Source organism: Citrus clementina, unplaced genomic scaffold (assembly GCF_000493195.1).
Source record: "Citrus clementina cultivar Clemenules unplaced genomic scaffold, Citrus_clementina_v1.0 scaffold_7, whole genome shotgun sequence".
NCBI lineage: Eukaryota > Viridiplantae > Streptophyta > Magnoliopsida > Sapindales > Rutaceae > Citrus > Citrus x clementina.
The window spans coordinates 913,706-984,304 of record NW_006262075.1 but is presented as its reverse complement, the minus strand read 5'-3'; the positions used below and the strand labels follow the sequence as shown (position 1 = coordinate 984,304).

The following is a 70,599-nucleotide window of genomic DNA, read 5'->3' as shown; positions in this document are numbered from 1 at the left end:
ACAACTCTCTTCATTTCCTAGATTTCGATAGGTCTGAAAGTTGCTTTGAGAAATGGGTGATGAAAGAGGGGTCTTGGACAAAGCAATTATCCGTTGGACCTATTTTGGGAGTCTTGAGGGCCCTTGAATTTTGGAAGAACGGTTCATTTTTTATAGAATCCAACACTAACCAACTTCTTTTATATGATCCAAATACACGAGCCCTGAGAGATGTTGGACTAGGAACTGATGGTTTATTCCTTCACAGGTACAAGGAAAGCCTAATTTCTACCGAGTGGGAAGATTGGGTAGTCGATTTTTTTGACATTCCGATTCCGTGGCATATATTGGGTGTGTATCAAACAGATTTTGACTCAAGTTGAAACCTCCAAAAAGATCATGCAATTATTTTAGTAGATAAATCTTCTGTTACATGACGATGGTTAATTTGAATAAGAAAAAAAATAACATTTTGAATAAGAAATTTGTTGTTGGAATGATTTTTTGACGTTGAAATTTTGACATCAATAACTATGGCGATATAATGAAAACTGCAAAAAGAGTAACCTAAGTGATAAAAGTTGAAAATTAGGGGGTAAAATAACAATTTTTATTTACTTTTTGCTTATATGTATATATAAAATTAGAACATCACGAAAAAGTTTTTTAAATGAGAAACAATGAAGAGTCGTGTAAATAAAAAGAGCTTAAAAGGCTTTTCAAATAAGATTATTCATCTTTCTCATTTGAATAATATTATTTGAAGAGTGTTTTGGAGCATTAAGTTTAGTATTATATTATTTTTTATCTTATCACTCGTGAAGAAAGAAAAGTGCAATACTTGCTTTTATTTTGATGAAGGAAAAAATTTGATTAAAGTAATATAAACTTATTTCTATTTGAAGAGTCTATTGGGAGAGAGTTTATTTTTTTTCATAAATATTTGAAGAAAAAAAATTAAAATAGTCTTTTGGTGATATTCTAAGATATAGGACAACGAGTAGGCTGGTGTGGTTTTAATAAAGCGTATCTTAGGCTATTGCTAACGGATTTAAAAATTTATAGGTTGGTGCTAAACATAGTATATTTTTACATAAATATGATTAATAACATAATAACATATTGCAAAGTATTATGGAAAAAAAATATTTTTGATATTACTAATATAGAAAGATTTTAGAACTATTAAAGTTTGTTAACCAAAGATCAAATTTAAAGATTTAAAACAAATATACTAAATAAAATAATATAAATTTAATAACTTATTTTAAGTATTATATAATAATTCATTAAAATAATTAAATTATACTTTTTTATCAATTGATATATGGTTTATAATTTATAAACACATTTATGTAATTTTTTGTTCAACATTTATTATTTAAAACATTTCAGTTTTCATTTATAATTGAGTATTAAATGGAGTGCAAAGCAAATTTGTCAATTGTCAAAATTCATTTGAGAGTTTATAGCATTTAAAAGGAGAGTACGTGATTGATTGTGGCTCCTTCGAGACACTTAGACATCACTTGCAAAAGGAGACGGATTTCAGATTTCTGGATTTTGATGTTACACTTAATTAATACATCACTTGTATATTTGTTTTGAAAAATTACCATGTAATTAATAGTTATATTTAATATGTTATACATATTATATGCATTAATTAAGAATAATATCTAATCTAGAATTTCACCCAAAAAGAGTAGTATCTAATTGATTATCTTCGATTATATGCCATGGAATGTCGAAAGGATCGGATAACCTATCATCTTCCACCCTCTTGAGTCTGACTAAACTTTCCTTGTAGCAATAAGTTAGGATTGCGGTTCCAAGTGTTCCTCTAGTAAAGCGTCCAAGATCCCTCACTTCTTCTACAATCAGATCATATAAGAGTAGTGTGCCATTATCAGACTCCATTAGGACTGCATTGTTCTTCCAAATTCCACGCGGCGACATGACTCCTAAAAAAGGTCCAATTGCAAATTGTTGGATCCAATTCAAATCGCTCATCAGCCATATGTCAATGCAGTGACTGCTTTTGTCGAAGTGTAGCAAACTGACAGAGTTATTAAATAGCCCTAGACTCTCGTGTGAAGAGTAAGGAATACGCGGCCTCTCTATCTCTCGGAACTCCTCATCGCTGATGTGAAATGAAAGCATTATATTTGAGTGGTCACCGTCATCTTTTGATACTAACCAATAAAAAACTCCATTTAAGTTGGTGCTTTTGAAATGACTCTTGAAGTCATATGGAATCCACTCAACATTGCCTTTTGAAACTCTCCAAGAATCAGTAGTTGAAGTGTATATTGCAACATGCGAATGCTCATAAGGGGCTTCAATTTGCTCATTCCACAATTCGCATATAAAGACTACCTTGTAGTCACCACTTGTATGATCTAATCCAAATATAGCATTTTCGTATAGAAACGTTGCACAAGTTGGAAGAAAATTACTATAATTCGGAAGAGTTCTGCATTCTTTTGTTGCAGGGTTCCATAAAAATATTAGAGAATCATCGCACAAACAAAATATACCATCATAAGGACCCAAAAGCGTTCTAAGTATGGGCCTCTGGATATTGTCATAGGATATATCTGCCAATGTTTTATCTTTAAACAAACAGGTTAGATTATCGTGTCCAGCATCATCGTAAACCTGATAGCTAATTATGAGATAAGCGTTGTCATCATTAAAATTTTCAAGGTGTTTGGAAATAAACTTAGGATTCTCTATTAAAGCATACCAAGATTTACAAACACATCTTAGTCGCATTAGAGATTTCACGGGCAATCTTGATAGAATTTCTAACCTCACATCTTCAGGCATAAGCATGGAGCTGTCGACATCGGTCAAGGCAGAGGACTGCCAATAAAAAATAACAAAATTAAGAATAATTTTTAAATATATGGATTAACACAATTTTTAAATATATGAATTAACACAGTAATTTAATGAATTGTCATAATACTTATAGCTCACCAAAGTATTACACCAAAAAAAAGAGAGAGAGAATTATTTCGTACCATATCTTTCTTGTGAAATGAGAACGGGGAAAAAAAAATTGATCTAACTCTGGATACGATGGCATCCAATAAGTCGCAAAAAATGAGAAGGGAAAATGGAAATCATTGACGGGACAATTCTGTAACTAAGTGAAAAATCTTGTACTTTGCCCCCCCAAAAAAAAAAGAAAAGTCTTGTGTTACACACTTCGGTGGTATATAAGAAATTTTGAAAAAAAAAATTGAAGATCAATATCTAACCATAAACTGACCACATTTCTTGCAGTCAACATGGCAGCGAAGTCATTGCCCATCCGTGAATTTTCTTTCTGTTTCAAAGCTGGAATTTACTTTGAGCACTTCTAGAGTGGGCTTTTTGTCAGCAGTCAGGAGGCTTGGTTAAGTTAAAGGGTAATTATTTGATTCTTCAGTTAGGGGTTAAAAAAAAAAAGGCACCTGATCAACTACATGATGACAATAACCTTAGGCTATAGTCAGCGAACTTTATTAAAAAAAATGCGACTATAACATTCAAATAAATATTATAAAAAATGGCTATGACTATTTTAGTAGAGCATGAATCATAACCACACACGTAAAATGATAAATAGTCGGATCCATAAAACAATAACATACTTTTTCTGTTTTAGCATTGCCTTGGTTAACATCCTGTTTCATGGTTCACCATTTACATTACACATTATTGATATATTTTTTGAACTTATTTTTCTACTATATACGATATACTATACCACTTACAATTGCGATTGTGGAAGAAGAATACAACAAATCAAAACAATCAGAAATTAGATTATACTTGCCATATATTTTACAATTTAATTCGTTCTGGCTAAATGAAAATGTCCATACATGGCTCATCGCTAATAAATTGCAATTTGAGGGACATAAAACTGAATTCTTAGGATGGACATAAATTGCAATTTGAGTACGGATGGGATTATTTTCACTCTCAAAATTATTTTAACATTCATCTTTTAACAAAAATTTATATTACTAAAATGTTCCTAATTGAATTTACTATTACGATAACCTTATATCACCCATTTACTACATCCATATAATAAACGTTAATTTTGATTTCTCAATCTCATCAATTTAAGTAATCTTACTTTTTCAACAATTAATTTTCTTACATTGTGACAGATTCATCAAACCCTAATAAAAGTGACGTTGTAAACACATTTTTCTCAAATTTTCTACCCCATCTTGTTGATTTCATCAAATTTTAATCTTTATTTTCCTTGTTAGTTAGGGAATTTAAATCCTGAAAGAATAATTTGTTTTGACATTTTTTTTGTCGAATTTTACATAATGGTCAATGCGTTCATTTGGTGGATTATTGAGATAAATAATTATTTTTTTCAATCAAACAACCGTTAATATTCATGGAATGAGATGAAAAAAAAAAATTAGCTATTCTTGAAAGAATTTCTACATTTATCATATAACAAGTCAGCAATCACCTGAAGTAAGTTGTTGGGCATAAAAACTATTTTTATGAATATAGAAAGAAAAAATTCATAACAACAGATATTCAGTTGAGGATAATTTTGGTATTTAATTTTAGAGTATGCTAAGTAAAAGTCAATTTGTTAAAAATTTATTAGTGTTTTGAATAAAGTGTATTTAGATTAAATACTAAAGCGCAAAGAACTCCACCGCTTGAGTAAGTTAAGAAGTGTGGTATCGTTTTGGTCTCTTGTTGTGTTTTATGTGGTGCATATTGTTGTGAAGAGGATGCTTTTCATGTCTTCTTTGAATGCTTACACTTTAAAGATGGCTTTTTCTCAGTTGGGTTCAACTACGGAGTGTTTCAAATATTTTTTCACGGAGTTTACCTTCTCAATTTTGTAATTTGCAGGTGGCTATGTTTATGTTTATCCTTGGTCAGATTTGGTTCAACAGGAATCAAGCTCGCTTTGATGGTAATTATGCTCCAACTATATCAGTTATTACCGCTTGCAAGGCTTATTTAATTAGGGTTGCCAAATTTGGTTGAGATTACGCTCGCTTCGGGAGTGAAAGAGATCTTCTTCTGGATTTGGGTGTTGGTATTATGCATTATCGAGCTCCTCATGTTCAAATTGTGAGTTCAATTCCCCCATCTCGAGATTGGATAAAATTTAATAGTGATGGCATGCTGAAAGGTTCTTCTCATGTTTCTGCTTGTGGGGCTGTGTCCAGAACGTGTGAGGGGGAAATTTTTGCATGGTATTTCTTTCCGTTACATGCTGAGACGGCTTTTGTTGCTGAGCTGATTGCTGTTATCTTGGCTATTGAGCATGCATTTGTTCGGGGTTGGACTATGTTGTGGATCGAATGTGCTTCTTCCTTAGCTTGTGCTTCATCGTTGTAATAAGTGGCTTCCGCCCCCTCGGTTTCTTATTCATCGATGGAATAATTGTATTGCTCTAATGGATCCCATGACGGTTCACTTTTCAGATGTCTTCAGGAAGGGTAAAGGTGTAGCTGATAATTTAGCCAATATGGGTGAGATTACCCTTTTCCTGTGTTTTTCTGCTACATTTTTATTTTATTTCAATCAAATGTCCTCACTCTGAGAAGGATTCATCCACAAGAAAAAGCCTTAGTACGAGTAGAAGCTCGACTTAAAACTAACTAAACAACATGTAATGAATTCGACTCTACCAATAGCGAAGATAAACCAATTTCAATATCGAATTGTAAGTTAGAGTGGAAGACCTCAGCATCACCAAAATCAACACTATCCACATAAGTATAGTAAATAATTATGATATTGGAAGAATTTATAACTTTTTAAAGTTGTAGCTTCATCTAGACAACAACAGCGAAACAAGCAGTATCCAATTGAAATTTAATACTCTCCCATTATATGCCACGGAATGTCGAAAGAATCGGATAAACTATCTTCTTCCTCTCCCTTGAGTCTGATTAAACTTTCCTTGTAGCAATAAATTAGGATTGCGGCTCCAAGTTCTCCACTACTAAAGCGTCCAAGATCCCTCACTTCTTGGACAACGAGATCATACAAGAGCAGCTTCCCATTGTTACACTCCATTAAAACTGCATTGTTCTTCCAAAATACACATGGCGACTTGACTCCTAAAAAAGGTCCAATTGCAAATAGTTGAATCCAATTCATTTCGTTCATCACCCAAATTTCAATATATTGATTGCTTTCATCTAAGTGTAGCAAAGCGATAGATCCATTAAGTGGTGCAAGACTCTCGAAAGGAGTATAAGGAATGCAAGGCCTCTGTATCTCTTGGAACTCCTCATCGCTGATGCGAAATAAAAGGATTAATTTCGAGTGGAAATCACCAGCTCTAGATACAAACCAATAAAAAACTCCATTCAAGTTGGCATTATTGTAATAACTCTCAAACACATAAGGAATCCACTTAATATTGCCTTTTGAAACTCTCCAAGAATCAGTACTTGAAGTGTAGACAGCAACATGCGCATGCTCATAAGCGTCTTGAATTTTCTCATTCCATAATTTGCATATAAAGACTACTTTGTAGTCACCACTCCCATCACATAATCCAAATATAGCATCCCTCTTTAAAAAAGTTGCAAAAGCTGGTAGGTTTTTTTTATAATTCGGAAGAGTTCTGCATTCTTTTGTTGCAGGGTTCCATAAAGTAATTAGACCACCATCGCATAAGCAAAATATACCATCATAAGGACCCAAAAGCTCTCTAGATATAGGTCTATGGATATTTTCATACGATAAATCTACTAATGTTTTATCTTTAAACAAACTGGTTACACTGTTTGGTCCATTATCATCATAAACTTGATAGCTAATCATGAGATGAGCGTTCTCATCATTAAAGTTTTCAAGGTGTTTGGAAATAAACTTAGGATTCTCGATTAAAGCATACCAAGATTTACAAACACATCTCAGTCGCATTAGAGATTTCACGGGCAATCTTGATAGAATTTCTAACCTCACATCTTCAGGCATAAGCATGGAGCTGGCGATATCGGTCAAGGCAGAGGACTGCCAATTAAAAAATAACAAAAAATTACGAAAATAGAATTTGACGATAATAAATATATGAACTAATATGAACTGTTACTATAATAATTATCGATCACCAAAGTATTGCAAGAGAGAAAAGAGAAAGTAATTTCGCACCATATCTTGATTGTGAACAAATTGACAGATGCAAGGTTGCAGTAAAACATCAAGTTCCAGCTATAAACGGATTTGATCTCAACACTGAATATGACGGCATCCAACAAGTGCAGAAAATGAGAACGGGAAATCATTGAGGGGACAATTTTGTAAATAAGTGAATAGTCTCGTGTCACATACTTAATGGTATCTCAATAATTTTTCTTTTTTCAAGAGAATTCAAGGTCAAAATCTAACCATAAACTGACCACGTTTGTTGCAGGCAATGTGGCAGCGAAGTCATTGCCCATCCGTGCATTTTTTCTTTCTGTTTGAGATCAATAACTTACCTGAAATTAACTTTTATCGTTTCCAGTGTAGGCGTTTCGTCAGTAATGTGGGGTGAGAAAAAAAATCAATTTACGCCTAAGGTTTCCATATTGGCCATCGTCATTGCTTAAGAGTTAATTTTGATAAATTTGGATGCAAATTGGAATTAAGAATATTATTGCAAAGATGATAGTGAAAAGCAATGACGATATTTCTGAAGATGTTATTGTTGAAATTCTGTCGCGGCTACCGGTGAAATCTTTACTGCGATATTGTTAGGAAAATTTTCAAAATAAATGTGCCTTATAGAAAATGTACCTTTCACTAAAGACATGTCTAATTAAATGATGTCTTGTTGTAAGGACATGTCTATTTAATTGTGTCTTGTAGAAAATGTATCTTTTTACTAATGATATAACTTTTCATGGCAATATTTCACTTAGAGATGCATCATTTCATGGTGACATTTCATTTGAAATGGTGATAGTTCAATTTGGACCATTGATTAAAATCAAATCTAGATCCAATGGCCATGAATGAAGGGGTATCATGAAAGATGACAACCCAAATGAGAGGGCACAAATATATCTATAAATAAGGGTCATGTTTAAGCCATTGAGATATGAAATTAATGATCCTACACCACTCTTTTCTTAGCATTCTTTTCTAGCACGAATTTCAACACAAAACACCCATTTCTTTTGTGCATTCTCATTCCAATATATTGTTTTCTGCAGAAACAATATATTGTTTCTTGGCAAGCTTGCAACATTCAAGAGTATTCTGGTTTGCTTTCGTCGATGCACAACGCAAGCAAATAAACAAGTGCTTCATTGTATCCTGGAGGCGTATTTGCTTAACCCATGTGCATCACTCAATTGGTGGGGGCAAATAACGTCTTAAGGAAAGCGACATTTGTAACGTGCCTTGAAGCACACAAAATTTTTGCAGTTTCCTTATTACTATTATTTTTCTTCCTACATACAGAGTTAGTTGTAAACATATTACTTTACGTAATAAAGTTCTACCATTATTGTTGTATTTCTCTACATTTGCCATTCCCCACAAATTTACCACCAACAATACAGGTGCGCCTGTGAATTCTGGTATGCTTTAATTAAAAGCCCTCGTTTAATTTCCAGACATCTCAAGAACTACAATGATGACAATACTCGCCCCGCGGTTAACTATGTTAATGCTTCTGGCAATAAGGAACCGACATGTCTTGTTCCCTGATGAAACACTAACAAATTTATCATCACATTAAATACTTGAACCCCTATCAAACAACTGTCAAGAACTTTTGGGTCCATATTATGGTTTATTTTGTTTTCATGATAAAAATCTAAATCGCATGTTCTTGTGGAACGTGGCAACAAGAGAATTCAGAGCCCAAAATGTAAAAAAGTTCTCCCACATCCACAGAAATTCTTTACCTACCATTTTAGCATTGGATTTGAATTGAATTCATTAACTAACGACTAAAAGATAGTTTTTCTACGCAGCTTGAAGCATCAATTCACATATGAATTTTCTGTCTGTACAATGGTTACATTGTACACCTTAAGTAGTGATTGTTGGAGATGTTTAAAAGCTTCAGAGCTTAATGATAATCTAAGGTTTGGAAGTACGTATGGGAACACATATTTGAACAAAGTATGTTATTGGATGGTATGGCGCCAAGATGGCAACCAAGTGATCCTATCAATTCATATGCGTGGTGAGGTGTTTCAAGAGATGAAAATGCCTCACACTTCTTATTTAACGGATCCAATTCTTGGAGTATATGATGAATCTCTTTATTTGCTTGTTTTAGATATGCCCACAAGTTGTTTTGACATATGGGTGATGAACAAGGATAATATTTGGACAAAAGAATTAACCATTGGACCTATTTTAGAAGTGCGACGCCACTTGGATTTGGAAGAATGGTGCATTCTTTATAAAATCGAGTAGTAAGCAACTGCTCGTATATGATCCAAACACACAAGTTTTAATAAATCTTGGACTAAAGGCTAGTCTGATGGGAGTTCATAGCCATAAGGAAAGTCTGGTTTCTGTCAAGTGGGATGATTGGGTAGTCGATTCTTTTGAAATTCCATGGAATATATTGGGTGTGTATCGATCGTATCCTGACTCGAGTTAAGAAGCCATATCTCTGCGACAAGTCAAACTCCAATTTTCTTTTGAATTCAGCACAACAATGAGTCAACAAACTCAATGGTGCCACGCAGATTGGATCCGACCGGACCACTTAATATATCCAAATGAGCCGAGTTGAGCCTTGACTAGTTGAGGCTTGATACGACCGGCAATTCTTAACATAATTGGATCTGGACCAGCACCTGCAGCCTGCTAATTCTCAGCTGAGAAACCTAGCCCGTGGGTTGCGATATTGTTTTTCCTTTTACATTTGTCATTTCAATTTTCTGGAAACTTAATGTAACCGTAATAACATTATGATAATATTTAAGGTTTGAAATACAATTATTTATCACAAATATACAATAAACATGGGTGAGAGGCTAATACAATTATTAATCACAAATTCACAATAAATATGGGTGAGAGGATTTTTAATACACACAAAAACTTGCATATCCGCCTACTCAGTGAAATAAAATATCTATTGGTTCTAGAAATTAAATTTCTTGATTCCCACAGCAAAGCTTTGTGCAAAAGCTACTGCAAACCCACAACTACCGCAACAATTCCAACAAAATCATGCCTGAAACCGAAATAATTTGTCAAAAAATTATTAAATTGTTTCATCTGTCCTGTCCTGTATATCTCCAAACTGTGATGCAAAAAGTCCATACAAAGTCCAAGATACCAGAGATGCCCAATAGTCCATCTGCACCTTATTGGAATTCTCCGTTGTCAACAAACTGAAAAATGGGAGGACAAAAGTTAGTTGTTTTAGTTAGTATGCTTAAAGGAAACTTGGCATTTTAGTTTAATGGATAATGGGTAGCTGATGCTTACCGGTCTTGGGACGACGAACCCAGGAAAGAGGTTCCATATCGTATAAAATGAAGATGAAACAATAATTGCAATTTGGGGTTTTGCTGACAAAGCCACGGCCATCATGCCATAGAAAGTGAAGTACAAGAATATAAAGAGCATGAAGAGTAGATACCAAAAGAACTTGGCAGCAGTCCATTCGAATCCAATCACAGCATGGACTAAAAACACCATATACAAGACCACAAGAGCTTGAGCATATGCATACATGATCTCAATCGTAACCTGGAATATAAGAGATGAAACTTTTTAATAAGGAATCTTAGAGAATTTTATTGCACTTCAATTATGAAACATGCGAAAAACTAGTTACTTGCGCAAGGCATATGGCATGGCTGAATACGTTCCCAAAGCACTTTCTCTATAGAAGATTGTCCATTCAACAGCTGCTACCAGTTGCAGAGATCCAGCATTTTGGACAACAAGGAAGAGAACAGCAGTGTACATAGGAACCATTACATTAAACAGATGTTGTTGCTTTGTCCTATAATTCGAAATATCAAAATTAAGATTCAAAGGCAGATAAAACTATAAAGCTATGGATGAATTTTAAATCTAATGTTTCAATTTACCTGTTGTATGTCACCTTTAGTGCCTATGAGCACTGTCCCAAACATCACAGCCATTGTGGATGTAAACAGAGGCCTAACAGCAGGGTGTATTACGCCAGTATGACCAACGTTGTTGAGCCTGTTTCCATGACCAAGCAAACAATTTCGTGCAAATCGATTGAGAGTACTGAGTAGCAAAACGGAGGGACCTTGAAACTGGAGCAGGCTTGCTTAATTCTGTTATTACCGCTTTGGCTCTCCGGAAATTTATGACATACAACAGCAACAGATTTAAGATAACAACCAAAGTGGTATATTGATTTTGATCTATCATGTATCCTAGTTATTCACCATAAACCTACTTGTACAGTTCTGAGTTTCTGTAAATATCTGGAAAATCTACCCCGAAAGCTCTTTCTTGGGATAAAGCTGTAACTTCCAATAACCAAGTTGCTAGATTGTATCCGTCTTTAATTTTGCTGACTCCAAAAATTTTCTTCATTAAAGAAATATACATCATTAGCTAGTTTCAATGTCTCATGATGCAGATGATTTGTGTGCCATGTTTGTGAATGTTTATGACATCGTACCTCGAAATAACTTATAAGATGGATGGAACTAGGACCCAGTGGCCCAACAGATATCTCTTGACCCCCTTGCTTCAATAGAAAGAGCTGCAATGCTAGGTTAAATGCTTAATACTCATAAATTACCGGGAATTTAAAAGAAACATAGTTCCTTCAAAGTGGCATTAACATTTCTCACCTCATCAAAAGAATAAAAAATGTCAATGCTTGGCTGATGGATAGTGCAAACCACTGTTCTCCCCATGTCCACTGTGTTCCTAACCATTCTAATAACAGTAGTAGCAGCTCTTGCATCTAGCCCTGAAATGGGCTCATCCCTAGATATAATGGAAGGGTTTGCAACAAACTCTACCGCAACGGTAAGCCTTTTGCGCTGCTCTGTTGACAAACCATTTACCCCAGGTTAAACCAAACAGTGCTTGTCTAAATGGATTCAGTTCTACAAGCTCCATGCCTTCCTCAACAAACATGTACAAACAATGGGTGAAACTACAAATTAGTATATTCCATGCCAGATTCTACGATTCAAGCCACTTCTAGTATACTCAATTGGACGGACTTGTTGCAGCTCTCACAGAGACCTATGGGAAAAAAAAAATTGACTATTAAGTCCAAACACCATGAATTACAGTAATCAACTTTCTGGTTTCAGAATTGACTTCAGAGGTTAATCGAAGGCAGGCTCAGTAGAGCAAGGACTCATATAAAGTATCATGTGGGGGAGTGGATGTCATTTTGCTCACAGTACCCTAAAATGCGAGCAAATGTTTCTTGTTTCTCAGGGTACCCAGAGACTGTGATGTTCCTAGTGATATATTCTCCAGGTTTCCTACCAGCCAACACATCCATCAAAGTGGTTTTACCAGCACCACTAACACCATCAGAGCGGTAAGAACTAAGAACCCTGGCCTAAAAGCACCACTCAAACTGTTCAAATCACCAATCTGTCTTCAAGATTACCATGAAGTTTCATTTCCTGCAAAAATTCAATTATATAAATTATTCATTATATCTGAACTAAATTGCATTAAATTATATATTACAATATTTTGAACTTAATCGTACCTGAGGCATATCAACAGAGTAGACAATTTCATTTAAACTGATGCAATGTGGCTCAAATAGAAGAACCATTCCTCTTTTATTGTGATTATTAGCTTCAATTGCCGCTTCTGTCATGGGTAAGATCTTGAAAGAGTCACTCATCCTAATTCCATCTCCTCCTTCTGGATGTCAATCCAGATAAGATTGGCATGTCAATTAGTATTTATCACTGGTAAGGCATAGTGCAAAATGTTACACATATGCATAAATAAATTTTATAAATGTGTTATGTCGTTGTGCTCTTTTCTGTCTTTTTTTCTAGTTTCAAAGTTGTATAAGTTCAAACAATCTTAAGATTTAGCATTAATTAATTGTTCAGTTTTAATAAAGCTGGTACTTGTAATTTGGTTGCCGACATTTCATTTTCAGAGCTAGCTATAGCTAGCCTTGGTAAATAGCTACTGTATTTCCTGTAAAGGCAGCACAAGTTGACAAAACACAACATTATTTTAAGGACTTTCCTAAATTACATTTATTGTGACTTACAACTCAACTAAAACATGCAAAAATAGAGTAATACTAAAGTTTATTTGACTGCATACGCATGGATCGTACCAGGTCGGGGCCTTGAAAAGGGAAGTGGTTTGAGAATGTGTGTATGTATATGCTTAATTGCTTACCGACCTAATCATTTCATATAAAAACCGTACGCGTGTGGAGGGGGTCTTTAAGCTTTGATCTACCACTATATCTCGTACATATATTCCCATAGCTAGGGAAGGTGACAATATTAAAGCTGATCAAATGGTGCCCCATCTCCTTTTGATCCTTAGTTCTTTGAACTTGCTCAAATTTCATCAGAGGATATGTTAATAATGTTCATCGTGAGTTTGTATCATGATATCAACATGGAAATTCAATGAGCCTGACGATTTTTATCGTGCGTTTGAGGAGTTCATGTTGGGAAAATATGCTCTTTAAAAGCATATGTGTTTATTTAATTGTAATAAACAATTTTCTGATTAATAAAATAAATGAGGTATTTTATTCAAATATCTTAATTGCATTAATATTTGTATTAAAGTCCATTTAATCATATTATATGTATTTATGTGATCACCATGTGGATTCACAGAAGACATAAATACAAGTTATCTTATGATTAAATAAATTTAGTTCGCAGTTGATAAATAAAGTTGGGCACTTTATTTAGGTATAGACTGTAATAAATTCATTGAATGATTTGTCTTAATCATGTATGAATTTATTGATGTAGTGCGACTACATTGAACAGGATCACATATGAGATTTAATTAACTTTGTAATAACTGTCAGACTTATTAAATCTCATAGGCGTTGATTTTACTGTAATCTTAATCTTGAGTTAATTATGATTTCATGATTGTAATTGTTATTCCATTTGAGTTACCAACGGGCACGACACATCCTTGTGGTCAAGATTACCCGGTATCTTGGTGGGAGCAATTATGAGTATTGGAGTTATGGATTAACAATATAGAACTTGTACAACACATCTCTTGATGGGTTTTCGGTACTTGATCATAGAATTCTCTGGCCAGAGTGTGTCAACATATTTAGTATGTTGAAAATGATCATTAGAGAAAACCAGTAAGGATCAAGGAATAAGATGTTATTAAATTGATTGGACAGTTGAGATATCAATTTAATTAACGATGTGGTACAAAGGATTGTGCAGTAAAGAAATCAATGTGGCTTGGGACGAATTATTATTCGAGCATACAATTATGGAAGTCAGTTCCAATCTTTTAGTGGAGTAGATTTGGAATTAAATAATTGGGCTAGTTTAATTACATGCCTAATTATTGTAGCCACTATTGTATGTTCCCAAATGATCCCCGGGTTAGCTCATTTAATTGATTGCACCACTACTGGACTAATAAGTAAGATAACTAGCAATTTGGGTCAAAAGCCTAAATATATCATTTAGTGGGAGGCTCCATTTAATTAGCTTTTGTATAAGGGGCCTTATGTTATTTTACAAGGTAGGTCCCCTATTAAAAAAGCAAATAACGTGGTTTTTGTTTTTTGATTATTTGGAGCCTAGGGTTTTCACTAAAGGGTGATATAAAAGGTTTATTTTTCTCTAAAGAAAAGAGGAAGCCACTTTATACAGATCAGAGAAAAAGATTTTTCTCTCCATTATTGAGAGAAAAATTTTCTCGTGCTAGTTGCTTTGGTAGTGATAAAGGCGCCCACACGTCAAGTGCAGATCGAACCTGAGTCATAACCTGGAAGATCATTGGAGACAGTTCGTGATCTAACAAGCGTGGTGGTGACGGATCGTGATCTAACAGGAGTCGTGGTGGCGGATCGTGATCTAGGAGCCTAAATCACTTCAGCGGAAAAAGCCAACTCAGATTTTCAAGGTACGATTTCTGGATTACGTATTCCTATATATTATATGAGAGCGGTCCTTAAAAGGTTTTATAAAATTTTAAAAACCGAATTTTTCTCCAACAGTTCACCTCATGTTTCAACATAGCATTACACTAGCGCAGATTTTTTTTTTTTCTTTTTTGACCTAAAGATAATTTAATTCACTTTCCTTTATGTGAAGGAGATTCCAATCCAGACTTCTTGTTTTAAACTCGCTCAGCATTTAATGTTTCAGATTTATAGTACAAAACTAATTCTATAAACAGTATTCCCGTTTTATATTTGTTAAGATTTTAAGCCTAAACCACAGCAAGACTCACGAATCTTGGTGAGTAGAAACACCAAGAACACAATCGAATCAAGAAAAGTCAAAACAAAGAAGCTAAACCAGAAACAAAACAAAGACACAGACCAGCAAACTTAGAAGGAAAATTTACTCATTATTATTGATCAAGAACTAACCCAATCACAAGTGATTTACAGAAGATTATGCACAGATCACAATGAAACAGATTCTATGCAAAATGATGAACAAATGAAGACGATATTCGCACTGTTTCAGACACCATTCGTCAGCCTCTGTTTTATATCAGTGTGCTGGGCTTCGTTATAACAGATTATAACGAATTCATGCCACGTCAGCGGAAGATATCAAATAGACCCCATCAACTGAAGTCAATCTGCACAACAGCTCTCTACTTTTCCAGTTTCTTCATTTAAGTCCATTTACACATATCTTCACAATCTCCACCTTGCAGTTGATTCAGTTGATCCCTTCAATAATATAGCACCTAAAAACCTTCATTCAACTACAATTCATCTTCTTGAATTTAGTTAGATTTGGGCATGATGCCCATTAGATTCACACAGAACTTAAATTTTGCAGTGGGAAGTGATTTTGTTAGAGCATCAGCTGGATTCACACTGGTATGGATCTTAGACACAACCACTGTACCCTTTCCAACTTCATCTCTGATAAACTGGAGCTTCACATCAATGTGCTTGGTTCTTTCATGATACATTTGATTCTTTACCAAGTGTATGGCACTTTGGTTATCACAAAAAACCTGAACAGTTTTCTGATTTAACCACAGCTCATTAAGCAAGCCCCTTAGCCACATGGCCTCTTTTACTGCCTCTGTAGTTGCAATGAACTCAGCTTCAGTTGAGGATAAAGCAACAACAGACTGAAGAGATGACTTCCAGCTGATCAGACAACTATTTAACACAAACATATATCCTGATGTAGACTTTCTTCTGTCAAGATCTCCAGCAAAGTCAGAGTCTACAAACCCCATGACTTCAATTTTGTCACTCTTAGTCTTCCCATACAGCAAACCACAAGTAGAAGAACCCTTTAGATACCTCATTATCCATTTGACAGCATTCCAGTGAACCTTGCCTGGACAACTGAGATATCTGCTGACAACACTTACTGCATAAGCTATGTCTGACCTGGTGCATACCATTGCATACATCAAGCTCCCCACAGCCTGTGCATATGGGAATTCATTCATCTGAGACTCATCTTCTGATGTTGGAGCTGCTGACAACTTGAATTGTGGACTAAGTGGAGTCTGAACAGGTTTACAGTCTTGCATCTCAAACCTCTCCATAACTTTCTTGATATATTTCTCTTGACTCAAGAATAAAGTGCCAGCAGATCTATCTCTGATAATGTCCATCCCAAGGATTCTTTTGGCATTGCCAAGATCCTTCATTTCAAACTCAGCCTTTAACAGATTCTTTAACCTCTCTATCTCTGACTTGTATTTGCTTGCAATTAACATATCGTCAACATACAGAAGCAAATAAGCAACTCCACCTTGATCTGATCCACCAAAGTAAACACAGCTGTCATATCTGCTTCTGTGATAGCCATTTGAGACCATAAAATCATCAAACCTTCTATACTACTGTCGAGGGGATTGCTTGAGTCCATACAAGGACTTATGCAGCAAACAAACATAATCCTCCTTACCTTTACACTTAAATCCTTCAGGCTGTGCCATCAATATTTGTTCTTCAAGATTACCATGAAGGATGGCTGTTTTTACGTCCATCTGCTCCAGCTCCAAGTCAAGTAAAGCTACCATGGCTAATAAGATTCTTATTGAACTGGGCTTCACTACAGGAGAAAAAATTTCATTGAAATCTACACCTTCCCTCTGTGTAAACCCCTTAGCCACTAGCCTTGCTTTATATTTGGGAGGTTCAACATCTGGAATTCCTTCCTTCCTCTTGAAAATCCACTTACAGCTGATCAACCTCTTGTTTCCTGGATTTGGTATAAGTGTCCAGGTCTGATTTCTTTGAAGTGGCTCCATTTCATCTTGCATTGCCTCAAGCCACTTGTCACAGTGCACACTTTCCATGGCTTCAGAGAAGTTAGCAGGCTCTTCAATTGTCACTTCATCAGTACACAATAGTGCATAGGCAATTAAGTCAGCATAGCCATACCTCACTGGTGCTCTGACTTCCCTTCAAACTTTATCTCTAGCTAACTGATAGCTCTGTAAGTCAGCTTGTGGCAATTCTGATACCTCATGTTCCTCACTTTCAGCTGTGGCCCTCTCATCATCAGAAGCTGCTTCTTTTTCACTGCCTTTATCAGTCAATAGCTCCACCTTAACCTTGGAAGTTTCAGATCCAGATTGTTTGTTAGCTGCTGGATTGTCTTGCAGTCCAGCATCATGTTCTGCACTTTCTTTCAGCAATACAGATTCATGAAACACAACATCCCTGCTGACTATGCACTTCCCTTGATCCTTACACCAGATTTTGTACCCCTTAACCCCATCAGGATATCCAACAAAGACTCCTTTCAAGGCCCTTGCTTCCAGCTTGCTTTGATTGATGTGGAGGTAAGCAGGGCACCCAAAAACTCTGAGATTTTGGTAGTTTGCTGGTTTTCCATTCCACAATTCTTCTGGTGTTTTGAAGCCAATTGCAGAAGATGGGCTTCTGTTAACTAAATAACTTGCTGTATTGACAGCTTTTGCCCAAAAGCTCCTTGGAAGCTTTGAATTTATCAGCATACATCTGGTTTTATCCACCAAGGTCCTGTTCATCCTCTCAGCCAAGCCATTCTGCTGGGGGGTGAACCTCACTATTTTGTGCCTCTTTATGCCATGTTTTTGGCAATATTCCTCAAATTCTTTGCTACAAAATTCCAAGCCATTATCAGTCCTCAAGCATTTCAGCTTGAAGCCAGACTGATTTTCTACCAATGATTTTCAGACCTTGAATTTTTCCAAAGCTTGATCTTTGGTCTTGAGTATGTAGATCCATACCTTCCTTGAGTAATCATCAATGAGTGACATGAAATATCTGCCACCACTCAAGGAAGGGACCTGAGCAGGCCCCCAAAGGTCAGTATGTGCATAGTCCAAAACTTATTTAGACATATGCTCCCCTTTGTTAAACTTGGACCTGTGTGATTTGCCAAAAATACAGTTTTCACAAAACTCCAGCTGCAGGATTCTATCCCCACCAAGTAGCCCTTGTTTACTAAGCTCTTGCAGCCCCTTGATACTCATATGACCAAGCCTAAGGTGCCATAGCTTGGTTCTATCTTCCTCAGAAATAGCAGAAACTCCCTCTTGAACAGGCACTGATGAGCCTTGCAATACATATAGGCCATTCTCTTTAACCCCCTTCATTACTATCTCAGTCCCCTTTCTTATCTCTAAACCACTAGTTCTTGATTTAAAGAAATACCCTAAGCTGTCTAGCATGCCTAAAGAGATTAAATTTCTCTTTAGCCTAGGAGCATGCCTCACCTCATGTAGAGATCTTATAGTTCCATCAAACATCTTGATCTTTACAGAACCAATACCAACAATATTACACACATTATTGTTTCCCATTAAGACTCTACCACCATCAACAGCTTCATATTTGTAAAATAGGTTTTTTTCAGGACATAAATGAAAAGAGCACCCAGAGTCTATGACCCACTGACCTTTTGTATTGCTGTTTGAGGCCACAAGTAAATCAGCACTTTGATATCCATCAGAGGCTACTGCTGCATCCCTTGCCTTTCTTGACTTTCTTTCTTCTTCTTTTCAAAGCAATCCCTTATGTAATGCCCCTCCTTTCTACAGTAGAAGCACTTTCTTTTCTTTTTCTTCTTGTCTGCAGTTTCTTGGTTCTTTCCATGCCCTTTTCCTTGATTTTTGTTCTTCTGATCTTTTTTCTTTTCTGTTCTTGCAATCAGCCCCTCACCATTACTTGTTTCAAGCTCACAGTTCTTCTAAATCTCCTTTGAGCTGAGGGATGCTTTAACATCTTCAAGAGTCAAAGTGGTCATCCCATAGAGCATTGTATCTACAAAGCCTTCATAAGACTTTGGTAGAGAGCTCAGCAGGAAGAATGCCTTGTCTTCATCACAGATTTTTACATTTTCCACCCCTTCAAGATCAAGAATGATCTTGTTAAAAGTGTCAATGTGATCTTGTATTGTAACCCCTTCTCTCATTGAGAATGTGTACAACCTTTTCTTCAAGAACAATCTGTGAGCCAGGGATTTCTTCATACACATGGTTTCAACCTTGTTCCAAATTCCTAAGGCTGTCTTCTCTTCAGAGATCTCTCTGAAGATTGAGTCACCAAGACTCAAAATCAGAGTGCTATGAGCTCGATTCTGTATTTGTCTCCTTTTGTCATCAATCCCAGAACCTGTAGAGGCCTCTGGATCTTCTTCTTCCAGGGCAGATTCAAGCCCTTGATGCACAAGGAGAGCTTTCATTTTCAGCTTCCAAAGCGAGAAATCACCACCAATGGTGAATTTTTCAATTTCATGCCTTGGAAGAGACATGGCTGAAATTCACCAGGCTCTGATACCACTTGTTAAGATTTTAAGCCTAAACCACAGCAAGACTCACGAATCTTGGTGAGTAGAAACACCAAGAACACAATCGAATCAAGAAAAGTCAGAACAAAGAAGCTAAACCAAAAACAAAACAAAGACACAGACTAGCAAACTTAGAAGGAAAATTTACTCATTATTATTGATCAAGAACTAACCCAATCACAAGTGATTTACAGAAGATTATGCACAGATCACAATGAAACAGATTCTATGCAAAATGATGAACAAATGAAGACGATATTCGCACTGTTTCAGGCACCATTCGTCAGCCTCTGTTTTATATCAGTGTGCTGGGCTTCGTTATAACAGATTATAATGAATTCATGCCACGTCAGCGGAAGATATCAAATAGACCCCATCAACTGAAGTTAATCTGCACAACAGCTCTCTACTTTTCCAGTTTCTTCATTTAAGTCCATATACACATATCTTCACAATATTTAATTTTGAAATATTAATGAAAAAAATATTATGGAAAGGTAAGTTGTAATTTTTTAACATACATAAAGTTGGCCGCATAATAAGTTGAAAGAATAAATTTTTTTTTTAAAAAAAATAGTAACAAAAAATAAAAATAAAAATAAAAATAGAAGTCTTCAGAGGCAGTAAAATGGCCAAAATGCATCTTTAAGTCTTGGATAACTACAGAAGCCAGCAAACCGCCAAAGCCCACATCAGCTACCGTAATATCTTCGAAGTAAAATGACGCTATTGCCTGTAGTCAAGTTTTCAAATTACCAAAATTCTACTTTTTCCTTTATAATCTTGTACGAAGTCAGTGTATGGATAATAACAATGATTATTCATGTCTACCATATAACTGAATGAATTTCTTGGAAGTTTCCTGCGTCTCCAGTTCTATGAGGAGAAGTATTTGTCTATTCGGAATAATCGTTTCAAACATCTACATTTTCTCTTAAATCCTTTCTTTCATCGACGTGTTAACATTTTATAGAACAATCGTTCAGGTGGGTATTATTGTAGCCAACCCACTCTCTAGAAATAGTTATGATATTACTTAAATTTGTATAGCATCGTACAATTGTATATTCCATATAGAGGATGTATATGTGTCGCGTTTTACGGCTTCAATTACCATACCTGCCGTAACACATTTGCACTATTTTCTCTGTAAATTAACAAACATGGATGAAACTGAAATTCTTGGAAGTTTCATGGTGACTCCGATTCTACGAAGAAAACAACCGGGTGTCACTTACGATTATCCAATAAAAAGATGCCATCCACGAGTAAAGATTTTATTGCAAGCTATATTGCAATCTTGGCAACAGTTATAATATACCGAAGTATGTATAGCATCGCTACTCCTCTTCCATATAAAGGGTAAAAAGCGTTAATTTATACTCGGTTCCCAGTAATGCAAAATAACCCATGGATCACGAACAAAATTTGTCCTGCTATTACCATAAATACACCACAAGGACCCTAAGCATTATCATAGCAATCATCATCGTGGTTTGTTTAATTTGTTTTTTATTAATCAAAACTGTTTACAGATGTTTCAATCGATCAAACCAGTCACCCCATGGACAGCAGGAATGTCAAGATTGTCATCGTCATCGTGAAGACAAGCTTGCAGCAATCCCTGTATTCGCCTACGGTGACGTAGCTACAGGGTTGCCTACTAATTCCTCTACCACTTTTGCGAATAAAGTCTGTGCAATATGCTTGGATGATTACGCGGACACAGATGTTGTTAGGATTTTGCCTCGGTGTCTGCACGTGTTCCATAAGGAGTGTATAGATAAGTGGCTCTGCGTCAAATCATTGCAGTGTCCAATTTGTAGGGATCCGACGATCGAGCAGAGCTTAGAGGCAAGCTGTGGCAATGATGCTCGTGTTGGTAATGCACTTCCACTATTGAGTATCCAGTGCGTTACTAATGCCAGGACTATTTCAATCCTGTAAAAATTTAAAAAAATAATAATTAAAAAAGATTATAAATTTAATGTGCGGTTTATGCGAATTATGAGACCGCGGTTTTGTGTTCATCTGACATTACTGGGTGTGAAGGACAATGGTTGAGCGTGGTTTATTGTAATTGCGGCTTTTTCTTTTTTCGTTTACGTATGATAAACAGCTGCTTTATTATTGTTATTATTATTTGGAACAAGAAACAGCTTTATTATTGTATAATTAATTTAGACTTCTCAATCCTCTCTCAGTTTACGTTTACCAATTCGACTGTAGCTCTATGTTTACGTTTACTAATTGAGATTGGTGATGATCAATGTTTAATTGACCTAACTTTAGGGCCCTTTTTCATAATAATTGCAGGTATTAAAGAATTCAAACCCAAACTAAATCCGGTCCAAAAGAAAATGAACCACTAACTTTTCTACAAAAGACAGATATTTATCTACAGTTTAAAATCTGTTCGTTGTTCTCTATTTTTATATACATCTTAATAATTTGTTATGAAGAACTAAAATACAGCCAAACAAATGTCACCAAATGGCTTTGAGAGCCCCAATAGTGGTTTTTTTTTTCTAATTTTATATTAATATTTGAAGAAAAATCAGTTGAAACGACCCGAGGCAATTAATAAATCCAACCTTGTATGATTTCCTTATTTCTTTTTGTGTTGCCCCCCTTGCCCCTGCCTTCGTAACTTAAGTAATTAACGTTTATATCTTTAAAAACAAAAGGAAAAGTACCGATGCAACCCAAAAGTTTAGGAAAAGCAACAAACTTAAAAAAAAATAAAAAAAGGATACAAAAATCTCTAACATTTTGAAAATGACATTTACAATTTATTAATATATTCGGTTAATTTTAATAAAAATTTATTTTTAACTAATAATTACTATTATCTTCCTCTAACATACAAGTCAATATATTTTTTGTTTTACCTTAATTTGGTGTTGTCTGATGTCTGATCCGGGAATTTTGGGGGTTGGCACGAGCTGCTGGGCATGAGCAGTGGCTTGACTCAAGCAGGAGGGTCTACGTGCGGCAGGTTAAAGAATTCTATTAAGGGTTTGTAATTTTTGTGATACAGGAGGAGGGTTTCTAGTTAGAAATCAATTGAATTTTACTGTTTTAGGTTTGCGATTTTTAGAGAACTTTTGGGTAAAAATTCACTAGTTATTAATAAGAAAATGTACCATATTAACATTTTAATTACTTAAACAAACAGAATCCATTAACAAATTAAAATTTAGATGCCTTTTTAAAAAGTTAGCAAAATTTGGTGTCCATTTTATAAATGTTTAGGATGTATAAGTCCTTTTCCCAACATAAAAATTAGTTGAAGCAGTTGAGCATTTCTTGTTTTCTTTTCTTTGAATAATTGAGCATCCCTTAGTAAAAATGATAAAAAAAAATTCTTCCAAAATATAAAAGTAGATTTCTTTTTCTTTTTTTTATAGAGATTTAAAAAGTAGAATTGAGCAATTGCATTTGAATTTTCTGAAAAATAGATCAAAGCATATTAAGAAAAGACAGGGATTCAGGAAACAAAAAACGAGAAAGTTTGAAAGTGAATGTGCCTGGCTATAATCCTAATGTACTCGATTAATACTCTCGCTAGGTATAGTACTAATGATGATACCACTGAGAAAAGCAACACAATTGATCTTCCATATAAACGGATGCAAATTAAGTTGTGCATAACACATCCTTAATCACCATCACCATCATTACTCTTTTGCTCTCTTTTCTTAGGAAACAAGCTTTCCCCGGTCACGAACGCAGAAACGTATCTTCTTTACCCTGCTTGTACCACCGATACACAAAATAGGAGAAATGTTGAGGATAATTAAGTAAATTTCAAAGAAAATGATGATATTTTAGACAACGACTGAATAGCTTTTACCCATCATACTAATCTCAATGGGATAAAGCTGTCATACTTTCCAGCCGTCAACTTTGCGAAGTTATTGCCGATCCACGATTCTTGCATTTTCTTTTATACCATCAAATTTTCTTTCGATATCAATCTCCATATATTGTAGTTTACTTTCATAACTGTAGGAGGAATTCATTGTCAATTTTGGTAAATTTGCATCTGTTGTTATCACCGATAGATGCTGTCGAAGATTACAATATTTTTATGTTACGTACTATTACAACCATCAATCACAGAACAAGTAAGCAAAAAATAGGTATGAAATTATTCTTTATTTCTTTCTAGATTTGATTCCAGTTTATAGTTTATTCATTCTACATATAAACCCAATCTGTTCCTAAAGAAAAGAGAAAAATCTAATCGGAGCAAACTCGAATGCAAATATACGAACACAAACGAAGTAGTATATTCCTCTTCGGATTCATATTAATTCCATAATATTTTCGAGAATAATGATTTGGTGATCGTCATCATTCTCAACGTGAGAAACTTGATATTCAGTTTTGGTAATATATATTAACTGGTGGTCTAAATTATTGCTGCAGGGAAATTTATATTTGATTGAATCTAAATTAGAAAGAGATGTATGGAGATGCCATGGTCGAAATTCTTTCAAGTCTATCAGTAAAAAATCTGTTGCGGTTCAAGTGTGTTTGCAAATCTTGGTATTCTTTGATTGAAAATCCTAGTTTTATTTCAAAACATCTTAAAAATGTCAGCACTCGTCTAATTGTTGTTTATATGGATGAGGATGACGGTACAGACGAGTATTACCATCCCACAGATTTGTCATGTATGTTCACTGATGAAACGTTGGCAGACTTATCAGTGCAAGATCTTGACCATCAACAGCCTGCTACTGGAGTACTTGGTGGTCCTTATGATGGCATATATTGTATATTCGGACTTCGTGATCGCATAACTTTATGGAATGTCGCGACAAGAGATTCTAGAACGCTCCCAAATTATGGACCTACATGTCCACCCAATACTAAGGTTTACAAGACTAGTGTTGGATTTGGACTAGATCCCAAGCGTAATGACTACAAGTTAATTATGATATACACCTTTTGGGATGAAAGAACGACTGAGTTACATGAATTCTCACTTTGTACTATATACAACCTACGTACTAATTCTTGGAGGGATTTAGTATGCTTCAAAACAATTCATTACTGCATCCCTCATTCACATGGCTGCACATATTTGGATGGACTTTGTCACTGGTTATGGGAGTTGGAAGATAGTAAACACAAAATAATTATTTCATTTGACATGGCCAACGAGGTGTTCCAAGAGGTTCAGTGCCCGGACATTGATAGCTCAGCTTATATGGAAACACTTGACTTGTATCATGATTCTCACTCTTTACTGTTTTTAAACACGACCAATAATCATTATGAAATATGGGTGTTGAAAGAGAGGATTTGGAGCAAACATTTATCTGTTACTCTCATCGGAGTCGAAGAACCACTTGGAGTTTGGAAGAATGGTGGATTTTTTGTACAATCCGACTCTCGACCTCGACGACTGCTGTTGTATGATCCTAATACCCAGGAAATGAGGGATCTTGGCCTAAGAAGCTTTTGGTTTTCAGTTTATAACTTTAAAGAGAGTCTAATTCCTGTCAAGGGCGTAGATAGTTTCTCTGACATTTAAACAGATACAGATTGATGTTGAAAAGTTTTACTACCCATATAATATTAATAGGGTTGCTAGTTGGTTTGATGTAAGAAATTATTTCTTTGATCTCAGTTGCGTTAGGTTACCGATGTCGGATTCACATTTTGGAAACTAATTATAGCTTGTTCCAAAGCATTCGACGAAATGAATCAAAATCGAGACCTATTTGGTAATGTTGATCGTTTAAAGGACTTAAATTTCAATTTACATATGGTCGTATTGTAGTTTTAAGAAACTGAAATTTTTTGTACTTTACCATACGAAAGTCAGATTTTCTTTTTTTGTTTGTTTTGTTCGTTTAAAAGTCTAATAATTAATTGTTTAGTTCAACTGCAGTCTATAATTATCCAAATGTTATGTTCGCATGCGTCTAGATGTAACGAGTTGAGAAAGTCATTATACAACCCAGGAGTCACAAAATGTTGAATCAAGAGAGGATGGTTCAGGGAGTCAGGGTTAGGTATCTCTCGTTGGGATTGTAAAAATAAGATAATTTTAATCAACTCTCCTAATTTATGCAAGAGTTTATACTAAAAATAATTATCGAGTACTATAATTTTTATTATTATTATTATTATTATTATTATAAAATAGCGAAAGTAAACCTGTTTTGTTATGTTATGTGTGTGAATGTTAGTGGAATGTATTAGGTGTTGTAGGTGAAATTGAATGAGTTAGGTTGAGAAATAGTGTGGTGGTTGAGAATAAAGAAGTGATTGTGATTAAATTTGTTTAGTTTACATGTGTGGTTTGTATTAAGTTATGGGCACATAAATGCCCTTGTTGTTTGTGTTGTTAGTGTCTTTAAAAATAAGAGATCAAGTTTAAGAAGAAAATCTAAGTTGTATAAAGAGCTAGTGAGTGTTGAGTTCAGTGAGTTATATAAGTGTTGAGGTTTAATGCAACCAAGATCTCTTTCTTTTGCGAGATTGACACTTTTTTCTTGTACAGTTTTCAGCTCTTACCACTTTTTGACATCAAGGGCTATTCTATCATTCTATCTATTTGCCCTCTTGATTGATTGGCGGAAAATTTTCAAAGATTGACATTAAGATCAGATCAACATCAACATGGCATTTCAATTGCAAAGTAATTGTAATTGTTGATGCTGAAATCTGCTCGTCCTTAGACCGACCAGATTCTTTCACCAACGTTTACGTTATTGACTGTTGCTCGAACCACTCAGGCTGGAATCACCTTCTTTTCCCTCACTAGACCTGCGTTCACCAAAAACGGATCAGAGACGCCGGTGGTTTTGCCGGCGTAAACCCTCCGATGCCTAAGTTAGCACAAGGTGTTTACGGGAAAACAGTGTAATATGATTTCAGGAAATTTGTAAGGAAATGGCCTGGTTGCAATTTGGCAGCGTTTCCCCTCTCTCTCCTTTTTCTCCCCCATTCTTCTTCGATGTCTTTCTCTTTTATAGCCGCCCTTTGTCCCACGTTTTCCGTTTGCCCCTGATTCCTCCTTTTTCGGGTGGTGGTAGCCCCTCATGGGACTCTAACTGTTAGATTGTGGGCAAACGTGGATCTCGCGTGTCCTTCAACCGTTCTGGGAGAAACGCAACTACCGCGGTTTTGTGGGATCGTGTTCCCGCTTTCCTGGGGATGAGTATTGGCTCGGCATATATTTCTGGTCGGTATGTTTCCCTGGTTGTTCTCTCCTCTGATCGGCTCATGCTTGCCCACATGCTCTGCTCGTATATAAGAGATGAAGCAATCCGTTCTGGGATGGAACTAGTTGCATGGCCGACCTGGTGTTCTTCATGCACTCAACAGTAATATTAGTAAGATCTTATCTAAAATGGACACCAAGACTATCCTAATTAGTGAATTCTGCTTATGCAAATGTAAAATTATAAATAAGATAATATACTATAGGGAAAGGACAGTGAACCCCCTAATATTTGGGAAAAGAGACAAAATCTCTCAACGTTTCAAAAAAAAAACATTTAACCCTCATTTTTATTATTAAATTTCATTTGTTTTAACAGTAAATTTATTTTTAATTTACAATTAGTATTATGTCCTTATAATAAATAATTCAATATATTGACTTAAGGCATATCATTGATAACATATATAATGAAATCAATAACTTTTTTATCTAAAACTTAAAATTGAGTTGTAATGATCTTTTACCCAAATTATTCACTCTAAATTATGAATATACCCTTCCCAATAATAGGATGATAAAAAATGATGAATAATAGGTAAAATTAAAATCAAATTTATCATTTGGAAGGGTATGTTCGTAATTTAGAGTGAATATTTTCGGCAAAAGGTAATTACATCTTAATTTTAAGTTTTAAATAAAAATTGTTAATGTCATTATACCCATTATATGTTTTAAATCTATATATTGAATTATTTATTATAGGGACCTAATAGCTATTGTAAATCAAAATTAAATTTACTATTAAAACTAATGGAATTTAATAAAAAAAAAAGAGGTTATATGTCTTTTTTGAAACGTTAAGGGATTTTATACCCTTTTTTTCAAACGTTAGAGGGCTGACTATCATTTTCCCTATACTATAATCATCAAATTATACTATAATCATCAAAATTAGAGTACTAAATTGTCCACAGTAATTGATCTACTAAACCGCCAATATCTCCACCGAGATTAATGTACATTATATCACTATCTCCATCTAAATCCGTCGAGCTCTGATACAGTGGGGTCTAGTTTTTATGTAAATGCAAATTAAACTTGGGTTATGAATGCATTTTTCCTTATAGAATCAAAATTAGAAAGTGAGGAAAAACAAATTTTGGGTTGGTCTAACTATCAATTTGTGATACACCTAATATATGCCATGGAATGTCAAAAAGATCCAATAAAACATCCCCTCCGTTCACACCGATTAGACTTTCCTTGTAGCAATGAACACTATTTTCAGGTGCTGCTGCTCCCTGGAAAAAGCAACCAAGATCTCTTACTTCTTGGATAGCAGGATCATATAGGAGTAATCTTCCATCATCAGATTCTGTGAAAAATGCACCGTTTTTCCACAATCCAAGTGGATAACAAGCTCATTTGATAGGTTCAACAGTTAATTGCTTGAACCAGTCATTCATTTCTTTCATCACCCATATTTCAAAGTTAAATTGATTGTTGGCATCCAAGAGTAGCAAACTCAGACAGCCATTTTGTATTCCAATAGTCTCGTATGCTAAATCAGGAATACGTCGCTTTTTTATCTCTTGAAACTTCTCATCACCTATGCGAAATGAAAGGATTAATTTGGTGTACGCTTCATCTTTTCTCGATGCCAGCCAATAATATACTCCATTCAAATACGTGCTTTCACCCGCCGGCAGGTCTTAAGGAATCCAATTAACATTGTCTTTTAAACTTCTCCAACAGCCGGTACGTGAAGTGATACAACCTTGCCCGAGATTAATGACAAGTCAGCATGGGAAACAGAGAAAGAAGCCCAGCTGGTTGAGGAGCACACAAAAGGTCCAGCTCGTATGCGCAGGGCACCAACATATCTCAAAGATTACATTGCCTAAGGAATATTCGAGAAGGCACAAAGAGAGTGGAAAAGATGGTAGCTGTGATTTTGTTATTTTGTTGTGACTGTTTTTTCTTTGAATCATTCATTTGTTGGTTAGTTACACGTGTAATGTTGAGGGGTAAAAGATATATGTAGAGGGGAACACGTCATAGAAAGCAAGGAAATGGAAAATATTTCTTCTTCTCTCTCCGTCTTCTCCTGCAATCTCTATTTCTCCAATTAATTTCAATTCTTTTTGCGGGAGTCAGCACTTACTCGAAAAGTGTAAATCTAGGATATAAACTCTGAGTTGCAGAGTTGTATCAATTGGTGCTTTCATTGCCTTCTTCTCCTTCTTCTTCTTCTTCTTCAAAAAAAAAAAAATCCACCATAACCGAGACAACAAAGACGATTGATTCTGGAGTTCTTTCCGCCATGAAGGAGCTCCTTGAGAAGCAAACACTCTCTGTGCATCAGACCTTACAACAATACATGTCCACTGTAGATTCCCGTTTTGAGGAATTACAATCTTAAATCCGTGGGTCTGTCGGTGTTTTGAGTGGCCCTTCACGACCATCGGAGCTTATGTCAGCGTTTACAGAGGGTTCTACTGGGGGCACAGATTTTTCCCCGCTTTTACGTTCCATGAAAATGGACATTCCCAAGTTTGACGGCTCGGATCCGACCGGGTGGGATTTTCACATCAACGAGTTTTTTGACCTCCATGGGACCCCAGATAATTTGCGTCTTCGCATTGCATCGTTTCACATGGAAGGGAGAGCCGCTGCTTGGTATCAATGGATGAAAGCTAACAATCTCTTAACCACATGGTGAAGTTTTTTTGTCAGTCTTAAGAGTCGCTTTGGAGCTTCCATGTATGAAGACCATCAAGGGAATCTTTCAAAGTTAACACAGACCACCACAGTTGCAGAATTTCAGTCTGCTTTTAAAGACTTAATGAACAAAGTTACTGGTATATCTAAGCCTTTGTTAATTAGTTTCTTTATCACAGGTTTAAAACCTGATATCCGTCGTGAGTTGTTGTTTACTCGACCTACTTCGCTCATGGAAGCCTTTGCTCTTGCTAGAGCTTATGAGGCTAGATCTGATGAAGCTAAAACAACCAGTCGTTCTTGGTCAAAGTGGTCTCCTGCTACACCGCAAGCTCCACAAAATTTTTCCCTTGTTTTATCAAACTCTTCCACTTTTAAAAATACCAATACTCTTGCTGCCCCTGTTATTACTACACCAAAACCACCATCTCAACCTCCATTATTACCAACCCCAAATTTACCAATCCGTCGACTTACTCCAGCTGAGTTACGGGATAAAAGAGAAAAAGGGTTATGTTATAATTGTGATAAAAAATATAGTGCAAACCATCGCTGCCGCAACAACTTCTTGTTATTGATGGGTACTGATGATGAGGAGTGTGTCCTGGGGGAGGCTTATGATGAGTTTTACAAGTTATATCCCGAGCTTCACCTTGAGGACAAGGTAAATTTTCAAGGGATGGGGAATGATACAACCTTGCCCGAGATTAATGACAAGTCAGCATGGGAAACAGAGAAAGAAGCCCAGCTAGTTGAGGAGCACACAAAAGGTCTAGCTCGTATGCGTAGGGCACCAACATATCTCAAAGATTACATTACCTAAGGAATATTCGAGAAGGCACAAAGAGAGTGGAAAAGATGGCAGCTGCGATTTTGTTATTTTGTTGTGACTGTTTTTTCTTTGAATCATTCATTTGTTGGTTAGTTACACGTGTAATGTTGAGGGGTAAAAGATATATGTAGAGGGGAACATGTCATAGAAAGCAAGGAAATGGAAAATATTTCTTCTTCTCTCTCCGTCTTCTCCTGCAATCTCTGTTTCTCCAATTAATTTCAATTCTTTTTGCTTCTTTTTGCGGGAGTCAGCACTTACTCGAAAAGTGTAAATCTAGGATATAAACTCTGAGTTGCAGAGTTGTATCATGAAGCGTATATCATAGCAAACGAATGCTCCTCAATATTGTCGTAAATCTTCTCATCAATCGACTTGCATATGCAAATTACCTTATAGTCAGTACTTGTTGGATCAACTAATCCAAATCCAACATTAAAGGATATGCGTAACGTGGAAGACAAGGCTTCCATTTTGGAAGAACTTTATATTCTTTTTTCGCAAGGTTCCATAAAGTTATAAAAGTGTTGTTGCATACACAGAATATACCATCATAAGGACCCCAAACGATTCCAGGTTTCGGCATACAGACATCTTCATACGATATATCTGTTAGTGTTCCGTCAGGGAAAACATTTATTATATGGTCTCGTCCACAATCGATAGTAAGATGAGTATTTTCATCATTATAGTCTTTTAGGTGTTTGGAGATGAAATGAGGACTTTTTATTAAGGCACTCCAAGATTTACAAAGACACCTCAATCGCATCAAAGATTTTATGGACAGTCTTGATAAAATGTCCATCCACACATCCTCGTGCATGACTATGCTGCAAGCATTTTTCGTCGGGGTAGACGACTGCAAATAAAAGATAAGATAAAGAATAGCATTAAAGCTGCGTGATCAAGACAAAATCTTAAAGAAAGTAAATATGGGAGATCTCATTATGCTGCCAAACTCATTAAAATATTATTTGCAGCACAAAAACAACGAATTAATCAGTCTTAACAAATAGGAACTGCAGGATTAATGACTCATTTGACTTACAAGAAAAAAATAAATTAACTTAAATAACAGATTAGCAACTAAAATTTTGTTATCTTGTTTTCTTGTGTTCCTAAATGTGCTTGATTTCCTTGAATGTTGATTTCCAATAAATTTCAGAATTTGGGAAAAAAATGTAAATTGATTTTTGCCACGTGATTTGAGTTAACTTCACAAATATTTAATTACTTTACACAGAACTGTAGCCTGCAGGTGCCATATTTGCTTTAATTTGCATGTTAGATGGTGTCATTGGTAGAGATACTGGAAGGGTATTTCGGGAATCACAAAATATTCATTAAAAGTGTGCTTGTGCATCAAGCACTATTTTCAAAGAGCATCTATCGAAGAGCTATAAGCCTGTAACTAAAAATCAGAGCTTCCGATATTTGAATCGAGTAATAACTAAAAATCACAGCTTCCGATATTTGAATCGAGTAGTACCAGTAAATAACTACAAAACAACAATAAAATCATATAGTGTTAAATAAAATATCAGCACTATTTTTTAAATATTATTATAATACCACATGATTTGATTATTAACTTTATCACTGTTGTATCGCTGTAGGGGCTTTTTATCATTTTTTAAAATCACCATGTTTTTTAAATTTTAATTACGATAAATATTTTAGATTATATTGTCAAATACATGTACAAGTATTTTTAAATTAAGTCAAACTTTTAAGCTAAGAAAACGTTTTTCTAAAATATATTGCCAAAACTATACATGTAACAACATACATTCTTCGACTTCTTACAAAATTATGAACAAGCATATGAAAATCTCAGATTTTTGAGAAAAATTGCTTAACACAAGGATATGAAAACACATTCTACATAAATTTTCATTTATTCTAAACAAATTTTCACATGAAAAATTTAAAGAGTTAATAATTAATTGCCCTTTCATTAGTTATTTATAGATTATTTTTTCATTTACATAAAGGGTGTAAAATGAAATTTCTTAAAATGAAAATGTTAATGTGGAGAAAGGAAAATACCGCCGAAGTATTGCAAGAATGAAAAGAGAAAATATCGGCGTACCATGGCTTGTCTGCTAAGTAAATAGTGGATATCATGGCCTCCCGGACCCGGACGTTGAAGAGAAATGAAAATGGGAATGTCTTGAACGAGGAAACTTTTAACCAATTGAATCTGGTCTTACACACAACTTCTCCAGGTGTCTATAAGAACTCACTTGTATCTTTCAACAGATCAAAATCTTACCGCAAACTAGCCACATATCTTGCAGTCAATACGGCTGCAGCGCGAGGTCATTGCCCGTCCAGTAATTTTCTTTTCCTTTAGCCTTTATATTTCAGGAATATTTACCCTTATTTCATATTTGTTGCCTTATTCGAAGATTAAGAAATCCAATTAGTATTATATGTTTTAAAAATCACAACAGTAAAAACCGACTGCCTCTTATAAAAAATATTAATTTTAGAGATATGAGAGAAACAAAAGAAAGAAGGCTGATTTCGAAGAATCACTCTCCAAATGAGAAGCACAGTCTGTAGATAATAAAATTCCTCTCTGCCTTGTTTTCCTTTCATGATTCATTTAAATACAGTGTTGTTAAATTCAGCTCCTTCTCCAATCTTGATCAATCAGCAATCCAAGTTAACTTGACCAATTCCTCAAGCAACTGATAATGCTATCTTTCAAACCGAGAATCAAGAACAAAATAACCAAAAGAAAGAGAGAGAGAATCAAGAAAACCAGAAATAGAACCAAGGTACCTATATCCACGGCTGAAAACACCCTTAGGGCTAGAAGCTTTTATTAAAGAGACTCATTACAATAGATCTTGAGACTGCAGAGAACAAATCTCTTCTTTACAATTTTCTGTAACTCTCACTTAATCCTAATCGAAATCTCCTCATAAATGTCTGTACTGACCAGCTCTGCTCGTTGAATACTAAATCCAGAAGCATAAAGAACTGTAACAGAATTACCCACCCAGGGACCCATTTGCCAGCTCACTAAGCCACCTCAGCACTTACCCATAACTAACACGTTTCACATACAGCTAATAAGATAAATTATACAAGACTACTTACAATCTAACTACCTCAAACCACTACTACAATATAACTACAATATTAAAACTACAGTAAATTAGCACACATCAAAAAATGTGCGATACATTCATTCTAAGTAGGTTATTAATTCTTTTAAATTTCTCCATTAATACTGTGGTTGGTCCTCTTGTTTTACTCTGAGTTTGATTGATTTAACTCAAAGCGTTTCTTGTGCTGTGTTAATAGATAATAGAAGATGTTTTGGAGACAAATCGGTCGGTCTTTGCCATCAGGCAGTTGGATACTTCTAATTCCTAAAGCTAAGAAAGTTCGTGAACATATTTTGTAATGCGCAGTTGGATAATGTCCTTCCAAAACCAGAGGGAAACGTTTACAAATTCTGCAAAAACTAGATAATTATTAAACGAAACGAAAATTCCATTAATTCTCTTAAATTGTCATCATCAGGATTAAGACCGCGCAAATGGTAATTGGTAAAATGTACAAGTAATCGTTTTTCTGGGATGCTCCTTTTAATTCATATCCCTCTCTTGATTGTGAATTGAGAAAATAATAAAAATGTTAGTTTATGAATTTTCATTTTCAGTTTACACTAGAAGAGCTGAAAATTCTATGGAATTTAAAATTAAAGAAGACCTAAGGTGTAATCTTAAGTGCAAGTTTATCGAGTAAAATAATTTTTTTAATTATTAGTATTATTATTATTTTTCACTGGGGGGGTCTAATTTAGAGTTAAATTCGAATGAGTTGCAAAATAACGTATTCGAAACTGTTCCAGTATGACTAGATCACCTCCTTTTCAAGAAGAGCTAATGCTTATTAGGTATTTTAGTTTGACACTGCTTCACACCCAAAAAGAAGTGAGCTACGCTGAGTTAAACTTGGAGAATTCATCAAAAGATAGTTTTTTGGTTGCAAAAGAATATTTTTTTTTTTATCATGTCCAAAAAAGTTGATAATTAAACTAGCTGGATATTCATCCCAAAATAAATTATATAAAAAAAAAATCTAGGAAACATCAATTTTTATTAATCTCTTTATTTAATTTCTGTTCTTTTTAGTTTAAGTTTTGATATTATCAATTGCATTTGCCAGATTGTTATTTATGTTGGCTATAATCTAAACATTAAGTTTAACCATTAAAAAAATAACAAAACAATTAATTAATTGATGAAAATGCAATTCAATAAATATACGCTCTTAAACAATATAGTTTAATAGAGTTATTTTTTAATTAAATATAGAAAATGACTCTATAAGTGTGTGTGTGTGTGTATAACAATCCATATATCATATTCGCCAGTACTACAAGTACGTAGCCAGTGCATCGAATTAGAAATCAAATATTGTTTTGACTTACATGCCGGATAAAAGTTATCAAGCTTCCCAGAATTCAGGAAGCCCTTTTAATTCTGCTAAGGGGGGAAGGCTCAACAAGCTGGACTCCACAAAATTAACAAGGTCCAAATTTGATGCATCACATGCTCTTTCCACGCCCACTTGCTGCTTCTCCATTGATCTTGAGCTTTGTCCTTCAGCTTCAGGCCTCTCATCAGTATCTAAATGGTTAATCAATACCTCACTTGGATTAACATTTTAAATTAGCTAAGATGCATCGTAATCTAGCTGCTGTTTAAACATTTTTTCAACAAAGAATAGTTATCTTCTGGGTGTCAGCTTGAAACTTTTAAAACAGAGTAACACAGAATTTAAAACATCACTCAACTTTAATACCTTCATATTAAACTTTTATATCTTTCCGTTACTATATATGTGGAGGAGTCTTTTGTTAGATGTAATTAATCTCAGCTATAATTGTGAATTCAAGCATCCTTCCACGTCCACCAATGATTAAATTTTAGTATTAGATTTCTCAATATGAATGTTACATTGTTGATTGTCACGTGTTTTAAAATATAAATGACGTGTTACGTCCATAAGATTCTCTCTTCAACTCTTGTTGTAAAGCATTCTTCAACCAAAGGGCAACACTTTTGTGTATCAAGCACACTTGCTTTATATCCCCAAAACTTTTGAGCTTCATGCAAGTTGGATGCGTTTCTCTTGTTTCTGGCGTAGTGGCTCCAATCGGTGGCTTGGCGACGGGCTATTATTTCAGTTGTAGAGCACAACCCCTAATGATTTTGTCATTGTGCTGTTTGACTGTGAGGGCGCTCTAAGCTACAAGGATCGTTCACTGAGCTCGTCAGAATTTTGGATCATCAACTTCTCCTATTCAAACAACTGTGGAGAAATAGATGGGCAATTAGGTGGAACTTAAAGTGGCTCCAACTTTTTATTCACTCATTGGATAGATACGTCCCATTTTATTATAGAGATTATATAATACTGCTGTAAACACTATAAACCGTATATAGTTTTATCCCAAGTTAAATGCACCTCACTTGAATACAAATAATATATCCTAATCATGTAATGACTTGAGAATCGACTCAAGAAAGGAAAACACTTAGTTAATAGATTTTAGTCCCTATTTGATATTTGATATTGAGGTAAAAGTTATAGTTGTGATAGAAAAAATAATAATAATAATTATAAAGTAAAAGTTAATAACGTATTGTGAATATAATTTTTAAATAATAATTTTAATTAAAAATAATAAAAATTTAATAATTTTTTTATTATATAAGTGTGAAATTAAATTAACTTAACTTTTAAGTTATAAATGTGAAAAAAATATTATACTTATTTACCTTCCCTTAATTGTAGGAAAGAAGTAAACGTGAAAAATTAAGTAAATTCCATTTTTGGGGTTTACATTAAACTCGATAGTTACATAACTGCCCCACATCTTTTATGTGACCCAATAACAACGAAGATAATGATGAAATGAAGATAAAGGAATGGTCACTGTCTACTGCATGCCATAGCAAAATTAGCAATAAGCCCCAATCCAAAGTCGAAGCCAGATTTCGATTGGCACCTGCCATTCACTGATTGGAGGAAAACAGCACACATCCCAATCTCCATCGCCATCATAATTCATAAATGAAGGGATTCTCTTAACCACCGCTCAATTTGGCTATATCTTAAGTTGATTAAAGTCTTATTTAGTGTCGAGGGTAATGTAATTTTTAAGTTATAACTGTTGTATAAAAAATTATAATTATAAAATAAAAATTAATTATATGTAATAAATATAATTTTTAAATAATAATTTGATAAAATTAATAAAAAAATGTAATAATTTTTTCATTATACAAGTATAAAATAAAATCAATTTATCTTTTAAGATACATCAACTAGTGTTTACCAAATAGTTTAATTCTGTAACTTAAAGTCTACAATTGCCCAACCTCAATTCCAAACATGATCTAAAAATTTGTTCGACTTTTTTTTTCCTTCCAGTACCTAAGCATGTGGCTTTTCAAATTGTTTTTATTTAACTAATCATCTGAATTCAAATTTTAATGAGATAGAAGATTAAAAAAATTGTCTTGTATTTGGTTAAAAATTTATGAATTTATTACTCTCACTAATAATAATAATAATAATAATAATAATAATAATAATAATAATAATGTTGCACTTAGTTTGGGTAGTTAGTTAAATACTCACTAACGAATTATCCATCATTTAATACTATAAATATGCATTAATTAATTTTATTATTAATTATTAACTTATTATTTCGCCCACTCAATAAAAAGATACATAAAATTCCACATGAATGAATATTCCAATTAAATATAAAAAAAGAGTGAACATATATAATATTCTCAAATATATTTTTCTTTAAGTAATGAAAATATTGTTAAAACTCAAAAGAAGAATACAACAAGCAAATCATCAGTTTTATAGGTGTTTTTGTATGTAATTTGAAATCTAACTACCAAAAACTTGTATATTGAGAAAACAAAAATTAGGGTGGGGTTATTTACTTTCTAAAAATTACTATGTACACTCATATGCTAATTTTGAAAAAATTAAGTTTTACTTTGTACACTCTTTAAAATTTCAAAAAGATCCTTATTCAAACTATTTAAATTAATTACCTTTATTTACTTAGAATACCAACAAAGCTATTGAATACACCAAATTTCAAGAGATTTAAGAAAATTTTACAATAATATAATCAAGTTAAGTTGTATAAACAAATTATTTGACAAAAATATACTTATTAGTTTTTTATTTATGTTCAATATTGAATTTTGCATCCAAAATAATTTGCAATTACAAAATTATAATAAAAAATATTCCATAAATACTTTTAAAAAAAAGAACAAGAAGAGGATGTAAAAAAAATGCTTTATAGTACTTTTGTTTGCTTTATTTTTGAAAAAAAAATGAGTACAAAATTTATTTATTTATGGAAAAAAGTAGAAATACTGATTTCATCATTAGTTCATCTAACTATTGTTTAAGATGTTGGAAATAAAAGATTTAAGGTTTAGAGCATGAGAATTATATACATTAAATAATGAGTGAGCTATATGAGTGTTTAAAGTAATTATATAATATTGACTTATTATCAATTATTTTTAATAGTACTTCCTATGATGAATATTTTCATAATAAAATTTTTATTAAAATTGGAGTATTTAGAGTAATTTTTAGAATGCAAATAAATCCACCCAAATATTATTGTGTTATTGTCATTAATTTATTTATGAAACCTATGGTGGCAATTTGGGTAAGGATTCATTTATCTGATTTAGTTAGATGCAAATTTAGTGGGTTTGAATTTGAAAAAATTGATTCATTTAATGAATGGGTGACATTGAGTGGATTCGCTAATTAAACTAATTAAATTTGGGTTTATGGACATTGATTCCTTTATTCATTTATGATTCATTTAATAAATGGGTCATAATCGAATATGATCCATTTGTTTAAAGATTCATTTACTATTTATTTTATTAAATTATTTATTTATCCTTAAAATGTATGAAAACTTTTGAAGTTTGAAGGCTAATTTAGTAATTATAAATGATAATGAGTTTGTATTTTGTAGGATGTTAAATTTGTGGTCTTTTTATATCTATTTTGTTTAATTTTTATTTATTAATTATTTTTATGTAAACGAACTCATATTCAATTCGATTCGTTGTGGACATGTTATAGAATGAATGAACAGTAAACAAATCCAAATTCAATTCAGTTCGTTTAGTCCGTTTAATTTTACTAAAGGAATTAAAGGAATCGATCTGAATATTCATTTAATAAACGAATGAAATCCGAATTTTAAAAAACTCGGATCAGCAGAATTTTAACCTAATTTGTTTAGGATTTTACTCTAATATAATTTATTTATTTTGTCACCCCTAAATTAAAACCTCCTACTGTTATGCACCCAAAAATTATTGTAATTGTCGTTAATTTATTATTGCGAGTAATTTATTTGACCTATCAAAAGGCTTAACTCTAGTTAAAACCGTCAACTCTTATAAAAGACACGGAACAAAAAGAAAAATCCGCCCAGGCTGTCTCGTCACAACACAACGACTCGTCGTGTACAATGCTCGCCTCCTCTAAAGTTCCCTTGTCCCTCAAACTCTGCCTCAAATTTTGAAACCTCCACTCGGCCGCCGCTACCTGTCGGAGTCTATCTACCAATCGCAGCAGCCGCTACAACAGCTTGTTCATACACATCAGCACAGAACACAACTTGGACTAATTCAACGGTGTCGAATCCTCCTTAGCACCGGATGGCGTCGTGCGCTTCTCTGTACGAGGTTCTCGGTATACCGATGGGGGCCACCAGCCAGGATATCAAAACGGCGTATCGGCGGCTGGCGAGGACTTTACATCCCGATGTCGTCGCGATTGAAGGCAAGGACTCAACGGCCGACGAGTTCATTAAGATTCATGCTGCTTACAGCACCCTATCGGATCCTCTAAAACGCGCCGTTTATGATCAGAGACTCTTTCAAACAAGAAGAAGACCGTTGACCGCCGTGTCCGGATATTCCGGGTATTCTGGAAGGAATTGGGAGACTGATCAGTGCTGGTAGCGAGTTGACTCACTGTACTGCTTACGTCACCAGTAATCTTTCTAATTCTAGCCAGTAGTAGATCTGTATATTTATAAACACTAATATTTCAAAATATGCTCTCTCTCTTTCTTGTGATTTTAGTGGATTAGAACCTTCTCCTATCTGAACTCTCCTGGGGTTTTGATAATCTTATGCCAAATGAAATGAAATGAATCTATTTAATATTGTATTTGTATGTGGAGCCGTTACTGTCTCGGAAAACTTACGTTAAAAAGATATGAAAGTAGTTAATATGTATGTTAATCGGATATGCGAACATTTGATTTTAGAAGTTACGGATTACGATGATGAGAATTCAGGAGGAGAAATCAAAAAACAAAAGGCTATAAAGCTGAAACAGTCTTGCTGGCTAGCACCATCAACTTCGATCTGCACTGCAAATGGTGCATGCCCAGACCTTCAAGTTGCAGGTCGACTTCATTAATTAAATGGTATAAATTAAACTGGAGATGATTAGATGTGTTGACGAATTTTAATTTAGTCTATAAGTTAAGTTGTAAGGATAAGCTTCGTGCATATTGCAGAGAACCGAGAAAGTCCAAAAACTGACGTATTTTTAATTTTTTAATTTTATATTTAGTTGCTCTTGCAACATGATGTTAAGTGAAAAGCACAGTTAATTAAAACCGCTGTTATTAGTCCAGTGGCCAATCATGGAAGATTACCACTAGGATCCCAATCAGAAGCGCTAAATGCTAATATATACATATATATCAATCATCACTCAGCCATATATATATATATGTCTCTCAGCCATGGCCCATGAGACATGGACATGGTAGTATATCTTAATTATTTCCAATCACGATGCGCTAAATTCATGTGGTCCGTCTGGATTTTATCTTAAACTTTTTCTTAATAAATAGCTTGACACTGAAACCCATATAATTAGTTACCTATATTATATATATGAGAGGGAGGCTAACTTACAGATTCTGCACCTTACAGCCGCCCTTGCACAGTCAAATGAAAAGTGGGCCCAAGTGGAGCCCACGACCATTTTGTGAGGGTGCTGTAAGGTACAGAGTCTGTGCCTTAGCATTCTCCTATATATGATGTAAACTATGCTCTCATGAAATACTTTTAAATGAACGTTGTAGATCATATTCACCCATATAATATTGTCACAAATTGTTCCCATTATTAAAAAAAATAGATCATATTCACCCATATAATATTGTCACAAATTGTTCCTATTATTAAAAAAAAAAATAGAGAGAGAGAGAGAGAATTGTAAGGAGTAGAAAGAGTAGATGAATAGGACGCAGGAGTGGAGAAGGAAAAAAAAAAGAAGAAGAAGAAGAAGAAGAAGACAAGGTCATCATGGGAACATGTAAGTTGGAAATTGATTTGTTTGCCTATATCATCGTGTCTTTCCTATTTTTCAATAACACGCGCTTACAAATTGTCAAATTGATACCCCACTTGTGTGAGTGTATGCAGTTTGTCTTTTTCTTTGGAAAAAATGGAAATGAATCAGAAGAAACCTTCTACAACTGCATTTAGGAAAAGAACACATTAGTCCAAAGAAGCTGGACCACCCACCCCTTACTTTTTTTCAAAGGCCAACTTAATTAGCAAATTGCCTGTTAAGATGTCTTGAAAATTTTTTATGAGTTCGACAAAACGACAGCGAGAGAATGAAAATGAGAGTATTAATTTATTTATCAAAACCATTTTCTAGAACAATTAATAGTCCAAGCTGGTGGGGCCTTGGGGGGGACGTGATTTTGGTGAAATTATATGTATCAGAAAGGGGGCACTCTAGTGTGTCCCTTATATTATTTATTTTTTAATACTATTTTGGCCAATTATTTAACTTCTAGGAAGTTACTTATAAAACAAATTTTACTGTCTTTTTTTTTTTTTTGTCAGTAAAAAACTAGGCTGAAATAATTAATTTAGGGCAAAGAGCAATGTTCTATAAAATAAGCAACATGTAGCTGAATCTCCGCATTGAAATGGTGTCCGTGCTGAACAAATTAACCACCTCAAGGAATCCATCATGCACGCGCATGCTTTTAAAAGAAATAACGCCACGCGGCCCGCGCCCGCACAAATTTGACGGCAAGCAAATATTTTTCTCTGAAAAAAGATCGATGTATGAGTACACTTCATTTTCAAATTATTATAAATTCATAACGAAGATTTGGAAAAACTTGATTAAAAAAAGACCATGATAGATGATAAAATAAAATAAATAAATAAAAGATGATGAGGATAAATACAAAATGTGACCATTGTATGAATAATCATTATAATCATTTATGAGATTGAAATTTGATGATTATCATCGTTTATATAAAATAAATAAAAGATGATGGGAATAAATACTGTATTGCTTTTATAACACTCAATAATCTCCGATACCAAAAATTTTAAAAAAGAGAGAAACAGAGCTAAATGAGTTAAATATATATTTGCTAAAAAAAAGTGTAATAAATAATAGAAGTATAAAAAAATATTATTATTGATTCTTTTATTCGTATCAAAATCTATATTTCTTATTTTTAATATTTAATATTTAATATTTTATTTTTATTTCAATTTATATAATTTATTTAATTTGTAATAAATATGAATAAAAGTGTATATGAAGTTAAGGGTAATATTATAAATTATGATACCAAAGATGTATTAGGTATTATGAAAATAATTACAATCAAATGTTATATGTTAACTTTAATAGAGAAAACTGACAATCTCCTTAAATTTAAATCAAAAAATAAAATGAGTGAGTTCATGTTACCTAAAAAGGAATCTATTTCATATTTAACTATTACAACGCCATTCAATTCTTTTATGCTAGGAGCCCTTACAAAAGAGCAAATGAGATAGAATTTCGACTCGATTGATTATGCGACCAAGGGCCCCAACAAATAAAAGAAGCCCACAATTCAATGATTTACTCATTTACATATGTTCATAGCATGTAATTGAATAACTAAATTTTGTTAATTAATTTTTTTTCCTAAAATAAAATCTTAAAAATTAATACAACTTCCCTAATCAAAATATTTTTGTGAGATACATGAAATCGAGAAAACTAAGCTTTATAGATAACAAACAATTCTTTGTTATAATTTTCCTCAGGGACCAATCTTTCACGAACTGTCTAAACAAAATATTTGCGTAATTAGAGACTTCATAGATATCATTGTAGTTTCTAGGTTTATTTTGAGTTGAAATGATGCCAAAATCATAGTGAAATTACACACAATTACAAGGTAATTAATATTTAAATACAATGATATATCAATAGAATGTTAGTATTTTTTATTTTTCTTTTTATTTTATTTTTATACGATTAGAATCTTAGAGATTAACCCAGCCAGTAGTAGGGGTGTCAAAAAAGCCCGCCCGGACCGGACCCGGCCCGGACCCGGCCAATCCGGTCCGGGCAAAACCCGGACCGCATGCATATAAAAACCGGATCCGGGTTTGAAATTCTCAAACCCGGACATTTCCGGGCCCGGGTCCGGGTTCAACACAAAAAACCCGGAACCCGGACCGGACCCGGTTTTTTAATAAATTTAAAAAATAAATATATTATATATAAATATATAATTATGAATTTATGATATGTTAGATGTTATTTAAATTTATTGTGTTGTTGAATTTAATTTATTTATTTTATATATAGATTGAATGAGTTTAAGTTAGAAATTAGATGAATTTAGGTATTAGAAAGTAGATTGAAATAATTTTTATTTATCATTTGTGCAAAATTTGCATTGTTAATGTGTTATATATTTGTATTTGACTATTTTCTTTTTTAAAGTTTGAGATTGAATGAGTTTATTTGATTATTTTCTTTTTTAAAATTTACATTGTTAGAGAAATGAAAAAAAAAATTAAAGAAAAAAATTGAAAAAAAATTGAAGTTATCACATGCGGGTTTTAAAAACCCGGATCAAAACCCGGACCCGGAAGGTGCCGGGCTCAAGCCCGGACCGCACCCGGAAAAACCGGGTTTTAACCCGGGTCCGGGCTTGCATTTCTCTCATCCGGTCCGGTCCCGGGCAACACCAAAACCCGGACCGGACCCGGATTTTGCCAAGTCTAGCCAGCAGGGCTAGGGAGCAAGTGGGGTTTTGAAGAGAATTTCGTAAAGGTGCTGTTTTCTTACCTATTGACACGTAGGTCCAGTTTTAAACTTTTGCATAAGGCCCGAGGTCTATTGATGGCCCTAAAGAGAAAATGGATAGACAGACACCCCAGAGAGTATAGTTAAATTGTATCCTAACACACCCCCGACATTTTCAAAGACACCAACATTTTAACACAAAATGCAATGCCTGCATCTTGTTTTGGAAACAGGCGTAGTCGGCAATGCTTGGCTGCCCACTCCCACTACGACAGTGTTTGTCAATATTTGCCTCGTGAGTCGTGGCGGTCGTATTTTTGGTTTCAGGATTCTAAATTGGCACGACAGACACAATATGGTTGATGAGTCGTGAAATGCTTTATATTCTGTCAAGCTAATGATAGCTGCCCCCTGCCCCCTACACTAATTTGATTTGATCAAATCCATTATCCGTGCATTTTCGGCAACTTTTGAGGATATTGGTGTCTAATCCACTTTAACTCAAACTTTTTACAAATTAAAAACCGATCATCTTTGTCCCCCAACCTAATGAAAATAAGCACGTCCTTTTGGATCCCCTGTCAGTTGAGAATCGATACCGTCTCTAAGAAAAGGTCTAGCGCCGTCTAGGGTTCTTATAGTAACATTTTGGAATGTATCAGCACATCTTTTTTTTTGTTTTTGTTGCCCCCCTCGGCCCCTCCTCTTCATTCGAAAGGTATAAAACAGGATTACGAAGATGAAAAGTGGGTTCAACTGAACATTTTTTCTACAACTACGGAACGAGGCCATTAACGTTGGCCCAAAACTAAAGTTAGCTGATGAAAGTGAACCCATAGCCCAATACCAACGAGGACTCCGCAGCACTTACCTGTGACTGTGCTCTAATCAGCATATCTCGAAATCTAATCACAAGTTTTAGCTCCATTATCATTGCGTGTGAATCACTCACACCTTTAAATTCAAAATCACATGATTATGATTCTCCACCATTATCAATGGAAACACTTACGTCCCTATATTCATCATGCCCCACTTTTAAAAACAAGTGGGGAACACATTACAGAAGCTTGCTGGCACAGATACTAGCAGCATTTCGCACACCGTTCACGTGTCACTTCCTGATTTCATGCCACCGTTCAAATACATGTATGCACACATTAATTAACTCTATAAATAAAATATTCAGTAATATGTGATAACATATAGTATATTTTCTTTATCACTCACGCTACTTAGTTCTAGTTAGTTCGTTAATTAATTAAATAATACAGAAAAAAAAACGAGAAACAAAAATGGATGAGACTCTTTTTCTTTATGGGTACATTGTTTTCGTAATTGGCATCGTGATTATTTTGATCATAATGAATACAAAGAAGATGCTGCGGGGTAGATCAACGGTTTCTATTCCTCCGGGCAGTGAAGGACTACCGTTGATTGGAGAGACCTTGCAGTTCATGGCTGCCATCAATAGTAGCCAAGGCTTCTATCAATTTATACAAGTTCGTCATCTCAAGTACGTATAGTTCATCTGTTCATGCATGCATCGCTTCATCAATACTACATGTACATGTACATATTTGTTTATTAATCAATGTTTGGATGTGACCTCGACGGAATGAGAGAAATTAAACTGAATTGTGGGCGGTGCAGGTATGGGGATTGCTTCAGGACCAACATATTTGGGACAACTAATGTGTTTTTTTCAAGCACGGGGGCAGCAAAGATTATACTAAATAATGAAGGGGAGAATTTTACGAAGAGATACATTAAGTCAGTGGGAGAGATCGTAGGCGATAATAGTGTGCTCTGTGCTTCGACCCAACGGCACAAATTGATACGCAGTCGTCTTGCTAACTTGTTCTCCTTGAGTTCTTTATCAATTTTCACTAAACAGTTTGATCAACTTGTTTTGGAAAATCTTAGTGACTGGGAACACAAAGCAGCCACCGTTGTCGTTCTCAGAGAAGCACTAAAGGTTATATTATTTTTTTTATAATTATTTATATTATTATAAATACGTACGTTAATGGGTTTTTTATTATTATTTTAATTAGTATTACTGTACATTTTGCGTAGGTAACATTTAAAGCAATGTGCAAGATATTGTTGAGTTTAGAGAGTGGAAAAGAACTAGAGATGCTTGAAAATGATGTGGCTCGAGTTTATGATGCCATGCTTGCATTCCCTTTGAAGTTACCGTGGACCAAATTTTACAGAGGAGTTAAGGTAATATAAATTGTTACTACTTAACATGTATCAGGGTGATGATAACTGAATTAATTATCACTTTGTTGTTTCTTTAAATGATGATGATTTCAGGCAAGAAAAAGAATTATGAGAACATTGGAGAAGATGATTAACATTAGAAGAAAAGGCTTGGAAACTCACGAAGATTTTTTACAGTGCCTTTTGGCAGAGGATGCTGTTGACAAAGATAGAGCTTCTTTGTCTTCTTCTTCTAGCGAAACCCCAAAAAAGTTAACGGATGAAGAGATCCAAGATAATATTTTGACCATGATCATTGCAGGTGATCAGAACTTACAAAAATTCAATGTTGTCTACACCAAAAAAGGAAAAAGAAAATATAAAATGTTGTCATAAATTATTCGTAGTATAAACAAATAATTGGCTGCAGGTCAAGATACCACAGCAAGTGCAATCACTTGGATGGTCAAGTACCTGTCCGAAAATGAAGAGGTCCTAGACAAACTCAAGGTATTATTCTGCCAATCATCATTTTCATTCACTATTTTATTTATTCGTTCATTTTCCTATGTCCATTCAATTAAAGTTGACTGAAGCAGGCAGAACATTTTCCGCTCATGGAAAGAACCAAAAAATCACTTCTCACCCTGGAAGATCTTAACAGAATGCCATATGCTTCCAAGGTATATCATATTTGATCGCACAGAACTTATTAGTTAATTACTTTCACTTTTAAGTTGATTTCTTTAATTACTTTGAAATTTAACAAGAATTAGTAAAAATGGTAATTATCTAACAGGTAGTTAAAGAATCTCTGAGAATGGCCTCTATAGTGGCATGGTATCCAAGATTAGTGATCCATGACTGTGAAATAGAAGGTTTGTTTGATTATCAACAGCAATAAATTAAGGGCTATTAATTAACAATTATCTTGTAAACTTGAAGTTTATTTGAATACCAATTGTTTGTATTTGTCAGGCTACGTGATAAAGGCTGGGTGGAGTGTGAATATTGATGCTAAATCAATACACCTTGATTCCACGGTCCACAGCAATCCCTACAAGTTCAATCCTTCAAGATTTGATGTAAGTGATTGTTTTGAATTAATATAAACGAATTCTGAATGAATTAGAAATTAATGCAAAATTGAGTAATCAAATTACTTGTTATTATTCCTGCGGTCACAGGGAGATGAGTCAAAACCATATGGATCCATACCTTTTAGCATGGGGGGCAGGGCATGTTTAGGAATGCACATGGCTAAAGCTATGATGCTTGTTTTTCTTCACCGGCTTATCACAACTTATAAGTGAGTTTAAAGTCTTTTTAATCTCGTTAATTATAAGCAGTTTGGCAATTAATTGCTGAGATTAATCATGAACGTTTATATATGAAAATTTCTTTCTTCAGATGGGAGATGATTGATTCGGATTCAAGTATTGACAAGTGGGCAATGTTTGCAAGATTAAAGAGCGGATGTCCGATACACGTCAAAAGTACTAACATACAGGATAAAGCAGTTGCTGCATAAATAAAGCTTAATTATTATTAATCAATTAATTAAGTGAATAATTGATGAAGCTTTTAGTCTGTTAATATCGATATCAAAATTAGAGGATGATAAAGGTTTTATGTGTGCTTAATTATTAGCATAATTATATTATAGTGCGTTCTAGGTTCGAAATTAGATAGGTTAGCCTTATTCTAATTAATGTCCAGTCAAATATGTATTGATTTTGGTGTGCAGATACTTTCTTCTAACGACATATTTAAGGTAAAAGGTGTTGTATTTCAAGTACATGAAGAAACAAAAGTATGATAAGCTGATTATATGGAAATGAAAAAGAAGAAAAAATATATTTACTTTTTAATATTTTTCTTGATCAACTTGTCATATACCCTTTTGTATTCACAAGATAGAAAGTAGAAACATCCATGGCGTCATCTAATGGCCAACTGGCAAGGACACAAATCCTAGCACTAATAAGCATTTTATATATTGTCTTATATGACTTCACTTCATCATTGGGCAAAAGTAATTAAGAGAAAATGGAATGTGTTAGTTAAAATTATATTTAACACAAGCATATTTAATCATGTTTAGTAAATTACTAAAACCAAATTGAAGAGCTCTCCCATTGATTCATCTGCACCAACTTCACCGCCAATGTTGATATCTTTTTTCAAGTTTTAATCTATCTTAAAATTGAGAAAATGAAGCTTTTTTATCATTCTTCATTTTATATTATGCTATGGCACAACACAATACACACTTTTTTAGTTTAAATTTGGTCATTGTAAAGGGAATATATAGTTTGTCAACTCTATATAATTAAAAATGCTAAAAGACAACTCCACGATAGATATCTCATAAATACAAGTGTGACGAAGATTATTTGGCATGGGAATTGGACAAACTCAAGCAACTAGCTAATCTACCTGTTGTGATGTTGAAATTGGGCAAATCGAGTGCCTTTTTTGTTTGAATATAGATTTAGTCCTCTGTATATTAAGTATCACCTAGTCCTAATACTCGTTTGTAGTTGTTCGGAGGAGGGATCATTATTCACGCAGGTACAGGTTGATCAATTGGGTTCTTATGATGTGTGGGTTCGTTCGCACATTACTTGGGCAACTCAGCTCACATTGTTACGAATTATTTAGATTGGAGCCACTAGCACTACGAGCAGGCAGTTAGATTGGCATTGGCCAGCCCACGTCTAAGAATGAATTTTAATATTAATAAGGTTTGAAAGCGAAGACATGTCGTACGTGTAAAACATCCAAATTCATTTAATTTAGCTGCAAAGTCAAAATCAAGAATCATAACTACATACAGTACTTTCAAATGGTCAACGTGATAAGTTATTCAGAATACGAGTGATTTGTCCATTGGTGTGTCCTCAGTCAAATAATTAAGAAGCGAAAACCGGAACAAAGAATAAACATGTATGCTTGGCCTGCTCTATAATTTTCGGAATCCCGCCTGGTTATGTATATTCATTCGATATATGTACGCATGGCCAACGGGCCATTGCGCTTCTACTCTACGTTGATTAATCATTATTTTTAACTGTTACTCTGAATCATTCAGTCTGAACTACTCTGTAACTTTTTCTGTTAATTATAAACACGTGCTAGCTAGCCGCTGGATATACCGTTGCAAAGATTGGACAAGTTGCAGTGACCGTTGCTTTACAACCATCCCAAATGAAACTAAACCTTTCTGAAGAATCAGAGGAATCTCTTGAAGATGCAGGATGATTAGTTAACGTTACTCTAACTGGTCTGGCACCTTTGACTCGTAATTATGGATTCGTCCACATTTTGCCTAATGAATTGGAATCCCTCAAATCAGAAATCTTTACAATCCCTCCAAGCACATCATGCCGTTATAATTATATCACAGTAGTAGTTTCAGAATCTGGTAACAAATTTTGTTTTGTAGTACTTGGAGCGATGTGAGATGGTCTTTATCTTTCTGAAAAATTGAATCCACAAACTATCGAGTTCATTTCGTTTTCTGGGTCACGAAAAGATCTTAAATACTACTGACCCCACCACTTCATCATCTCACAATTCGATTTTTGATTCGCAGCTTCAAATTTTCACTTTTCATATTTAGCTCTGTTTTACTCAAGGATTGGGCCACTGACGAATGAAGAGACAACGTGAAAAAAACAACTCCATCTGATTGCTGGGCCAACCCAACTCTCTTTGAGTTTTGATTATCTATGAAGGCCCTATTAAAAAGCCCTAGGCAACAAATCCAGATAATAGTTTATTGGCTAAGTGGCTCCTAAACATTGGAAAGATGATGGTACCCGAGACACTTTCGGCTGGTGCTGACGTATTTTGTATGAAGTAATAATCCTAACAATAATATGCACGCTCTCCATTAGGATGTTATTGGTAAAAATATGAGTAAGACAGCAAACAAAATTAGGTTAAACTACAAATTTTTATCTTGAAGTATACGGGTGTCGAAATCATAAGCACCTTCTCCCATAAAATATCTGAAGACGGAGCAGTCATTTGTGTAAATTTGCAAATTGCCCACTCTGTGAAAAATCACATGAAATGCCGCGTCAATTGTAGTAAAATTATATATATATATGTTTTAGTTCGAAATTTTAAAATACGAAAAAATTTTAAAACTGCATGGTTTTAAAAAGTTAAAATCGTAAGCTTTTAAAGTCGCGTGGTTTTAAAAATTTTTTAAATTTTTTCGTATTTTAAAATTTCTAACAAAAAAAACTACTATATATATATATATTAAAAATAAATATGGAAGTTATTAAGCCAAGCATAGAAAGTTTCCTACATTCCTTTCCTTTCCTTTTTTCCCTTAACAAAAACAAAAAAAGAAAAAGAAAATTGACTAAATATTAAGGTCAACAGAATCTTCGAATTGATAAAGTCGTGGCTTCAGAGCATGAGAGACGTCACGTTAACATGTTTGGGTGTCGCTAAGGGTAAGCCAGCTATTTGGTTCTAGTTTTATATTCTTTTAAAGGGCAAAGGACACGTATAAATTTAGAAAAATAGTGATGAAGATCTTCAAATTTTTAATAAAAGATATCAAGACCTCACTTTTATTATAATATTTTTTCTCTATCAATTAAAATTTTTTGACTCTAATGTTCTATAAAAAATAAAAATATAATAGTAAAATAAATTTAACAATATATACATTTAAGAATAATTTCTTTAAAATATTCTTTACAATCTTATATTATATTAAACTAAATTTTAAAATAAATAGAAACACAATATTAAAATAAATGTATAAAATTTTAACTTTTTTTGATATTATACAAAATAATTTTAATATTATTATTACATGAGTTATATTTTATTAATTGTAAAAACTATTTAACCTAAAGTTATTTTTTTTAGTCAATCGAACCAAAAGATACTAAGGATGACAATATTTCATGTTGGGATGGGATCCTAAGGGATCTCATTTCTTTTGGGACGGGATTAGAATATATTTTTGGGACAAAAATATATTAAAAAAATGAAAATAATTTTTTTTTTTATCTCATTTGCATATATGAGATAGGACTGGAATTGACAAATCTCATCTCATCCCATCCCATTGCCAACCTTAACTGTTGATTTGGCTTATTTTTATTTTATTGAATTATTGAATATTTTAACATGGTTGAAGTTGGTAACTATTTAAATCTATAGTTTTTTAAAGTGTAAATCTTAATATTGACGCGCAATAGAAGCAAACAAACAAATAAAAAATGTTAGCATAAAATTATATTCGAACATGCATGTAGTCAAAATAAAACTATTATTTGATTATTCTACTTTATATTTATTCAAGATTTTTGCTATATTGAATTATGATAATCCTTGAAAGAAAAAAAATCAAAATTTATTTATTTACATTTAGAACTGTTTAAGATAATAAGATGGGACGCAATATTTAACGAGACAATATTACAACAAATTTTTGTCCAAAAAAAAAAACGAGAATAAAACTTTTTTTAATCCCACTTGCACATACATGATACGATTGAAATTGACAAATCTTGTCTTATCTCATTTTATTGCCAACCCTAAAGAATATTATAGCAAAAAAGGAGTATTAACATCTTTTATTGAAAACTTCATCATTTCCACAGCATCACCCCAAATATTGGGATTATACGTGTCCATTTCCCTTCTTTAAATCAGAAATGACATCAACATAATCATAAGACCCATTTGTTCATTTGCTATACAAGATTCTCTCTATTTATCCCACCATACATAGAGCTGCCATCTTTCATTTCCATGATAAAAATTGAGTGGCTACCTAGTTTTTTTTTTCTTTTTCCCTAAATAATAAATTATTTTATGAAAAATAAAAAAATATAATAATGAAATTAATTGAGTGACTTAGCTTGTTTTGTTGAAACAGATTAATCCAAACACGATCCACTAATTTGACTAAAACTTTATATCAAAAAAGAATCCAACTGTATTTTCTCAATTTCTAGACAAATTAATAAAGAGAGAGGGGTTAAGAAACTAAACTAAAATAACTGTGCGAATAAAAGAAAATCAAGCAATCTTCTTTCATAGTAAAATATTTTAATTATATTCACTTAAAATTTGTAATAAAAAACTTCCAAAACCATTAAACATCCAAATAATTCGCCAACTCTTAGTACTTGAAAATCAAATTTGGCAACAACGTCTCTACATAATCAATCGGAGTAAACACAAACCAACACAATTTAGATCGGCAAATACTTTATTTTGATGGATTGGTTTAACTACCCACAAATAAAATTTTGAAAGAATCATTACAGAATTAGCTAAATGCCCACCACATACTGGATCTTATTATTTAATACAATTAATTACCAACCGTTGTGCGGCACTCTTTCATTTATTTTGTCATTAATAACGTAACTCTAAATGAGAGGCAGAGAAAAAAATTCAAATGGTGAATTAAACTCCCTGATCAAATGAACAGAAACAATGAAGGAGTGGTTGCATCTTCCGTGTATCCTGTCATGTCGTGTAATGAAAAGAAAGAATTGTATTGGAGCACTAACTGCGAGTGTGACATATATGTATGCATCAAGATGCATGTGAGCGATACTCTGATTGGGCAAACAATGGAATCGGACGCCATTAAAATGAGAAGTATTGTAAAAGCGGTCGCCACTCACCAGATCAACGCTCACCAGACATCAAAACTGGCATTTGCCAAACGAGGTTATAAACAAAGAAAAGAAAACGCGTTTGACCTTGTAAAGCCCGTCCATCATTCTCTCACTTTCACCGTGAATATTGATTCCTTGTTCTTCCAATTTCTGAATCTTTCTTTCTTTCAGACTACTACCACTACATCCTGATTTAAAAACCCCCCACAAAGCCCAACAACACACAAAATCTTGCCCACATCAGACATAACACAAAAACAAAGGCACAACTTAATAAGTTGTTAATTCACATTTCCAGCTCATTTGCTCAAATCTCAACTACCCCACCACGCCCCTCCATCATCTCCGCCTTTCAAGGCTTAAGGGGGAAAAAAAAGAACAAAACAAAAAACCCACAATTCATTCAATAAAGCATTTGTTTTTGTTGTTCCATTTCTTGATCTGTTTTGTGTTAGTAGTGAAGGCGGGTGATAACTGGTAGAGGTTCAAGTTTTGTTTGTGTCCGCTGTGACATAAAATGGCGGACAAAGTGAAGCAAATCTTGGCAAAACCGATCCAGTTAGCTGATCAAGTGGTCAAAGCAGCTGACGAAGCGACTTCAATGAAACAAGACTGCGCCGAGCTCAAATCCAAGACTGAAAAACTCGCGGCTTTGCTCAGACAGGCTGCTCGAGCTAGCTCTGACCTTTACGAGCGACCAACGCGCCGCATCATCGATGACACTGAACAAGTCCTGGAGAAAGCTCTGTCCTTGGTAATCAAATATCGCGCAAATGGTATCATCAAGCGCGTGTTCACAATCATCCCAGCTGCTGCGTTTCGCAAAATGTCTTCCCAGTTGGAGAATTCAATAGGAGATGTTTCATGGCTTCTTCGTGTCTCGGCTTCAGCCGAAGATCGTGATGACGAGTACTTAGGCCTCCCGCCAATCGCTGCCAACGAGCCAATCCTCTGTTTGATATGGGAACAAGTTGCAATTCTTTATACTGCAGGGTCTCTCGAGCACAAATCCGACGCCGCTGCATCGCTTGTATCCCTGGCGCGTGATAATGATCGCTATGGCAAGTTGATTATCGAAGAAGGTGGGGTTGGTCCGTTATTGAAGCTAGTCAAAGAAGGGAAACCAGAAGGACAAGAGAATGCTGCGAGGGCAATTGGGTTGTTAGGACGTGACCCTGAAAGTGTCGAACACATGATTCATAGCGGAGTTTGTTTGGTGTTTGCGAAAATCCTCAAAGAAGGCCCAATGAAAGTGCAAGCTGTTGTGGCGTGGGCTGTGTCTGAATTAGCGGGTAATTATCCTAAATGTCAAGATCTTTTTGCTCAACATAATATAATTCGCTTGCTTGTTGGTCATTTGGCGTTTGAGACTGTGCAAGAGCATAGCAAGTATGCAATTGTCAGCAAGGCCACCTCCATTCATGCGGTTGTCGTTGCGAGCAATAAGACTAACAATGCAAATGCCAACGGCAGTAACAACAAGGTTATTGATGATGAGGACAAGCAGTATCAGAGCCGGATTCCTCATCCAATGGGAAACAAGACGCCTAGTCAAATGCACAATGTGGTTACAAATACAATGGCAATGAAGGTTGGGACCAAGCCGGTTCAGAAGCAAGGAAATGTCATAAATCAGGGTACCGATGTGAAGAGTAATGGTCAAGACAACAACGTGAAGCAAAATCATCAGTCTCAGCATCAGCATGGTCTCTCAAATTATGGGGCTAATACTAAGGGAAGAGAACTCGAAGACCCTGCAACTAAGGCTTACATGAAAGCAATGGCAGCAAGAGCACTTTGGCATCTTGCTAAAGGAAATTCACCCATTTGTAGGAGCATAACTGAGTCTAGAGCATTGTTATGTTTTGCAGTTCTTTTAGAGAAAGGGCCAGAAGATGTTCAATACAATTCTGCCATGGCATTGATGGAGATCACAGCTGTGGCAGAGAAAGATGCTGAACTGAGAAGATCAGCATTCAAGCCTAATGCCCCTGCCTGCAAAGCTGTTGTTGATCAGTTATTTAGGATCATTGAAAAAGCAGATTCCGACCTCCTCATTCCCTGCATTAAAGCTGTTGGGAATCTGGCCAGGACTTTTAAGGCAACGGAGACAAGAATGATTGCTCCATTGGTTAAACTTCTTGATGAAAGGGAAGCCGAAGTTTCAAGGGAGGCTTCAATTGCTCTTACAAAATTTGCGTGCAGTGATAACTATCTCCACTCTGATCACTCCAAGGCAATTATTAGTGCTGGAGGGGCAAAGCACCTGGTTCAGCTTGTGTATTTTGGAGAGCAAATTGTTCAGTTATCGGCATTAGTCCTTTTATGCTACATTGCATTGCATGTACCAGACAGCGAGGACCTTGCACAAGCTGAAGTGCTCACAGTGCTAGAATGGACATCAAAGCAAAGTCACATGACACAGGATGAAACGGTAGATCCGTTGCTACAAGATGCCAAAAGTAGGTTGGAACTTTACCAGTCCAGAGGTTCAAGGGGTTTCCACTGATAGAACCAATTATTTATTTAATGTAGAGTCTAATTGGTTGTTTCAGCCAAATTTTTTCAGTTTGTTGTTTTGTTAATGTTCCATCATCCCCATGGAGTGTACATACAATCAACTGTTGTTATGTGATTGTTTAGAAGTATTCTGAGTCATTTAAATGGAAAAAGTAGCTGCTTGCTTCTTTTTGCTTTTTGTTTCTATTGTTGATAAATATCTATTTGTAAACAAGGCCAGAAACCCAATGATGATCCGCTTGGGGCTTGGCATATCATTATATTCTCTCATATTCTATTCAATATTCATTTAGAAACTTTTTTTTCCCCAATTGAACCGTAAAGTGCTGATTTTAGCAACTCTGTACGTGTTATGTTCTTCATATATGTATGTGTATATATATAAATTATATATATATATATATATATGAAATTGGAACGTGATTTTGCTGACCTGGGATTTTATTACCAGGTCAGCTCCAGATGTGGGCTATGGCCATCGCGAGGAGAAACATTCAGAATCAGCCCCACGAGTAGGACACTTTCAAACTCAACCGATTTGATTCCGTCAACTGAATTACCTCAATAACTTACACTTCACACCTAACACGAAAGTGTTTCGACGCAAATTTCTGTGCAACTCCAAGAGGTTAAAGGGTCTTCGTTTGACCATTCTTTTAAATGTTACTCCATCCTTATCGAATTCAGCCTTATAAATTATAACTTAATACGCAGTCTTGATTTAGTAATATGGAAATTATAAAGACTCATGTCATCAGAATGCAGGGCGGATATTGACCTTCGAAATTGCAGAATAAAACTAAATGAACCCATTGAATGGTCAATCTAATTGTTAGTCAGCAGTCAAACGATTCTTAATGAGACCCATTGAATTGGAACCATTTTTTTTAGAAAAAATGCAGAGATTTAATGGGTATACATCTGATCTAAAGCCATGTAGGCAAGTCACGAGCAGGGTGGAAATATAAATAAATAAATAAATAAAAATCTCGGTTAAACTTCTAAGAAAAATGTAACACAGAGCAATGTGAACTGCAAATATGAAGATATGATTTGTAGCCCAGCAACCGTAGACAGAATAGACTCAATTGCCAAACTTTAGATCCAGACGTGTGAAATTAAATACATTATTACAGCTTTTAAGGAGACCAACTGAACTGATAGATGAAAGGGCCAGTATTAGAAAGACAATGAAGAGTTGAAGTGAAGATTGTCGTTTTAGTTTTCTACTGCAACCAAATTAAAGCACTGAATTTGTAGAACGCTGTCTATTGTTGTATTGATGACCGACTGACTACTTGTAACTTGATAAAGATGAGCTCAACTGCCTCATTTATTGCAGTAAAGTCAACAAGCCTATCCTCATCCAGAGTAGAGATATCACTTCTGCATCAACAATAGCTGAAATTACCAAAATCTTATGCCTCTCTTGCTCTTTCAAGCTCTTAATCAACATTAATAAATTAATATGGCACGAATCACCCAACAAACATAAAGTATCCGTCATGATGATCTTTTAAGACGAAGACAAATCACTTCAATAAAATGGCATAAAGAGGTTTCTTTAGAAGTAAAATAGGTGTATTGAGCTCACGAGTAGTGCTATTACCACCACCCGAAAGTCTTTATGATACCCCCTTTCGATTGAGTTTGCACAAATAGCCCAAGACAAAGTTAATTCTTTTTTAATTGAAATTCAATTAAGCACTTTTATATAATTTTTTTTAACAAAATTTTTACTTTTTACGGCTACACAATCTCATAATCTAAATTATCTTTCGAAATCTTTCCGGAAATATAAATATAATTTTAAAAATAAAATCAAACTATTTAAAAGAGCATTTTAATTGAAAATTCATTGAACCTTTAATTATTTGGTTTTCTGAATTTTTATTTAAAACCGTGTATACATTAGAAGAGTTCTAATATCACTTTACGTAAGCCCACAAACTGATCGGAGACTCCCGACCCAAAAGGTAAAGAGGATTCTAATCTTGTGCAAAGCTAGATACACCCATCATATTTCCCAAGGGACCAATTGACGTGGTAGGGTTGTGAGGCCCAGCCCATTCAAATTTCTTCAAATAATTTTTTTTCCAATATCAAACTGTGTGTAAATTTGCTATTTGTTACAGTTTTTATTTTTATTTTTGATAGATACTATTTGTTACTCTTTTTTTTAAAAGTAGACTTCAGTAAATTCATCATTTTTGGAATTTTTATTTGGGTATTATTTTTCTAACCCTATAAAAAAATATTATTTTTCTATTCGGAATAAAAAAAAGTTGATGAATTATACAAATAACTGATGGTGTGCAGTGAGAGAAAGGATACTGTCACTGTGGTTCAGGTTACTAGATTCACTTAGCAGTCCAAATGCCCATTAACTAACAGATCTTCATGGAACAAATATCAACCGAGACGACAGCATGTCCAAAAACAAAGTGTGAGAATCATAGATTTTACTCATAAACTTATCCTTTCATAAGCCACTGCATTGGCTTTCCAATCTCCTCCACCCAATTCAATATCCATAAACACAACCCACTAAATCAAATACACAAAAATCTCAACCTTTTCTTTTTTCTCATCTCACTTCTTCACTTAAAAACGTCAACACCCCTTTAAATTTTCTTCTCTCTTCATCTAAATTCTTCTTTATCATCACTTATCAATCATGGCTGCAGTGAGTGCTGCAGTTTCTCTTCCGACTTCCAAGTCCACTTCGCTTCCAACCAGAACCTCTATCATCTCTCCTGACAGAATCACCTTCAGAAAGGTAACAGTTTTGCGCCCATGCATGGTTAGACGGCTGCCTTCTTTATTGTTGAATTTCAAGTTTTTTTTGGGTGAATGTGTTGTGGCTTTTTTCAGGTTCCATTTTACTACAAAGATGTTTCAACTGGAGGGAGAGTGGTTTCTGTCAGAGCTCAGGTTACCACTGAGGCTCCTGCTAAGGTTGAGAAAGAGTCCAAGAAAATGGAGGAAGGTGTTATTGTTAACAAGTTCAAACCTAAGACACCTTACATTGGCAGATGCCTTTTAAACACTAAGATCACTGGTGATGATGCTCCTGGAGAGACCTGGCACATGGTCTTCAGCACTGAAGGTATGCCAAAACTCATCATCTTCTTTCGTTATATGTGAAGCTGAATTAGATTTTTTTGTTGATCGGTTAAAGTCATTAGTTTGATACCCTTAGCTTGATTGATAAATGTCAAGAGTTTTCATATTGTGCTGAGTGGCTTATTGGGTTCTTAATTTAGGAGAGGTTCCCTACAAAGAAGGGCAATCAATTGGGGTGATTGCAGATGGTGTTGACAAGAATGCGAAGCCTCACAAACTGAGATTATACTCCATTGCTAGCAGTGCCCTTGGTGACTTTGGAGACTCCAAAACTGTGAGCTTCTTATCCCCAATGGTTCTTACTTTGTTTGCACAAAAGTTTTTTTGATTGCATAAAATATCTGGGTCCTCAGCTCGTGTCACCTACTGCTTGCATATTCAGCACACATGACACATGCAAATCTAGTTGATCAATGAATATATCTCATTTGTTATCCTTTTTTTTTTTTTTGGGGGTTAACTTGCCTTTATGTGATCGTATCTGATTACTGCCACACACATAGGTTTCTTTATGTGTGAAAAGGCTTGTGTACACCAACGAAAATGGAGAAATTGTTAAGGGAGTCTGCTCAAATTTCTTGTGTAAGAATGCCAAACTTCAAGCTTCTCTGTTTAATTCTATGTATTTTGAAAATGGGGGCATTTTAGGCTCTCATTATAGTTTAAAAATATGTAATAATATGCTAAATACAATAAAAGATGCCTCAGTTAATGTAACTTTTTAACTCTTGAATATTTTCCCTTTCAGGTGACTTGAAGCCTGGGGCTGAAGTGAAAATTACAGGACCTGTTGGGAAAGAAATGCTCATGCCAAGGGATCCCAATGCTACAGTCATCATGGTATTGTCCACAATACTAACGTTAAATAAGTGCAATACAGGAATTTAATAGATCTCACCCTGTTTTTGGGTCTAATTTCTGTCATTTGATTTCAAGGCACTGTTATTACTATTTTTCTTTTAATTGCAGCTTGCAACTGGAACTGGAATCGCTCCATTCCGTGGATTTTTGTGGAAAATGTTCTTTGAGAAGCACGAAGACTACAAGGTAGAATGAATTTACTTTTCTGAATAATTTCCTCATACAGCACTGTATATCTTAAGCAACCAACATGGTTGTTGCTTTCAAATCCCTTGGTCCAAGATCTTAAAGAACTAATTCGTATCTTTGTGGTTGCTTGTAGACTGTCATTAATTTCACGTTTGGCACAATTAAGTATTTATTGTATTCAGTGGTGCTATTTTATTAACCAATTTGGTATCCTTTATAGTTCAATGGTTTGGCTTGGCTCTTCTTGGGTGTCCCGACTAGCAGTTCCCTACTCTACAAGGAGGTGAGCAACATTAAGTTTCCTAATTAATCATATTCACTTTACTACTTGCTTTTTTGTTATCAAATGCTGAATAGACCTGTTGATATGTGTTGGGGGGCTTAGCTTAGGATTTTTAGGTATTCAATCCAAAAGACTAGCTTATTGGGTGGAGTGATCTATCCTATTTATTAATCCAAGTATCCTCATTTTATTAGCTAATGTGGGACACAACTCAATAATCCCTCCTTGAGTCCTCAGAGAAACCACCGCCAGAAGCTATCACCAAACTCTGGTCTTTTCGTTCGACACACCTGAGTTGTTCAACCACCATATTCTGGTTACTAGGGTCTATCTCTGATACTAATTGCTAGGCGGGGCTTGGCCTAGGATTTCTAAATATTCAACCTAAAAGACTAGCCTATTAAGTGGAATGATATATCCTACTTATTGACCTAAGTATCTCCCTTCTACTAACTAATGTGGGACCCAACTCAACAATATGAAAACTAATTTTTCTCACATTGAATGGAACAGGAGTTTGAGAAGATGAAGGAGAAGGCCCCGGAAAACTTCAGGCTTGACTTTGCAGTGAGCAGAGAACAAAAGAATGAGAAGGGTGAGAAGATGTACATTCAAACCCGAATGGCTGAATATGCAAATGAGCTGTGGGAATTACTCAAGAAAGATAACACTTATGTGTACATGTGTGGGTTGAGAGGCATGGAGAAGGGAATCGATGACATTATGGTGTCATTGGCCGCTAACGATGGTAATTAAAACCTCCCATAAATTCTAAAACCTTTGCTAATTAAAGGATTCCAGTAAATTATGCCTCTAATTGTGTCTTTAATTTGCTGCATTTTCCAGGCATTGATTGGCTGGACTACAAAAAGCAATTGAAGAAAGCTGAGCAATGGAATGTTGAAGTCTACTAATGCTTTACATGTACAAAACATCCCTCACATTTTCATTTTTTTTCCTTTTTGTCCCATTGTATGATATTTCCCTCTGCACTGTGTAGATAGGTAGACTATTTTCAAATTTTCTTTCTATTTTGGTCTTTTTTAACGGAGCAATTTACGGCTATTGTCTCTACAGATTTTTATTCTTGAGGGATCATGTATCTTGCAAATATATATTTGGAGGCAATTCAACTTGCTCAATTTTAGCATTCTGCCATGGACTATTGCAGTTACCAGGCTTTAAAGAAGTAAACAATTTGCTACTCAATTACTATGAGCCTTCCTCTTGTTATCTATTATATTATACGCAGATTCTAAAACCTCAGGAATTTAATACTAGATTACTGTGAATTTAATATAGGTTTCGCCTTTAAAAAAAAAAAATATATATATATATATATATATAGGTTTCGAGGATCACGTGTGAAATTGTGTATCCAAGTCCGAAGATTTTAAAAGTACCTTGAGCTATCTTGATCAGTGATATCAGCAACAAATTAATTAATATAAATAATATATTCAAAAGAGAATTAATTACCTTTTTGTTTTAGAATAATACTTTTTATTAATATTCTTGAAGGTATTAGTAAAAAATAATAATTTATCAAATTAACTTTAATACAAATTTTTATATTATTATTTTATTTTAGAATTAATTTGGTAAATTAATTATTAGTAAGATTGTTATAAGGATATTAATATTTTTTAAAGTTTGATGATATTAATTAATTTATAAATAATTATTAGTAAAATTATTCTATATGTATAAAAATTACTAGTTTTTTCACACTGGAATTTATTGATTAATTTGCTAATTAATTTTTTTTTGTAGATAAATCAATTAATTTCAAGAAATTTATTAGAAGGATATTTTGTTAAAAAAATAAAAAAAAGTAAAGGTAAGAATATAACATATTTAATTACAAAAGTGTTTTGAAATCCTTTTTAAAAAATTTGGGAGTGCCAATGATCATTTCTCCAAACTTTTGGAGTATCAATATCCTTTTCCCTAATATAAATTCATAAGCATACTACTACAATAATAATAGAAAAAGTGATTGACTGAATGGATATTTATTTTTAAATTTAATTATGATAGTGTAAATGAAAAGTCTCTAACTATTATATTTTTTTTCACCAAAGGAGAAATGTACTTTTATGCGAAAATTAAAGAAATATTTTCGTTTTTACGAGAAATAAGTTTTGAGGGTAAAAAAAGAAGAATAAAGAATAAGAAATTAGAGCTTTTCAAAAAGAAAAAGAATAAAGAAATGAACCATTAAAAATCGAATAAAGAAATAAAGCAGAATTTTTTTTTTTTTAAAAAAAAAAAAGGGCGACGCGGATGCGGACGTGGACGCATCAACTGAAACCAGGCAACTTCTTTCGGTAAACGAATCAAGGGACGTTAAAGTCTTAAACAGAGGGATTCCAAATTGTAGTCAAAAAGTTCAAAAAGGTCTCCCACAGCAGGCCCACGGAGAACACCAAATCGGGGTCCACGAAGCCTTATCAAGTACCGCAGAGCACCAAATCACAATCATGATGATGAGAGCAACGCAATAACCGTGTAGAGGAAGGACTTGCATTAGGGTTTCTCCTTACTTCTCCTCCTCTTTATATCCCTTGTTCAATTGGTTCACTTAGATCACGCCCTCACACGAGCTCGAAACAATCTTATCCGTTGGATTTCATCTCTCCAACCAACGGCAATGGCGCAGCTCACGAGATCGACTGGCAAGGTCACGTGGTTCGACGGTGCCAAGGGTTACGGCTTCATCAGGCCCGACGACGGTGGCGCCGATCTGTTCGTTCATCAGAAATCCATCAAATCCGACGGCTACCGCACGCTGTACGAGAACCAATCCGTTGAGTTCGATGTCCAGCTCGAAGCCGACGGAAAATACCAGGCACTTGACGTCACTGCTCCCGGTGGCGCTCCCGTTCACTCTTCTAAGAACAACAACACCAATAACAACAGTGGCTACAACAATAACCGTGGAGGACGTGGTGGCGGCGGAGCTGGATTTGGTGGATACTGGAAAGGCAACAACGACAGCAGGAGAAACAACGGCGGCGGTTACGGTCCCGGTGGTGTCGTGTGCTACAATTGTGACGGAGTGGGACACGTGGCGAGAGAGTGTACGAGCAATAGAAGGAACAGCAATTATAACAACAACAGCGGTGGATGTTATAACTGTGGCGATCCTGAGCATTTTGCGAGGGACTGTCCACGTCAGCAAGGCGGAAGCAACAGTTACAATAACAACAGCGGCGGCTGCTTCAAGTGTGGTGGTTACGGACACTTGGCGAGGGATTGTATAACCAGGGGAAGCGGGGGTGGAGGCGCTGGTCGGTGCTATAACTGTGGGAAGTCGGGGCATTTGGCCAGAGACTGTGGAGCCGGTGGCGCCGGTGGCGCCGGAGGCGCAGGAGGTGGTGGTTCGTGTTTCAACTGTGGGAAGCCAGGGCACTTTGCGAGGGAATGCACTAAGGTTGCGAACTGAAAAGGAAAAGGAGTAATGGTAGTAAATATTACTTCTTAAGCGCTGGTTTAATTTTGGGGTTATGGGCTATACATAGTGAGGGTTTATGCGTTTTTGTTTCTATAGCCGCCTAATTTTGAAGAGTAATTCTTCAAGTTTTGATGCATATATGAGGTGGTTATGATAGGGTTTCTATTTTTTTTTCCTTTCTAATATTGGTATTGGTGACTTGGGTTGATGTTCTAATTCAACGGTTATATTTTTATTATGCTTATATTCATATCAAGTGATATTCTGGTGGTTTTACGATATGATATTGTTCTGCGCCTCAAATTTGCCAAAGGGCTGGGTATTTGCAGTTTCAGGCTTCTTGTTGAATTTGCTTGATCTTGGATACGTGATTGCTGCTGTGTTTATAAGAAATAGATGCATCTCTTTGTGTAGAAATGGAATTGTCTAAGTAGCCTCAGGGTGAATCTAAGACTCTAGTTCACAATGCCCTGTAACCTTAAGCCCTTATGTGTAGGACTTGGTGTACTTGGTTGTGAATGAATGTTAAATTTGGACCCATCTTCACTGGTGAAGGTAAATTAAGTCAGGAAAGGTTTCTAATCACTACAAGTCTACAACCTTGACATTTTCTCAGGTGGACTTGTAATTTTATACAGGGCTGTAGTTTGACAATATCTCTAGGGGCTGTGAGGGTTGTAACCAGAATGCCCTGTTTGCTTGTAGTCTCATATCTAGGGTAATATTTTAAATAAGTTCTGCAATCATTAGGTTAGCTAAATTCCTCTGTTTTCAGTTTCCACTACACAGGTTTTTGTTTCCATTCCAGTAGGATTTATTGAACACCTCATCTTCTCTTTGCTGCTTCTTGTGCTTTGCTCTATTCTTCTCTCTTTAATTTAAAGATGTGCTAACCCTTTATTAGGTGTAAAATGCCATTTGAAACAACCATGACATCGATTTTGTCATATTGATTTCAGACTTTCAATGAGTGATTTTGATCTGGGCTACAACCCCATCAGCTCCTACTCCACTCCTTCTGAGCAGCCTTTAATGCTTTATCCATTTTTCCCCCACTTTTTTTTATGATGGAATTCATATGTATGATGCTAAGTTGAGGACATGCTAACAGTCATGATTTTATGTTGGCAGCAAAGAGCATTGTGTTGAAATCATTAATTTGAGAATTAGCTTTTGTACTTTGAATGAATTATATATTGGATCCAGTTATATGAGTGAACTGAAGTACTGAACCTTATGTAAAAGTGACTCCAAATTTTCTCATATCAAAGGCCTAAGATATTGCTGCTTCGCGTGAAATCAGTGAAAGTGTTTCATGGATTTGATTAATTATGATCTCTGTGCATTCTAATATGCACATAGCATGTGGAAGGAAAGTAGAAGCTTTTATTTTTTAACAAATAAGAAGCTTCTGTGAGAATTTTCTGGGTAAGACACGTTAAGATTGCGTTTATGACTTTATCGGCAAATGAACTATGCGCAATGAATGCTATTGATTATATTTTCGTGCATGAACTTTTTGTGTGCCGTTGCGTTTGCGCTGTAGGTTAGCAATGCTCCATTGGAACTTGGAAGTGTTTCACAATAATTAACTTTTGAAGTACTTGCAGTTGATAATTACTTGCAGAATACATTGATGCCCTGACAATGCAAAAATGACCTGACCCAAATCTGGGTACATGCAATTAGTCCGAACCGTTTGGGCTGGGTTAAAACTCTGTCGGAAGTCAATCGGATGACTTTTAAGTATTGGGCTTGAGTGGCCTTCGAACTAACATGGCGTGCTACTGGTACTGGGCTTCAGAGTTTTCCAATCCAGTAACCCCTAGGATTTTAACAGGACATTTCCCTTTCCATAACCAGTCCAGTTCCGAGTTCATTCTGTTTTTCTATGATGGTTGTATTTGTCAAGTTGTTTACTTGTTTCGTCGGCATGAAATGATGGTTTGTATAGGATACACTTTGTCAATTTGAGATGATTAACGAAATGCTTTTTTAAGGGAAAAGAAATGTCATTATTAAGAAGCTTTTCAACCCTTTCAAGGGACGCGATCTTTTTTTGCCTATTTGGATCAAATTTATTGGTTGTTTTTTTTGTTTTTTTTGGTGCCATTGTACTCTTCAACAAAAGGTATAGCGCTTGAGTTTCTCTCTCAAGCGCGCACACACATTTACTAAACATCCGAATCCTTATCACTGGTGATTGATTGATGGAGGCTAAATTTTAGATGAAGAATTTATTTTGATGAGCAACTCATTTCTTGCACTTACGTTGGTCATGTGGTCATTCCTCATTCATGATTTTGCTGTCTACATATAGCAGACGTTTATGCGAACACATTTTTGAAAATTGTTTTGGCTGAAGAGTGAAAACTGAAAGGGAAAGACAATGATGACAAGCAATGACAATTTTTTTGAACATCTTTACTCATCGAAATTCTATCAGGAGCCTTTATCAACGATAATAATGACGGTAGTCGACTTATTGTTTTGACGAGTGGGACCGCCGTACGTCCTGTTCCGTGATGAAACACTGGTAGATTTATCAACCAAGGAACAAATTGCATCCCCTATAATACACGATTAATTACTTTTCGGTAATTGTAATGGCTTGTTTTGTTTACATGATAAGCCTTGTAATCGCGTATTTATGTGGAACTTGGCCGCAAGAGATTTCAGAGCTCTCCCAAAATTGAAACACAAACTTCGGCGCCATCTATTCAGTTGAATATTGGATTTGAATTAGATTCATCAGGTAACGACTGCAACAAGATAATTAATATTCATGCATAGTTTTAAAGTTGGATTGTAGTGATTATTCTTTCCTTTCACATGCTTGATGAGGTGCTCCACGTGATCAGAAGCCCTGGCATTTCTGATTATTATACACAACCGACTCTTGGAGTAGAAGACAAGACAACTCTCTTCATTTTCTAGATTCCGATAGCGTGATGAACGAGGGGCGTTGGACAAAGCAATCAACCATTGGTCCGATTTTTGGAGTCTTCAAGGCACTTGAATTTTGGAAGAACGGTCCTTTTTTTTTTTTTTTTCTTTAATTAGAATCTGAAGCTTACCAACTTCTTTCGTACACGAGGCTTTTAGAGATATTGGACTAGAAATTAGAAACTGATGGGAGTGCCTTTTGCATCAGGTACAAAGGAAAGCCTAACCTCTACCGAGTGGGAAGAGGGGGGTAGAAGATTTTTCAACATTCCGACCGATTCCAATTTCCATGGCAGGAGGTATATTGGGTGTGCATCAAACAATTTTTGACTCAAGCGGTTAATTTGCTTTGAATGAAGATAATGCAATCTTATTAGTAGGGTAATCTTCTGTTATACATCTATCTTTCTTTCTTTCTTGACAGTGGTTAATATGCTTTGAATGAAATGCAAAATTAATATATATATCTTTGAGGGTCCTTGTGAAATTGCTATGGAGATAATTCAAAAATCATTTAAAAAGTTTAAATGGGTTGCTAATTTTTGTTTAAAATTCATTTTAGCAAAATTAACTTATCTTACATTAGATTTTGGTGCAAAATGTGAAAATCCTTTATTTTGAGGAGATCATTGTTTTGTTGTTAAAAAAAAAAAAACTTTTTATCGCTTTATCTCATGTAATTTTTATAATACTTCATTATTTTATTGACGTATTCAAAACATAAATTAAAAAAAAAATTATTAATTTATTAGAAAGATTTAACTGATACCAAAGTTTGTAAACGCAAATATTGAATTTAAATATTTATAATAAATTAACAAAACTATATAAAAATTTTATACTATTTTGACTATTAAATAATTGTTAATATTGAAAAGAATCTACGAAATATTTATTGTTCCAATTTTTGACTTAATAGATAAGTTATATTTCTGACTTCGTTTAATTGCGTCGTGTTTGGCAGTTCACAATTTCTATAATGCACATTAGAAGGCAATTGGAACATAATATTTGCAATGGGATTGGGTGGTCATTTCCGTATAAAAAGAATCGAATAATCTAACTTCCTCTGCCTAGAACGAATAAACCATCGACGCCATATCTGAATTTGGAGCCGTCCCCTCTGAGATCTGAAAATTAATCAATCTGCAAAGAGAGGAGAGGTTTAATTAAACTTTAATTCACAGCCCCCGAATTAAACTTTAATTCACAGCCCCCGAATTAAAACACCCCTCGCATCATCCCAAAAGTCTCTACTCTCTATACCCCCATATAATTTATACAGTGTACATGTATATTTTTTTTAATGTAACCACCCTAATGGGTAACATCACTAATAGCTTCCTGGTTCCTACAAAATGCAATTGGTGACACAGACAACGTCATCTCTTATCTTATTCTTACCCCCACTCCTAAGAAACCAAAGAAACTAAATAATAAAATACACCATACTCAAGACTCGTACAGGTCGCCGACCTGACCTCTGTGTCAGTGGCCCGGCGGCGTATATTCGTAATATTATGTATTTTTGTATTTGTGCGTTGCATGTGCCAACCCCAACTAGGGCAGTGGGTCCTCCCCCCACCCATAAATTGCGCCCCACCTCTGCATACTCGCACACACATACATACAACATATGCAACAACAGCACAAGACCCCCACAATCTCCCCCAACACTCTCTATAAATACATAATCACTCAAAACTCTCTGCCCCTAACCGCGACCACTACCATCAGATTAATCAAGAGTCAAAACCAAACAAACATTTCATTTACACATTTCTTTCTCTCTTATTACAAATTCAATGGCGGCCCCTATTCAAATTTCTATCGCCATAACCACCCTCTGTCTTCTCCAATTGCTTTCCGGTAACATTTCTTATAAAATTAAAATTTCAAAAGCTGAAACTGCTTGTATACATGTAATTCATATATTTTCTTCTAGCTATTTAATTCATGTAGGAAATAAATAATAACGGTTCTTACTTCTGCTTGTTTGTTGTTAATTTTAATTGAATAGAAACATTGTCAGCGACATTCACAATCACAAACGAGTGCAGCAATACAATATGGCCAGGCATACTCTCAGGCGCAGGAACCCCACAACTCTCGCCCACTGGCTTCTCCTTGGAGTCAGGCCAGTCCACTTCGATCTCTGTTCCAGCTTCTTGGTCAGGCCGCCTTTGGGCCCGCACTCACTGTACCCAAGATTCCAAATTCACTTGCCTGACCGGCGACTGTGGCTCCGGCACTCTCGAATGCTCCGGCACTGGCGCCGCCCCTCCAGCCACCCTTGCTGAATTCACGTTGAACGGCGCAGGCGGCCTTGATTTCTTCGACGTCAGCCTCGTGGACGGATATAATCTCCCCATGCTGGTCACACCTCGAACTCAAAGCGGGACCGCTGGCAATTGTACGGCAGCTGGGTGTATTGCTGAATTGAACAATGCGTGTCCCTCGGAGCTTAAGGTTACAGAGGCCGGCAATGGTGAGGATGTTGCTTGCAAGAGCGCATGTGAAGCCTTTGGTGACCCCCAGTACTGCTGCAGTGGAGCTTTCGCGACGCCGGATACTTGTAAACCCACTTCTTATTCAATGTTCTTCAAGAATGCGTGCCCTAAAGCTTACAGCTACGCTTATGATGATGGCACCAGCACCTTCACCTGTGCCGCTGCCGATTATGTCATCACTTTCTGTCCTAGCCCCAGTACCAGGTAATTTTTTTTTTGTTTTTTATTTATCTTTTTAGACTAACTAATTTTTTTTTTGATAAATTTGTTTAATAGTATTAAAATTTTGAATTGATTTTAAACTTAGTGGTTTGCGGCAAGGAAAACGCGGCAAGATTACAGCCGTGACGGTTTTACAGCTAAAGCCAGTTGTGATTGGCGGTTTACTTAAAAATACTCTTGTTAAATAAATATTTGCAAAAAAAAAAAAAAGGGAATAAAATCTTTTGTTCCCTGGTTGGGTCGGGGACGGTTGGGGCTTTTTGATTGGGGGACCATTTTTCTATTATGCCCCCCACGTTTTATATAAACGATAAATGTTGCATCCAAGAGTTTGTAATTTTGTAAAACAAAGACAAGCACGGTTCATTCTGTGCTTTCGTTTTTGTTCAAATGGGAATCTAATACGTTATTATGCTCTCGGTTATGATTTTTGGGTGCAGTCTGAAATCGGCAAATGGGACACTGTCGGTGGCGGCCAATATATCGGCCAGCACTCGACGCAGGAGTCCGACTTGCTTCGGTACTGCCGTCGTCATGCTGGTGGCAGTTTGGCGGTTGTGGCGGCTCCATTGAACCCGCCAAGCTACTAGGCTACTCAAAAAGCAAGTACCATCCACTTGCTCCTTTGTTTTGTTGCTTGCCTCTGACATATTGGGCTTTTGGATTTTGCTCACGCCTCAGGCCAACCTACCCAGTGGGTCCTCAAATTTTTCTAAACGGTGCATGTTGCAACAAAATTGGACGGCACAGCTCAGAGGCCCAAAATGGTCAACTTGCTTGTACACTAGCCACTACCCAGCATTAGCTCTTGGTTCCCGTCTCTTCATCTCTCCTTTTCAACAACTTATAAAAATCAAAGGAGAGAGCAAATTCTTGGAATTCTTAATTGGATTTCAGGTGAAAGATGTGATGGAATTCTTGTTATACGCTATAGAGAAGATTACAAAAAATAGCATTATGTCACACATCAGCAGTAACGTTTCTTGATTTGAGGCAGAAACAAATGACTCGGTGTGCTACCGTAATGAAGTTTTGTTTTTTAGCGTTATATTATTTTCTATTGCCAATATAATATTAAAACTAGAGAAATTATGGATTATGAGTTCGTAATCTTTTGCAACTGTCGCCTGATAATGCCAACAGAGAAATGACTTCTTCTCACATTTCTTTTTTCACTTTGTACATATTCCTATTGTCATGAATTGGTGACAGTTGCATGCGTTTTTTAACCTTTTTTTATTATTAGCATATGCCATATGGTGTGGGATTTTCCGTCATTTCTTAATCACTATTATATTTTAGTAACATCGGATGCCTCTCTCTTTTTTTTTTTAAAATGGGTTTATTATTCTATTCATTGTTTTAATGGATTGAATTTAATTTCTCTTTAGTGACGCGGCATATTCAATGATTGAAATGCTAGCCTCTCAATACAACTCCAATCACCTAATATCGAATATAGCTTCTGTATTCATCAAGAACGTAAACCTAAAAGAAGCTTTCATTTGTGTGACAGTGGCTTAATCAATCAGCAAATTAAAGACAAAAATATTCGTTTTCGGTGGTAATCGAAGCGGTCAAAAAGTAACAACGTCAAGAACCACCCACTCGACTTCGCATAAGCCAAAATCCTGAAAATTAATGAGTCTGTCTGATGGCTGCTGTTAAGCCGAAATCCTGGGCCCACTAATGACTGCAAACAATATGAAATTTACAACTTTAAATTCGGCTGACACACAGAGTAA

At 35.0% G+C, this 70,599-nt stretch overlaps 11 protein-coding genes and 1 pseudogene across 12 annotated transcripts in view; 9 read left to right on the top strand and 3 right to left on the bottom strand.

Moving 5' to 3' along the window:
* Positions 1–362, top strand: part of LOC18037371 (F-box/kelch-repeat protein At3g23880) — a 1,146-nt gene extending 784 nt beyond the window's left edge. The window contains exon 1 of the mRNA XM_006425398.1: positions 1–362. This exon is cut by the window's left edge and continues 784 nt beyond it. Coding sequence (XP_006425461.1) covers positions 1–362 — 362 coding nt within the window.
* Positions 363–1,671: 1,309 nt separating this feature from the next.
* LOC18036217 (F-box protein At3g07870) lies at positions 1,672–3,301 on the bottom strand. Its single transcript, XM_024180393.1, has 3 exons — positions 3,260–3,301; positions 2,729–2,847; positions 1,672–2,647 (listed from the first exon to the last, which is right to left on the bottom strand). The coding sequence occupies exons 1-3, from the start codon at positions 3,299–3,301 to the stop codon at positions 1,672–1,674; spliced, it is 1,137 nt and encodes a 378-aa protein (XP_024036161.1).
* Positions 3,302–5,844: 2,543 nt separating this feature from the next.
* Positions 5,845–7,424, bottom strand: LOC112096744 (F-box protein CPR1-like). Its single transcript, XM_024180392.1, has 2 exons — positions 7,383–7,424; positions 5,845–6,996 (listed from the first exon to the last, which is right to left on the bottom strand). Exons 1-2 carry the CDS (start codon positions 7,422–7,424, stop codon positions 5,845–5,847), a joined length of 1,194 nt encoding a protein of 397 aa, XP_024036160.1.
* A 2,701-nt stretch (positions 7,425–10,125) lies between these two features.
* On the bottom strand, positions 10,126–12,784 carry LOC18036216 (annotated as a pseudogene).
* An 8,393-nt stretch (positions 12,785–21,177) lies between these two features.
* Positions 21,178–21,869, top strand: LOC18036399 (RING-H2 finger protein ATL65). Its single transcript, XM_006425395.2, has 2 exons — positions 21,178–21,284; positions 21,458–21,869. The coding sequence occupies exons 1-2, from the start codon at positions 21,178–21,180 to the stop codon at positions 21,867–21,869; spliced, it is 519 nt and encodes a 172-aa protein (XP_006425458.2).
* A 2,524-nt stretch (positions 21,870–24,393) lies between these two features.
* Positions 24,394–25,470, top strand: LOC18036398 (putative F-box protein At3g16210). The gene has a single exon (XM_006425394.1). The coding sequence runs from the start codon at positions 24,394–24,396 to the stop codon at positions 25,468–25,470; it is 1,077 nt and encodes a 358-aa protein (XP_006425457.1).
* A 13,743-nt stretch (positions 25,471–39,213) lies between these two features.
* On the top strand, positions 39,214–39,818 carry LOC18037462 (chaperone protein dnaJ 11, chloroplastic). The gene has a single exon (XM_006425392.2). The coding sequence runs from the start codon at positions 39,427–39,429 to the stop codon at positions 39,730–39,732; it is 306 nt and encodes a 101-aa protein (XP_006425455.1). The 5' UTR covers positions 39,214–39,426; the 3' UTR covers positions 39,733–39,818.
* A 5,407-nt stretch (positions 39,819–45,225) lies between these two features.
* On the top strand, positions 45,226–47,600 carry LOC18037537 (abscisic acid 8'-hydroxylase 2). The gene is made up of 10 exons (XM_024181043.1): positions 45,226–45,377; positions 45,515–45,839; positions 45,941–46,090; positions 46,184–46,391; positions 46,500–46,579; positions 46,669–46,752; positions 46,869–46,947; positions 47,048–47,154; positions 47,257–47,378; positions 47,480–47,600. Exons 1-10 carry the CDS (start codon positions 45,226–45,228, stop codon positions 47,598–47,600), a joined length of 1,428 nt encoding a protein of 475 aa, XP_024036811.1.
* A 5,015-nt stretch (positions 47,601–52,615) lies between these two features.
* On the top strand, positions 52,616–55,521 carry LOC18037402. Its single transcript, XM_006425390.2, has one exon. The coding sequence runs from the start codon at positions 53,258–53,260 to the stop codon at positions 55,247–55,249; it is 1,992 nt and encodes a 663-aa protein (XP_006425453.1). The 5' UTR covers positions 52,616–53,257; the 3' UTR covers positions 55,250–55,521.
* A 2,140-nt stretch (positions 55,522–57,661) lies between these two features.
* LOC18037401 (ferredoxin--NADP reductase, leaf-type isozyme, chloroplastic) lies at positions 57,662–60,951 on the top strand. Its single transcript, XM_006425389.2, has 9 exons — positions 57,662–58,039; positions 58,135–58,369; positions 58,527–58,660; positions 58,890–58,968; positions 59,135–59,226; positions 59,356–59,433; positions 59,657–59,719; positions 60,233–60,467; positions 60,566–60,951. The coding sequence occupies exons 1-9, from the start codon at positions 57,938–57,940 to the stop codon at positions 60,631–60,633; spliced, it is 1,086 nt and encodes a 361-aa protein (XP_006425452.1). The 5' UTR covers positions 57,662–57,937; the 3' UTR covers positions 60,634–60,951.
* Positions 60,952–62,097: 1,146 nt separating this feature from the next.
* LOC18036832 (cold shock protein 1) lies at positions 62,098–64,224 on the top strand. Its single transcript, XM_006425388.2, has 2 exons — positions 62,098–63,185; positions 64,136–64,224. Exon 1 carries the CDS (start codon positions 62,373–62,375, stop codon positions 63,165–63,167), a length of 795 nt encoding a protein of 264 aa, XP_006425451.1. The 5' UTR covers positions 62,098–62,372; the 3' UTR covers positions 63,168–63,185; positions 64,136–64,224.
* A 3,541-nt stretch (positions 64,225–67,765) lies between these two features.
* On the top strand, positions 67,766–70,015 carry LOC18036831 (thaumatin-like protein 1b). 2 transcript variants are annotated; one of them, XM_024181370.1, is made up of 3 exons: positions 67,766–67,991; positions 68,155–68,836; positions 69,295–70,015. In XM_024181370.1, the coding sequence occupies exons 1-3, from the start codon at positions 67,928–67,930 to the stop codon at positions 69,425–69,427; spliced, it is 879 nt and encodes a 292-aa protein (XP_024037138.1). In that variant the 5' UTR covers positions 67,766–67,927; the 3' UTR covers positions 69,428–70,015. The 2 variants fall into 2 exon arrangements, with proteins under 2 accessions (XP_024037138.1, XP_006425450.1); XM_006425387.2 differs by having other exon boundaries at positions 68,143–68,836.
* The last annotated feature ends 584 nt before the right edge of the window (positions 70,016–70,599 follow it).

Coding starts and splice junctions, on each gene's coding strand:
- LOC18036832 (XM_006425388.2), top strand. CDS start 62,373: ATGGCGCAGCTCACGAGATCGACTGGCAAGGTCACGTGGTTCGACGGT.
- LOC18036398 (XM_006425394.1), top strand. CDS start 24,394: ATGTATGGAGATGCCATGGTCGAAATTCTTTCAAGTCTATCAGTAAAA.
- LOC18037537 (XM_024181043.1), top strand. CDS start 45,226: ATGAATACAAAGAAGATGCTGCGGGGTAGATCAACGGTTTCTATTCCT. Junction 45,840..45,940: donor TTCTCAGAGAAGCACTAAAG/GTTATATTATTT, acceptor CATTTTGCGTAG/GTAACATTTAAAGCAATGTG. Junction 46,392..46,499: donor TTTGACCATGATCATTGCAG/GTGATCAGAACT, acceptor AATTGGCTGCAG/GTCAAGATACCACAGCAAGT.
- LOC112096744 (XM_024180392.1), bottom strand. CDS start 7,424: ATGGGCAATGACTTCGCTGCCACATTGCCTGCAACAAACGTG. Junction 6,997..7,382: donor CATTGCCTGCAACAAACGTG/GTCAGTTTATGG, acceptor TTTAATTGGCAG/TCCTCTGCCTTGACCGATAT.
- LOC18037402 (XM_006425390.2), top strand. CDS start 53,258: ATGGCGGACAAAGTGAAGCAAATCTTGGCAAAACCGATCCAGTTAGCT.
- LOC18036217 (XM_024180393.1), bottom strand. CDS start 3,301: ATGGGCAATGACTTCGCTGCCATGTTGACTGCAAGAAATGTG. Junction 2,848..3,259: donor TGTTGACTGCAAGAAATGTG/GTCAGTTTATGG, acceptor TTTTATTGGCAG/TCCTCTGCCTTGACCGATGT. Junction 2,648..2,728: donor AGATGTGTTTGTAAATCTTG/GTATGCTTTAAT, acceptor TCTCATAATTAG/CTATCAGGTTTACGATGATG.
- LOC18037462 (XM_006425392.2), top strand. CDS start 39,427: ATGGCGTCGTGCGCTTCTCTGTACGAGGTTCTCGGTATACCGATGGGG.
- LOC18036399 (XM_006425395.2), top strand. CDS start 21,178: ATGCCATCCACGAGTAAAGATTTTATTGCAAGCTATATTGCAATCTTG. Junction 21,285..21,457: donor ACTCCTCTTCCATATAAAGG/GTAAAAAGCGTT, acceptor AACTGTTTACAG/ATGTTTCAATCGATCAAACC.
- LOC18036831 (XM_006425387.2), top strand. CDS start 67,928: ATGGCGGCCCCTATTCAAATTTCTATCGCCATAACCACCCTCTGTCTT. Junction 67,992..68,142: donor TCTTCTCCAATTGCTTTCCG/GTAACATTTCTT, acceptor TTAATTGAATAG/AAACATTGTCAGCGACATTC. Junction 68,837..69,294: donor TGTCCTAGCCCCAGTACCAG/GTAATTTTTTTT, acceptor TTTTGGGTGCAG/TCTGAAATCGGCAAATGGGA.
- LOC18037401 (XM_006425389.2), top strand. CDS start 57,938: ATGGCTGCAGTGAGTGCTGCAGTTTCTCTTCCGACTTCCAAGTCCACT. Junction 58,370..58,526: donor CATGGTCTTCAGCACTGAAG/GTATGCCAAAAC, acceptor TTCTTAATTTAG/GAGAGGTTCCCTACAAAGAA. Junction 60,468..60,565: donor GTCATTGGCCGCTAACGATG/GTAATTAAAACC, acceptor TGCATTTTCCAG/GCATTGATTGGCTGGACTAC.